The sequence below is a fragment of the Oryza glaberrima genome, chromosome 11, assembly GCF_000147395.1.
Source record: "Oryza glaberrima chromosome 11, OglaRS2, whole genome shotgun sequence".
In the NCBI taxonomy this organism is placed as follows: Eukaryota; Viridiplantae; Streptophyta; class Magnoliopsida; order Poales; family Poaceae; genus Oryza; species Oryza glaberrima.
The window spans coordinates 21,907,156-21,979,244 of NC_068336.1; the positions used below are offsets into that span (position 1 = coordinate 21,907,156).

Consider the following 72,089-nt stretch of genomic DNA (forward strand, 5'->3'; position numbering starts at 1 on the left):
AATTGGTCTCCTCCCTCCAATATAGCGTTACTACATGTGTAAGATGTGACAGTAATATTGTGGTGAATTACAGTAAATTAGGAATTGAAACAAAAATATATAGGTTAAAAGTCTCAGATGCTAACCATATACTTGTTACTGCACAAAAGTAAAAGTGTTACTGCACGGAAGGTACACATTACCACGTGTTTATGCAGTAACACTACCCAAAAAATACAGTAAAACGCAGTGTAGTAACATCGTGATATGATTGTAGTAACGTACAACAGACAAGTAGCAACAAGTAATAGTATAGTATTACTACTTGTGGAGAGACAAATTGCAAAAAAAGTCAAGCTTTGAAGAACAATATCTCCCAAGTGATGTAAGGTTTTTTAAAACCGTTTGCACCATGATGCTAGAAAAAAAGAGCTTATCAAAAGTAGATCCGTCATGACTATATTTCAACTATATTTTAACGCTGTTACTGCACGTAAGACACAGCGTTACTGCACAGTGGTCGTCGTGTTACTGCACCATCCTGGGACGAGAGCTGAGAAGAGGTGGGTGGTGGGGGGAGTTAGTAGGCGGGTTTGACCGGTGGGAGGGGCCTTTGACCGAGGTGGGAGGTGGGTTTTGGGCCTTGGTAAGGAGGGGGAAGTGGGTGTGACCCTTGGGAGGGAGGGGGCTATAGAATAGCTATTCTATACCCGGGTGTAGAATAGTTTATATATATATATATATATATACACACACACACACACACATACATACATATATATAGTAAATTTGTTTGGTGCTCCATGGTGCCCAGGCACCATGATTCAAATTGAGTATATACTCAATTCAAATGAGTATGAAATTTTTTTAAATGTTTAGGTATTAACATTAACTACTTTACTAACTAGTTCAAAACAAGTTTGAACTAAATTTAAACTTGTTTTTGTTAGATTTTGTTTCTAGGTATATAGGATCCAAACATATAATTAGTTATGTATGTAATCATGTATTGTGAAATAAAGTTAAATTTAAGTTGCTTTGTTGATAGGTAAAGGTATGAATCAAATTCTGAGAACTAGGTATATACTATTTTGAAAAATTTGAGTGACTTTGTGTATTTTATACCATGGTGCCCCATATGGATGTCCCATATATACATACATACATACATACATATATATACATATATATGTACATATATACATACATACATACATATATACATACATATATACATATATACATACATACATATATACATATATATACATAGTAAATTTGTTTGGTGCTCCATGGTGCCCGGGCACCATGATTGATATTGAGTATATACCCAATTCAAATGAGTATGAAACTTTTTTTAAATGTTTAGGTATTAACGTTAACTACTTTACTAACTAGTTCAAAGCAAGTTTGAACTGAATTTAAACTTGTTTTTATTAGATTTTGATTCTAGGTATATAGCATCCAAACATATAATTAGTTAGATATGTAACCATGGATTGTGAAATAAAATTATATTTGAGTTGTTTTGTTAATAGGTATAGGTATGAATCGAATTCTTATAACTAGGTATATAATCACAATTTAAAAAATTTGAGTGAATTTGTGTACTTGATACCATGGTACCGGGCACCATGGTGACATATATATATATAAACGTAGGTAATGCTAGAAAAGTCTTACCTTATGAAATGGAGGGAGTAGCTAGCAGCACATCAATACAACTTCATACGAAACAGTGAGCACCCCGTTCATATCCTAGGCTCCTAGCTCTATTTTTTTTTTGAGAGCAGGCTCCTAGCTCTATTGTGCAGCCATGCTTCAACCGGAATTTGGTACTGTCATAAATATTGCATAGTATCTAGGATAAATTTTTTGATTAAACTTGGACCATCAGTATTTTATCAAATACTTGGTAAAAAAAAAAATAATGACACATGTAGATTTGTTATGAAAAGTACTATTAAATGTTCGATCAAATCTTGTTATAAACACTAAAAAATTCTTTAGCAGGCAGAGGGAGGGAGAAGCAACAAACTTAAGAGGACGTCATGAAAATTAAGAGCCAAAAAGATTCGCACCGACAAACTGAGCAGCAAGCAAATGTGTGCAGTTAATAACAACTACTCCAGTAAGTATAAGAAGGTAATAAGTGCAAAAGTCTCACCGGCCGAGGCTAAATCAGGCGGAGCGTGCAGGGTCGGATAGCGCGACCAACGAATGCAAAGTTGTAGTATATATAAATACTTGCGCGCGGCTGCGAGACTGCGATGGGCGGATGGGGGAAACCGCCACGCAAACGGGCGGCCGGGGCCGCGGTTTTCTCACGCTTATCTGGCCATGTGGGAAGCGCGGCGTTCCATCGCTTGGACCAGTATCTAGTTGCCTCCAATTAGTGTACTTTCATGCAACTTGACCCTGGCCAAGAAATTAATTATCTAATAATGATTAAGAGTGAAATGTTGTTGCGACTATGCAACCGCTTAACTATTGGTACTTGACCACGACATGTCAACTTTCTGACCGAGGATTGATAAAGTCACCTTAATTCGATCCTTCTCCTCGTGCGCACCCAGCCCCGCCTTGCATCTTCTATTCGAGCAACCAAGGCCGGGACATTGCTCTTGTTCGATCTTCTCATCCGGCAGCCGTTGCAGTTGCATGCCGGCCGGCGTGCCGCCATTGCAGGAGGTGTGATCTCGCCGTTATCGCCTGTGAGCTCTGCTCCTCCGGGTGTGAACTCTTCCGGACGAAGGATATCCAACCGTTCGTAAGGTACTTCCTAACCATTTGTGGAAGAAAGGTTAATTGGACACGCATTATATACTCTCCGATCGATTAGTTGACATAGATCTGTTCTTACCAAGCTTTTCTTGCGTTTCTAGATACTGATAGACTGATATACTACTACTCCCTCCGTCCCAAAATAAGTGCAGTTTTGCACTATTCATGTTCAACGTTTGACCGTCCGTCTTATTTGAAAATTTTTTATGATTGGTATTTTTATTGCTATTAGATGATAAAACATGAATAGTACTTTATGTGTGACTAAATGTTTTTAATTTTTTCACAAATTTTTCAAATAAGACGGACGGTCAAACGTTGAACGTGAATAGTGCAAAACTGCACTTATTTTGGGACGGAGGTAGTACTTCAGTATTTAGATTTCTTTCTTCTTTCTAGAGACTACGTACGGAGAGATATATACGTACTAGGAAGAAACAGAGTATATTCTTTCTGCTTAAAACACTTATGTCGTTTCCTTACTTTCGAATTTTCTCATCCTACCTCCGTCCCTAAATATTTGACGCCGCCTTAACTTTTTTAAACATGTTTCACCGTTCGTCTTATTCAAAAAATTTAAATATTATTAATTATTTTCCTACCATTTAATTCAATGTTAAATATACTTTTACGTATACGTATAGTTTTACATATTTCATAAAAGTTTTTTTAATAATTATTTAACATTGATGGTGCAACAAGGTTTTCTCCCGATTGGACCAATATATCGGTCATGCGCTAATCGGTTAGCTTTAGGGCTAGACGAAAAGCTCGTGGCTTGTTAGCTCGCTCGACTCGCACCAAGCTCGGCTCGGCTCGGCTCGGCTCGTTTCATTTTCCTAACGAGCCGAGCTAGCCTTTTAGCTCGTTAGAGATAACGAGCCAGCTCGAGCTGGCTCGCGAGCTGCTCGCGAGCCTTAACGAGCTGAGGTAGCTAGCCCAGGCCGTTGTGGACTTGTGGCCCATATGTGTTTGAAGGCCCATATATGCATCAAAACCCTAGCTCTACTCCCATCCCCAATCCCACACGAGCCGCCGCCAGCCCTCAACGCCCGGTCTCCGGCGCGGCTCTCCCCCAGGCCGCCAGGCCCCAGCGCCCGACGCTGCCGCAGATGCCGCCGCCCGTGCCGCTCTTCCCCGTCACCGGCCGTGGACGCTGCAGCCCGCGCCACTGCATCGCGCCGCTCTTCCCCGTTGCCGGCGCGGCCGTGGACGCCGCCGCCCTTGCCGCTCTTCCTCGTCGCCGGCACGGCCGTAGACGCCAACGCCCGCGTCGCTCTTCCCGGGCGCCGACGCAGCCGCTCTTCCCTGGCGCCGCCGCAGCCGTGGACGCCGCCGCCCGCGCCGCTCTTCCTCGGCGCCGTCGCGGCTGCTCTTCCCCGGCGCCGCCGCAGCCGTGGACGTCGCCGCCCGCGCCTCTCTTACCCGGCGCCGACGCAGCCGTTCTTCCCCAGCGCCGACGCGGCCGTGGATGCCGCCGTCCGCACCGCTCTTCCTCAGCACCTCTCCTTGCCTTGTTCGCTGCCCAAAGCTCATGAGCTAAACGAGCTGGCTCGAGCTCGCAGACGAGCCGAGCCGAGCTAGCTCGTTATCCTAACGAGCCAGACCGAGCCGAGCCGAGCCGATCCAACTCGACATCCACCCCTAGTTAGCTTTTGGGGTGTAGTAAGTCTTTCTAGTTGGGCTGACATATTGGCCGTGCGCTGATGAGTTTGACTGTGGGGAAATCCCTCGTCTCTTAAGCTAACTTTTGGGGTGTAGCAAAACTTTCTGATGAGTCCGATTGTGGCAAAACGTAATGGAGATGAAAGAAAAAAAAAGGTGGATATCAGCCGTGGGTTAAAAATAAAGCGGACATGAATAGGACCGACTCTTCTGAACGACGAAAGAAATTACACTATAAATATTAAGGACCCCTTTGATTTGAAGGAAAAACATAGAAATGTAGGAGGATTTCAATCCTATAGGAAAATTTCGTAGGATCAAAGGATTTTGAAGGTATGAATCGAAGGATTTTATTCCTATAGGATTTAAAGGATTTTATTCCTATAGGAATTTTTCATACAAAGCCATTTGAATCAAAGGAATGAACCCTATAGAATCCTATGAAATTCCTATGGAATGTCTCTTCCCATACAAGTTTTGGAGGAATTTTAACAAGAGGTAGAACCTCATGGAAGAAATCCTTTGAGTCTTTATCTCTCCTCAAATTCCTGTGTTTTTCCTGTGGTCCAATCAAACGGTCATTCCTATGTTTTTCATGTGTTTTGCAATCCTCTGTTTTACACTTACATTCCTATCAGAATCCTATGTTTTTTCTATTCCTCCGTTTTTTTATTCCTGTGATTCAAAGGGGCCCTAAAACAAAGGATTGAATCATATCCAATCCTTTGAGATTCCTATGGAATGGATAATCTTATAGAGATTTTGGAGGAAATTTAGCTAGAGCTTCAACTTCTTGGCAACTTTCCTTTGAGTCTATCTCTCTTATCCAATTCTTGCGTTTTTTCCTGCGGTTCAATTAAACAATCATTACTGTGTTTTTCCTGTATTTTGCAATCCTCTGTTTTGTGTTCACATACGGCTTAGGGTAGTTTAATTAACGTCTTGAGACGAACCAACATACAGGATTATAAGATAGATTTTATAAGAATATATAAGAGCAATGTTTTGGGTAAAATGAGATTTATTGAACTCAAACAATTACACGAAGACGAAGATACAATTAATCTAGGATTTTAAGATCATACAAGCATCGTGTTGGATATTTAGATTCTTATTAGTAATAGTAGGGTCAATCTCATACCTTTGCTTATAATAGTTTCCGTTAATAAAACGTTACAAGGCAATCACTGTACTTTCCGTTCATACTAGGGAAAGAACAAAGAAGTGTGGTAGGGGATAACTCTTCCGTACACTCAGTGTCTGTTTACTCTTAAATTTTGTGACCTAAATGTTCTTTCATTTCTCTTGTCATCATTATTTGCTCATGATGAAGTTTATGCACCATGCATTGTTTTAACCATATACTGTATAATGTACTCATAAAAAAATGTATTAGTTGAAAGGGACGTGAGAGCGAAGAGGTCAAGTAGGTCTGAGGCAATAGCATGGAAGACAAGTCGGAAGGGCCAAGGGATCTTTCATTTGAGCTATTAGAAAAAATTACAGGCAATTTCTCAGAAAAGCACAAACTTGGCAGTGGTGGGTATGGAGAAGTTTACAAGGTATATCTACCCCATTTGATTTTAATAATTTAGTAGATTATTGCCACATATTATACAGTGATTTGACCATATGGACAAATTAAATATTTTAAGGAATAAACTTAAAAGGTAGTTTAAAGTAAATGTCTAAGCAGGAACTTTTTTAAGAAAACATATTTTTAAAGCGTGAAGAAATAAATCATTTCATATATCCAGTAAATAAGCTAAAAAGGACTTGGCCATAGTGTTCATTATAAGATAGCTCCTCTATTGTCAAATTATTTCACCGCTAATATTTTTGATAAATTTGTATATTTGCTATTGTCATATGATCGAAATGTCAAATTGTAATCTGTGCAAAAACATATTGTCGTGAACTCGTGATGCCATCTGGATTCAACTAAATGCCACTGCCGTCAAAAACTCACATAAACATGTTTTCATTTTCTCATTAACAAAATATAATAAATACCTATACATAGCTAATTCATTCAAAGGATTTGATTTGGTGTGTTTCTTTAAAATTTTCAATGCACCCGCATTTCTTACAACTAGGAAGGAAGCCCGCGCAGATGCGCGGGGATCTTATTCATTATGATTATAAAAATAACGTTAAGAGAATTAAGTCATATGACATCGTATGCGTATAAGAAATTGTATATTTTACCTTATAATAACAAAAATGTATGTCGTGAAATATAGTGTAGATTTTAATATAAACGTTAGGAATGTTTCTTATATTAAAAAAATCACTTTTGTCCTGATTATGTAAACTTGCCTATTGTCACCATTACTTCTTACCATTGTCGCTAGATGCCTTTTTAATAAACGAAACAGCATCTGTAGCACCAAAATAAGCCTAATACATCATAAATACATAAAACATTTATATCCACTATATACCTAAGTGTTTATGTCAACACATAGTTCTAAATCTATAAATAAATATACTTAAAATACTGCATCTATTGGTAAATGTGATATCAGTGTTGAAAATTAGACATGAATATCCCCTCTAACAGGTGGAGATACCAAGTCTTTATTTCTCTGTTGCCTTTAAACATGGGTTCCATATCGACATACTCATGCCTCTCAAGGCCAATGTGCAGTACAATTTTAAGGCCTAATTCACTATCAGCATTCTTAAAGATGATTGCATGAGTAAGTAAAAAGTTGTGCACTATTGTCAACGGTGGTTTCCACTGGGGCCACCTCAACTATACTTGTAAAAGATGTTCAACACCCTTTAGAGAAAGCAAGAAAAGATTGATGTAATGAAAATAATTCTTCCCCTAAAAAATAATTGTTTTTACGTTTTGTGTAGACATAATTATTTTTCTAGTATTAAGCAGTACTACCTAATTTTTTTATGTATAAATACAATATTCTGCTTTGAAATGAGTGAGGTTGATCATTAAGAAATGTATCGCTAAACAGATATATGACCATAACCATCTTCAGAGTATCATACCATTATATCATTGTTTATATTTTGACAATTGTTTATATTTTGACAAAGATCAATATTTTAGCGTATGGTTTGTTTTAGTCACCTGTTGTTCATAATTGCATGAGACACATTTACTAATTTTAAATTTTATTTATTTTCAAAAATTATTAAAAACAACTAATTTATTGGAGTGCACTTATAGCATACATTCATCAACTATCAACTATCATTTATACCCGACAAATTAGAATTCCTCGACTATAAACAAAATATATCATGAGTAGTTTAATGCACATTTGTTAACAAACCAATCTGGCGGGAAAAACGTATGGATTAAGGGGCCGTATTATAGCAAGATTATTGCCTAGGAATACCAATGAAATAGTTTTGAAAAATATGAAAAAAACATTTGAGAATCTTAGTCTCCATAAATTAAAATTAAATCATATATAACTGACAAAACATAATGTTGTTTCGTTTTCAAGCTGTCGATTTCAGTTAGTGTTATATATTTGTCAAGTGATATTTGACACCACAAATACGATGTGAAGTTATTTAAAAAATTATGATGAAATTAATTATTATATGTCGCCTAAATCATTTGAAAATTATTATACTATTAATTATTATATGTCAGCTCCATGTGTTGTAATGTATTTAGCATCATAATAGAACTATGATAAGTCATCAGCATTTGAATACAACGGATTATTATTTAAAAGCGGGTGTTTAAATACCTTTCATTTGATACTTATAATGATCTAGTTTAACTTGTATATTTCTGGAGTAATAAATTTTGTTTGAGTAAATTTCACAAAACTATAGGTATTTTGATTAAATTATCATAAAACTACAGATTTAAAGAGTTGTATCACAAAACTACATATTTAGCACCAAATTTATCAAAAAACTACAGATTTTAGATTAAGTATCATAAAAATGCATATTTAATATTGAACTTATCACAAAACTACAACTTTTGGAGTTTAAATCCCTAGCACCATTGTTATGGTGGAGCTATAAACATCAATACTTTGTGGTTAAATTGATTCTAAACCTATACTTTTTTTATAATTTAGTTACTAAATATGTAGTTTTGTGACACTTCATCTTAAATGTGTAGTTTTGTGATAAATTTGGTGTTAAATGTGTAGTTTTATGATACAACGAGTTAAATCTGTAGTTTTGTGATAATTTGGTCATAGTATATATAGTTTTGTGAAATTTACTCATTTTGTTTCATAGTATAGAAAATCCTATTTTAAGGATTGTCTATATTTTTTTGATGTTGTACCAACATACAGTTTATTTTTTGGGCTTTATAGCTTTTTTTAATGGTATGTACGTATGTTTCTTTGGGTTTTTTTAATCGAATATCCGGTAAATAGTTTATCTCGTATATATAGGAGATTAAGAGAAAGCGGGCTAATGTAATGATATAAAATAACGGGTCCATTTTTAAATGAAAATCGATGGTGAAATTACGTAGTGTCACGTGCTGGTCTAAGAGCGCTTGTAGAATCACAAAAAACCATATTTGTAGAGTAATAAACTTTATTTTTATAGTATAGAAGATCATATTTTCAAAAGGCTTTGATGGTTATAACATTGTACATGTATTTTCCTTTAGGCTTTAATCGTGCTTATATGGTACGTATCCTTCGTTTTTTCCCCTGGTGAACAGTTTTTTTTGTCTTTATATTTTTTATCGTACTTACTACGTACGTTGTTTTTTTTCAAATAAATAGTACCTAAACGTTTTTTTAATCCAAAGTAACGTACGTAACTATTTGGGTATTTCCATGTACATACATAAATATTTCCGGTGGATGGATTATCTCAGATATAGAAAGCATAAACTTTTTAAATAGATTGTAGAAGCACAAAAAACCATATTTGTAGAGTAATATTTTATTTTTATAGTATAGAAGATCATATTTTCAAAAGGCGTTTGATGGTTATAACATTGTACATGTATTTTCCTTTAGGCTTTAATCATGCTTATATGGTACGTATCCTTCGTTTTTTCCCCGTGAATAGTTTTTTTTGTCAATATATTTTTTATCGTACGTACTACGTACGTTGTTTTTTTTTTCAAATAAACAGTACATAAACGTTTTTTTTCATCCAAAGTAACGTACGTAACTATTTGGGTATTTCCATGTACATAGATAAATATTTCCGGTGGATGGATTATCTCAGATATAGAAAGCATAAACTTTTAAAATAGATTTAATCTAACAGTGTAAAATAACGGGTGCAGCAATTTAAATGAAAATCGATGGTGGGATTGTAGAATGCCACATGGCGATCTAGGAGCGCTTGTAGGAGCGCCACATGGCGGCTTGAGAGCGTTTGTAGGAAGTTTAATGGACTTTTAGTATATAATAGATAGATAATAGAAGATAGATAGTTTTTAGAAAAGGTTAAAGTCCGCTTTTAGACCTCAAATTTCTCTGACGGTCTATTTTTCACCCTTAACTACCAATAACGGTTTATTTTTCTCCTTTAGTTTTCGAAACTGGTCAAAAAAAAAAATCAAAGACATGTTAGTGTTTTTTCTTGAAAGTATGGTTCTCCTAGTTCATACTCTAATGTATATTTTGTTGATGCAAATATCACTTAATTAGGACCATGACAATACTTACTTAATTGAAGTTTATGCTAGCAAAAGATCAATGTGATATCAACCAAAACCACCGTCAAATAGGGTTATAGGTGCTATTTATCTGTTTTAAAAGGGAGGGGGCATTTGCAAATTTGCCACCGGTTTTTTCAATATTGCAAGGATGCCACTCGAATGACAGTTGTAGTAGCATTTTTGCAATTTTTTAGTGGCAGTTTTACGATAATGATTCAAAGTAGTGGTAAATTTCTAATTGCCCCAAGGGAGGGGGTGAAAATAACTGGTTTGTAATTCAAGGTGCAAAATAGAGTTCGAGCAAAGAGCGAGGACCAAAAATGAACTTTACCCTTTTCAAAAATAACTTTTCAACTATATAATAGTAAATTTGTTTTGTTCGTGCCCTCAAATAGTTATAAATAGATTAAGAATCATCCATCATCTACAGAGAAAACAGTAGAATCATTACAAGGATATCGTCTGTCGTTCTGCAAAAAATATTTAGATAAAGCGAGAATATTAATTAACAAGCCAACTAAAAGACAAATTATAAGTGATGGTCACAGAACGCAATTAACATTCTAGTTTTGAATCCCTCAAAAAAAAACATTCTAGTTTTGAATTGGTTAAACCAACAATTATATTACAATAACCCATGTAATTAAGGGTGTATACTAATTAACAAGGAACTTTAACAGGGAGTAATGCCCACTGGAGAAGAGATTGCGGTGAAGAAGCTATATTTTATACCTGGTCTTGATGATGTGCAGTTTAAAAATGAGTTTAATAACCTTATGAAAGTCCACCATCAGAATGTCGTAAGGCTAGTTGGCTACTGCTATGAAATAAAGAATAAACATATTGAACGCAACGGAGAATTTGTTTTTGCTAAAGTTGAAGAAAGAGCTCTCTGCTTGGAAGCCTTGACAAACATATTTCTGGTACGATTTTGCTCAATCTGCTTAAAAGTGGTTTCGACCATGCTGTCTCAGACAATTGAGTTATCTTCAGTGACTTTGTGCAGATGAATCATGTGGGGTTGACTGGGACACACGCTACAAGATAATTAAGGGGATTTGCGAGGGTTTAAATTACCTTCACAATGGGTCCAGCAATCCTATTTATCATCTGGATTTGAAACCATCTAACATATTGTTAGATAAAAGCATGATACCAAAAATTGCAGATTTGGGCCTGTCAAGATTCTTTGCGACAACAAAAACCCATATCACAAGCCAAATTAAAGGGACACTGTAAGTTGCAACCTCTTGATTCATATTTGTTGACGTCTCAATAGAATTATGTGGACCTTTCACCTCACCCATAAGACAATATCTATTTATACTAAGCGGTGTGGATCTAGAAAATTAAATAAGACATATTGGAACCTCAAAAAAAAGGAAAAATAAGACATTGGTTTCATAACATGTTAATTTACTGGTGTCATAACATGTTAATCATACTTAAATCACAGTGTTAATAATTCTATGTATATAATAACTTTAGCTATTGAGTTTCCTAAAATTAAGTCATCGCTGGATCATCCTTTCTCCAATAGATTTCCACATGCTTATACTACCACCTAAGCGACTGATAATAAAATATGTTATCTATTATATACTAAAAGTCCATTAAACTTCCTACAAACGCTCTCAAGCCGCCACATGGGACTCCTAAAAACGCTCCTAGATCACCATGTGGCGTTCTAATATATTAAAAACATCTAGCCCTCGATTTTCACTTAAAAGGTGGGTCCATTATTTTAGACCTTTAGATTTGGTTATACTAAAAAAAATAGTTAGTCCTCCCCCTGACCCCCCCCCCCCCCCCCCCCATCTCACCTGCGCGTATGTAGAGGCTCCCTCATCCCGATTGCATGGTATCATATACCAAACAAAAGGAATATCCCATGTACGTAAAAATCTATAGTGCTATTCACCTGAAAATTTTTTTTTACTATGTGAGATATAAATTGGTGGGTCCATTATTTTATACCAATTTGCTTCCTTCTTCTTCCTTCTATTCTCCATGTATAGACGAAATCGTAATTCTTATTAGTGGTAATAAATTTTAAGAAATTGTAACTTTATAAACATAGATTATATATATCATCATACATATGTCTAAATTAGCTCCGCAATGTTTGAAAATAAATTTTATAAAACTATATTATTTTACCCTTTATATTAATAATATAATATATTTTTTACTTAAACCGAGTACCTATTATATCGATACCAATTTGCTTCCTTCTTCTTCCTTCTATTCTCCATGTATAGATGAAATCGTAATTCTTATTAGTGGTAATAAATTTTAAGAAATTGTAACTTTATAAACATAGATTATATATATCATCATACATATGTCTAAATTAGCTCCGCAATGTTTGAAAATAAATTTTATAAAACTATATTATTTTACCCTTTATATTAATAATATAATAATTTTTTTTACTTAAACCGAGTACCTATTATATCGAACCATTATTTTATATCAAAATTTTAAAAATACGTTGTTTAATATAAATGTTACGCAATTATATTATGTACCAGTAAATTACCAATTTATCATCTATATTAAATATTTTTTTACATTAATTAATGAACCCACTATTTTATATTATTTTTAATAAAAATGATTTGACGTTGGTTTTCACTTAAACTGATGGACTTATTAACTAGACGTATTAAGGAACTATTAACAAGACTGACATCTATCTTTTGTAAACAAAAAGAACTTCTAAAGACTTCGCACGTGTGCATATTTGCCTTCTGCACATATGACGAAGCATCATACCAAAGGTACCTAAGGTGATTTGCCAAGGTGATCATGACTGCCAATAAACACTATACATACCAATTAAATTTATATAATTCTGCTCTTATTTCTAACAAATATTGTTTCGAAGAAAACCATCAAACATGCGAAAAAGAAATAAGAATAGCTTCAAACAATTGATGATATTTTGCACTACAACTTAGCGATTCTGCAAGTGATTTGTGTCCTAACAATAATTATTTAAAACTTTGGAAAAGAATATGAAAATTTTGAACTTCTACGAAGGGAAAAACAATCCAACCGTTAATCTATCCTTAATTTGGTTGTCACTAAATCATGCATCTTCATTAGACGATTCGATCATAATAACTTTGAGTTCCTTGCTATTGCAATTTTTACTTGTGGTGATATTGTACGGTATGTGTTTAAATGGTACACATGATATTTTCTCACTCGGTCCAAAAGTCAATTTAAAAGTCATATGACCTTGATCTATTTTCTAAGTCAATGAATGGTTTTTAGATATGCCCGACCTATAGTTTGCCCTTTTAAGATATAATTTGTAAAGGAACTATAATATTATGTTATGATAGTATGGATGCCCGCGCATCGCGTGGGCCACCTTTCTAGTTCTAATAGTAGTTGATCTCATTCAGTAATGGCTTAGATCACGTCCACCGGTGGTAATACTAGCTAGTAGTAGAAAACACATACACACACTATCAGTAGAAACAACCGTTTAAGTATTAGGTTCATTTTGTTTTGTGTGTTTTTTTTATAACGATATATAATTTGTGTTTATATACCATGCAGCGGATACATGCCACCAGAATACATTGAAAGACGCCAAATCACCAAGAAGTTTGATGTATTCAGTTTAGGTGTTATAATCATAGATATAATTGCTGGACCTTCGGGCTACTCTAAATGTGCTGAAATGACTTCCCAACAGTTTATTGAACTTGTAAGAAAAGTTCCATTTTATCTTATATCGTGAACAATAGTTATTTTAGTATAATTAATTTGTACTGTATGCACGCATGCTTACATACCTTCTCTACTGTATCGTTCAATTTTGAAGGTACAAGGAAACTGGAAGAAAAGACTGCATGCAGCAACATCGAGGTATGCATCGCAGGAAGCAGATAGCCTACAAGTGAAGACATGCCTTGAAATAGCATTAAGATGTATTGATAAAGACCGAGCAAAAAGACCTACTATAAGCGATATTGTCGATAAAATGAATGAGATCGATACCCTAAAAATGTCACTTCTAAGCAAGGTATATTATCTCCAAACTTGTTTGGTTTCGTACTACACCAAAATAATGCCAAAATTTGATAATGCTAAGTTTTAATTATTTTTTTGACTGAAAAGTTCTAATAATTTTGATACAGTAATGGTAGAATTGGTTATTATTGTGTTTAGTAATTTGTTACCAAAATATTATAATGTGATTTAGGTGTATATGGTATTAAAAACCAAACCAATGTTTATTCATAGTACAATGTTATATTTGATACCCCTCCATCCCAAAGTAAACTCTTAGTTTTTCCTGAGGAGATTCAGGATAGAGGAAAAAGACTATAATACCCCTCGTTAAATGTGATATTTGGGGAGTTACATGGCAGCTAGGGATAATTAAGACTAAGTGAAAATTAAATGAGAGGTGGTTGGTGAGGGATGTACTCCCTCCGGTTCTATAATAATTGACGTTTTTGACAAGATTGAGGTGAAACTTGTATAACTTTAACCATCAATAAGTTTTAAAATATTTAGTTTAAAGAAACTAGAACAACATATATAGATTTGTCTTTCAAAGCACTATAACAGAATTAAACATGCATTTACTTATTGTATATATTATAATAGAAAAATAAGGTCAAAAATATATTTTGTAAACCGTGTCATTGTCTAAAACATCAATTAAAATAAAACTAGAGGGAGTAGTGATCTATTGAGACAAATTTCAGATGCTAAAAGTGGCCTTTTATTTTGGGACGAACTAGAAAATTTTGAATTGTTTAATTAATGCATTATATATGGTACCATAACCACATTTTATAGTCCTACAATATTAGTAATATCTCTATGGATCTTCGTTGCAGAGACCTGAGCCTAGGGAGTTTCTTGGGTTCGACCCTCTAGAGCTACGCTTCCCATTCGAGACTAACAAGGCGATATCCTGCGTACTGCAACTAACAAACAAGTCAGATGACTTCGTCGAGTTTTATGCAAACACAAACAAGAAGAAGTACCACATACAGAGGGACCAAGGAGTTATGGCACCATGGTCTAGGTGCTATGTCATCGTAACGCTGCAACCACAGGGGAGCGCACCACCGAACATGCAGTGCGACGATATGTTCGTTGTACGGAGCACTAGGGTGAGGGAGTCAGACATCGGCTCACTCGACATTAATGTCACTGAGCTGCACTTGGAAAAACAGATGGGTGAGGTTAAGGGCCAGTTTAGTTTCCAAAAATTTTCCCCTTCACCTATCACATCGAATCTTTAGACACATATATGGAGCATTAAATGTGGACAAAAAGAAAAACCAATTGCACAGTTTAGCTATAAATCGCGAGACGAATCTTTTGAGCCTAATTAGGCCATGATTAGCCATAAGTGCTACAGTAACCCACATGTGCTAATGACGGCTTAAGTAGGCTCAAAAGATTCGTCTCGCGGTTTCCAGGCGAGTTCTGAAATTAGTTTTTTCATTCGTGTCCAAAAACCCCTTCCGACATCCGGTCAAACGTCTGATGTGACACCCAAAAATTTTCTGTTCGCCAACTAAACACAGCCTAAGTCATTGCCGATTGTCTTTGTTCCAATTCCTCAGCCTCCAACAAGTATTGCGGATTAAACGGATGGTTTGAGGCATCATGGAGCAACATCATCAATTTGTGTCGGCATTTGATATGCTTATTAATATTCAAGTTGTTCGACGAGTTACTTTTTTGGAATTTCAAATTCACTACTCGATGTGATGTCCAAAATCTCGTAAATTTGTGAGAACATATGTATCATGTTTATCTCTGTAAAATCAAAGTGTTTTTTTATTCTTATTCTGTGATGAACAAATTGGCATATATGATTATTGGTTTTGATATTCGGAGATTACTGTTGTTTGATAACAATGAGTCAAGTTGAAGATAGCTTGTGCTCGGAATATGGTTTCTTTGTTTGATTCATGTGTAGGTGACTTGATGCCTCGGAAGAGTATTGCCGGTGATGGATCGGGAGTCGACTTAGAGATTAGACGACGTCCGGACGGTCAGATATCATGCTGGATACTTAGGCTAGAGTTCAATGCACGTGGTTGGTGAAGATTCTATATGGCATACGATGGAGATATTGTGTGTCTATGGGATGCGGAGTCGAATTTGGAAGGATTCCAAATTTGGTACAATTGGAGTTTATGAAGTTTGTTTCTTGTACGGGAAAGTTTTCTATGTGTATTAGAACTTCTTGTATGAGTTTGGTTCGTGGCTTTAGGCTGCGTAACTCATCTATAAATAGAGAGGGAGCGTGAGGCTTCTTGGTATCGCTTTTGAGAGCATTGAGTCTAGAGTAAAGTTAGGGTTTCGAATTTAGTCGAGATTTTCGTGAGGAGTATTGTTGTTGCACATTGTAAACACAGAGAGAAGTAATAAAGTTGTCATCTACATCTAGAGTTCTTCGATTTGTGTTTGCTCGGGTTCGGTGGTCTAACCGGCGAGACACCAGCGGTCAGATCGGCGGCATCGCGGCGGTCAGACCGACGGATTCAAGGCAGTCAGACCGGCGACAGCAACAGGGAGCAGAGGCGACTTCAGGGCGGTCGAACCAGGCGTTCTACATCAGTCAGACTGACGGCTTCCACGCGGTCAGACCGGCACGACTACTTCGGTCAGACCGCGATCCGTCAAATTTGAGGGTAACTTTTAATTCCGCTAAAAGTTTTAGTTTTTGGGTACACCGACCATTCACCCTCTCTCTGGTTGGCTTAGTTCTTGCTATTCGATCCTACAATATCGATATGTTGATCATGATTGGACAGCTCTATTCTACACCCCATTAGAATGACTATTCTAAACTCCCACCTATCCTACCCAACCACCTCAGTCCACCCCACACCGGCTGGATGCGGCAACGGTTTCCATTTACTGTGAGCAGTCCGGGAAGCGGCGCGGGGACTAGCTGAGTTCTTTCCCCCACTTTTCCAACTCACATCTCTCGTTTTCCACGCATACACTCTTCAAACTGCTAAACAGTGCATTTTTTTAAAAAGAATTATATACAAAAGTTGCTTTAAAAAAAATCAAATTAATCATTTTTTTAAAAAGTTGCTAATACTTAATTAATCACGCGCTAATGTACCGCTCCGTTTTCCATGTGGAGTTGGGTTCCCAACCCGAAGCAGCGAATACAACCTTAGAGGGAAGGAAAGCGGCATGGTGGAGGCGCCCCTGGCCATCGCTTCCCCTGCCGTCGGTTGGGGTGGCGGGAGGGCCATCGCTTCCCCTGGAGGACGCGAGAGGAGAAGCTGACCGGATGGATGGGCTGCTGGGCTGAAGCGTACGTGTGGGCTGTGCTAACCAGATCCAAACCATTGCAGAGTGGACTGCACTGACCAGGATCTTGTTCATTAGGATAGGATCCAACGGCTATCGTTTATTTGATGATGTAGATGAACCATAGTGCAGGAAATCGCTAATAACTACATAAGTGGGGATGATTTGTATAGATATATAGGATGTTGGAATTTGGGTTCTGCATATACATCAAGTGGAACCAAAAACATATCTAGACCCTATCCAGTGAGACAAACAAGAGAAGCAAAGCAGAACACATAAAACAAAAAAGAAACTATGGTTCTGTTTGTTTTATTGCATAAACGAGCTCTACCAAAATTTCTGCATTGCTAATTTTCAGGGGTGTTGAAATATGTTTGGTCTGAAACTTCAACATATTTTCGTATATTTTTAATGGAAACTTTTGAATCTACGAATATAAGTATGCTTGGTTTGTTATCTTAGCAAAATTTAGTAATGACAAAATTTTACAGGGTTGAAAGTGAAGACAAACCAAACAGGCATTATGTATGTATGATGGTGCACCTACCAATTCCAGTATGTCAACAGAGTAGTTCCTAGCAACCGGTGCTCAGCATCCTCAACAGCATTTGGCCAATCTCAGGTTAGAATTTGCGAATGTAGATCCCAAATGTTTCGAGGCACTGCTCTGCACGGCCAAAGAAACCAACGATGTTGCTACTATACTCCAACGGATCAACTTTAAACGGAGTCCCTCCTCCTTTTCCAAAAGGTCCATAGGTAATACCACGTCTTGTGAAGAACTTAAGCGATGTAATAACATTCGGCATTGAATTAAACGGACCTACTGTTCCAGAAACTTCCCTTAGAAAGTCGTGAGAGCCAAGCCGAATCTACAAGGAAAGGAGAACCGTTAGCAAACTATTTATGTATAAAAAGAAATAATTAATTGGCACCCTATATTACTGGACAGGTATTTTAAGATTCAGTTATTACTTACCGTTTGGCTACTTTCACTGCTAGCACTTCCCCAAGGACCTGAAGTGTGATTGTCCCCATTAACTTCACTATAGGAAAATTCGAGGGAATCAACAACAACAGAACTATAAATTGTTATGCTTTCTAGATGGTGAGGAACTGTCTCCATGACATATTCGATTCCTCCATTTCCACCCCAAGGACCAATCTTATTGAACCCAGCCTCATGAGAACAAACCACAAAAAAAAAAATAGAAATGAAGAAGAAAATTAATCGAGAACAGACATACAAAAATAACAAATTAACTTCTTGCAGTAAGTTAGTACCATCTCCATCTCCTCTCCTCTTCCTCCAATTGTTTGCACATCAGTGGTCAATTCCTCTTCATCAAGTACTGTGGGTTGTTTCGGATGAAGGTAGACGCCGATTGCATCAATATACCAGCCCGCACGCCCAAAGAAGCCAACAATACTGTCAGTACTCTTTGTTGGTGCACAGAATTCAGTTCCTCCTCCTTGTCCGAAAGGCCCGTATATATGTTCATTCGTGACAAACTTAAGCGATGTTACAACCTTGAGTCTTGAATTCATAAATGGACCAATTGTTCCAGAAATTTCTTGTAAAAACTCTGATTGACCAAACTTAATCTGCAAAAGAAGAAACTGTTGTCAGGACAATGTTACAACCATCAACCTACCTATCTATATTCGTACTATTAATCTGCTCTTTGTAGGCCAAAAGACTTTGGGGGGGTGGGTTTTATGGATACCAGAGTAATGAACATTTGCCTACTAAGTAAATGGATTATGAAGCTGGAGAGTGGAGCTACAGACATGTGTTTTGAGGTATTGAGGAGGAAGTATATGAGGGGTAGTTTCTTTCAGAGTTTTGACGTGGATGGATCACAGTTTTGGAAGGGATTACATCAATGTAAGAATTACTTGCAGAGGTTGGTGACCAAGAAAGTGCATGATGGTAGTAAGGTTGATTTCTGGGGTGATACATGGTGTGGTGAGGTTCCTTTCAAAGTGGCCTTTAATAAGCTGTTTGAGATAAGTTTACATCAGAAAGCTACTATCAAGGAGATTTGGAATAATGGGGATTGGAATATGATCTTTCGCAGGAACCTGTCTCAAGAAAGGGTTCTTGAGCTAGACGAATTGAGAAGTATGCTTCAGCTGGTTCAGTTGGATGACGGGATAGATGAAGTGATTTGGCCTCATACTAGAACTAAGACTTTCACTTCTAAATCAATGTATAGGCTCCTAACTTTTGGGGGAGTTAGGGACACAGATATGTGGGGGGTTTGGAGGAGCAAGATTCCTTTAAAAATCAAACATTTTTTGTATTTAGCTGGGAGAGGGAAGCTCCCTTGTGCTGAGCAATTAGTTAAGAGAAAGTGGAAGGGTGGGGATGAGCTCTGCAAACTTTGCAAGAAAACAGAAACTCAGATAATATTCTTTTCTGCTGTCCTTTAGCTGTGTTTGCTTGGTGTGTTATTAAGGAGGCTTTGTGTTTGAGAAATAGACTTGTCTCTTTCTGGGATAATGCTGGTGTTGTTTGGGATAGGGGGAAAAAGAGAGTATGGATGGTTCTTTTTGCTAGTGTTTGCTGGACATTGTGGTTAGTAAGAAATGACTGGGTTTTTAAGGACATTTTGGTTTCCTCCCCTTTGCAGGTTGTCTACAGGTCTCTCTCCTTTGCCCTGAGATGGAAGATGTTCCTAAAGGAAGAAGAGCAAAGGGTGCTTGATGATTGGCTTGAGGCGATACTGGAAAAGTTGCGACAAGTGAAGCCAAATGTGTTACCGGCAGATATTTAGTTCTTTCTAATGTTTCTGTTCTAGGTGCTTGTTCTGGGGTGTGCTGATTAGTCTGGGCGTTGTGTGTCTGTCAAGTCTTGTCCTAGTCTGGTTAGCTGGAGTCCCCAGCGTTTTTTGTTCTTTCGTTTGAAGACTCTGTACTCTGTTTGCTGGTCGGCTTTCTACCAAAAGCCGGATCAAATTAATATTTGATCTGCCCTCAAAAAAAAATCCGTACTAATTAACATTTCCGAGAAACTCGATCACACGTTAACTAGAAAGATCTGACCAGAGATTTAGTGGATCATATATCATCATTATGAAATTAATATTAGAGTGACCCAGATTAAAAACAAGAGTCCACATATGTAAAATAAAAGTTTCTAATTATTGCAAATTTTAGATTAAATATTTTAACTATAGCAGTATTAATCACGAGGTTGATGCAGTCCATCTCAATACGGTTGGCATATCTAAATTGCTAATTGCGGGACTTATTGAGAGTTCTCCTTTTATCCCAATTAACTTGTTGATATTTTCTATCACCTTAGTATTCTTCTCTTCATGTTCACATACCAACTTGTTTTTTTTTAAAAAAAAAATAATGATGAGCCTATCGCTGGCGGCGGATGCATCTGGATTGTTTGAGCTATTCATTGGATGCAGCAAAGACAGGGGAAGAGCATTGTGTAGGGCTTTAGCGGACAGCGGTAGCAGTACGACGATCGGGATGGAAGCAAGGCAGATTGCGGCAATACGTACGACACATAAAGTGCAGCAACCATGCTATAGGAGATGTTGGCTTTGCTAGCTTTATGGTAGTGTGAAGCTATATTTCTATTTCAACAAAAAGTATCGCCCCCTATTGGTGTTTTACAAGTTAAATGCAGACTACGAAAGGGCATGTAGCCTAGTGGTTACAAGAGTCTCAGTAGCACCGTAGGTCCTAGGCTCGACTCCCCTTGGGAGCAAATTTTCCACGATTTAACGGCTTTATGCTTTCAGTGGTAGACGGCGTACCTCTCGACAGCGAGGCGTCTGTGGTGACTTCGTCAATCTCCAGGATGAATTTATTGGTTTAACGGCTTTATGCTTTCAGTGGTAGACGGCGTACCTCTCGACAGCGAGGCGTCTGTGGTGACTTCGTCAATCTCCAGGATGAATTTATTGGCACAGTCTTCGAAGATGCTTATAGGGGTAGGGTTTGCCAGGATGGATTTATCGGCACAGTCTTCGAAGATGCTTATAGGGGTAGGGTTTACGTGCGTGCGTTCATAGGGGTGAGTGTGCGTGCGTTGTTGGGGAAATGCCGTAACTCTTATAACACCAAATTAATTTCACTAAACCTAAAATTGAATATATTGGTATTTAAAAAACTATAAGTTTGACTTAAAAAAAAACAAAGTATCTTATAACATGAAACGGAGAGGATATTTGATACTCAGTCACTTACCGTGTAACGATCTCCACCAGAGCCACCCCATGGACCAACAGTTTGATGGTGACCATTACGATCCGTATATGTAAATGCAAGCGAATCAACAACTACAGCACTGTAAATTGTCACGCTTTTCAGACGGCGAGGTGCCAACTTCAATTCGTGAACTCTCCCTCCCTTTCCACCCCAGGCTCCGAACTTGATTAATCCAGCCTGTACAAATTAACCGATTGATGAACAAAAATTAGAAACACTAACAACAAATTTTTGCAAAAATGAACAAATAAAATGAAATAGCGGAAAATAGACACCATCACATCCTCTTCTACTGTTTCGTGAATTACAGCAGTCTCTGTCTTCTTCAGCTCATGGATAACATCCACTATAGTGGGTCTCTTTTCTTTCTCGACCTCTATGCAATTTAATGCTATTTCAGTGCATCTTTTCACTTGCTCGCAGTTTTCTTTTGCATATTTTGATGTTTCCCTTATCCTATTCCACCAATTGTTGCGTACCTTCAAAGTTGGATTAGAAATTAAGATGATACAACTGTTGATGTAGTATTCACAGACATTAAACATATGTGTATATATTGTTATCCACTTAAATAAATAACTTCTCTTGCTCAACAAATTGTTGGGAAGGCGTATCTGCACAACGTTCGAAACCTTCAGGTCCTGTAATTACGACTATGATTACAATACCTAAGCTGAATATATCATACTTGTTGGAGATTTGGCGCATTTCAATGTACTCCGGGGGCATGTAGGCACTGCATGGTAGTATCAATGTGGACAATAAAAAGCTTTATTTCAATTGACAAAAAGATAGGTGAACTGAAAGATGGTTAAATTGAAACAATGCTTTAGCAGCAGAAGGAATTATGCTTACATTGTGCCTTTCACAGTTCTGGTTATATGGGTTTGTGTTCCACCAAAAAGCCTTGACAGACCAAAATCTGCAATTTTTGGCATCATGTTTTTATCTAGCAATATATTGCCCGGTTTTAGATCAAGATGGAAAATAGGTTCTTCCAATCCATGAAGGTAAGTTAAACCCTCACAAATCCCCCTAATTATCTTGTAACGTGTGCGCCAATCAAGTCCACCAGATTCATCTGCAGATCACACAAACAAGGATCGCGATATGTGAATTTAAGAGCTCATCTTTGATTTGAGAAAATCCTACGTGTACTCTGAAATTTTACCTAATCCCTTCTTTGTGCTCAAGTTTTGCTCATTCCCTTATGTACCACCGAATTTTAGTTTGGATCACTTCTATACCTTTTTCCGTTAATTGACAAATGAGTTGCCCGTTAAATTCCTATCAAAAAGTCTATTTTGCTTTTGTGTTATTTGTAGATATTTCATAAAAACATAATATTTATTTATTAATTATTAAAATTTGTTTATGTAAATGGCAAAATGGACTTTTTAATAAGAATTTAATGGTCAATTAACAATAGAAACTAAAATTTGGGAGTATGCAAGGGAATGAGCGAAATTCAAGTGTATATAAAGGATTGGACAAAGTTTTAGAAGTACAGAAGGAATTTTCTCCCTTAAATTAGTCATGCTAATTGTTTAAACCAATTTTGGCCTTACCAGAAAGGTGTTTTTCAAGACTTCCGTGTTGCAAATACTCGAAGCAGAGAATTCTTGTTATGACTTTAGAAAAAACATATTCGTTGTTGTGCTTGATATGCTTATGTTGTATTTCATAACAGTAACCATGTAGCCTTACTATATTTGGATGTTGTATCCTCATAAGGTTATTGAATTCATTGAGGAATTGCTTGTCGTCAATTACTTCAGAGGGATAAAGTTTCTTCACAGCTATAACTTCCCCACTTTCATGATCCTCTCCCTGTTTGACATCGACCTTTTATTATCCATGGCCAGTCGTATAGTTTAAGAAGAAGAAATAATATTAAAATTTATGTTGTACCCTGAAAACCTCTCCATAGCCACCACTTCCGATTTTTCGGTCCTCTGAAAATCCATTTGTAATATCTTCTATAAATCGTAGACGTAGATCAGTAGGTGATATCCCCATCTTACGATTGGTCTATTATATAGCTTCCCTTCTTTCTACATACACAAGGAAAGCTTGTAACAAGAATCAAGATTCCGCATAAGTTATATCCAACTTAATTAACGGTTCTTTTAACAAAAAAAAAAATAAAGATGGAGCTCTGCCAATCCATCAAAGAGAAATTAACTACCTCCACTTCATGGATGTTATATTTAATTATTTTTGCTACTCCATAGGCACACACTCTTAATAAAAAAAAATTACCATAAAAAACTAAAAAAAAACCATGGTAGCCACTGAATTGCAGTTTTACTCCTAATCGCTCACCTAACGTTCTTCCCACTTAATTTAACCCTCCTTTACAGCTCTGGTGTTGTTTCCTCAATCAAGATTTGATTCCATCTATAATTATCTCTGATTATCTATGGGATTTGATGCATACAGGACAAGACGAAAATTTGTCATGCATTCGTGCAACACGTTGGCAGCTTGGCTACTTGCATGGGCATCCATAGCAACGCATGTGGCCAAAGGATTAAGGATAGCAGCAGATAATGCGACAAGATGCATGATCGATCAATGTAAAGTCTCTCTGGTAGCTGCTTTATCTTGGTTATAAGTAAGTATACTATTTGGTTTAGCAAAATACTTTCAATCAATTAAAGCCATTGATCTGATCCCACATGCATGCATTTATTTTAACTCTTATTACATTTTCTTCCGAGGCAGCCTCATATATACACACACACATATACACTTATTTCGATAAATATACACACACCGTACATCTTTGAACACCGTTAAAAGACTAGGCTGACAAATCCTATGAACGATGAAGTAACCACACACAACTCGCTATCAACTAGCATGTCGTCTACCACTTAATTTTAGGCATAATATTCAAATTTAATTTTGTAATAAGCCTTATTAACGCGCGCATTGATTGCCTTACTGAATCCGATTAATATTTTAGTGTTTATAGTAAACTTTATTGACACTGATTGCATTGTTGAATCTTAGCTATGAGCCCAGATAGAGAGAGTATATATATGAGTTGACTTTATCTGATCTAACCAAATATTAAACGATGAGGTTAGTCTGCATTCTTTTATACAAATTTGCATGTCCTCTATTCACAATATAAATAAGCTAATGCTAACATTACATATCGATATATCTCAATTCATGCAAATTCAAATCAAAACATGACAATCGATTTAGCTATAATAAATTGTATTATATGAGTTTATTTAATCCTCTAAGGTTTATTTAATTTTGGCAACATATAATAATAGTTTTAATATTTATATGCCTTAGGGTCAGCAAAATTATTTTTTTCTTGATCTGAATTAGAAATGAATTTAATTTTATTAATCCTTAAATTAAGGTTTGAATAACACAACAACTAGATGCATAAGGATTGTTCACATATATTTTTGTGTTGTCTTTGCTTGCAAAATTTGGATGTTTGAAAAAATTGGATCATTATTTAATTTTAAACTACTAAATACCCTATTGAAAATTGTGCAATAAAGTTAATTCATTGATGCTTTTGGGGACATTTAAAAATCCAGAGAGCATAAGAATTTCATATATAAAATTACAAATATTTATTTAGATTAGGCATGACTAAACAAATGTAGTAGTAGCTAGGTTTATATTTCATTAGGTAAGGACATTACCTCTAATTGTTTTTCGCTGAAACTATGAACCTATAGCATATACAAGTAAAATTCTATCATAAAGATAGCCCCCATTGAAAAGGGAGGACCAGCATGACGGATAGATTAATCAGCATTTAGCAATTAGCAATATAACCTTTTCAAGATTTCTAAAAAAAAGAGAGAGAATGAACATTCAACTAAAAAAAGAAAGCATCATACTTTTTATTTAAATTTAATTTGTTATAATTATTTTTGAAACAACTTAAGACACATGCCCGCGAATAATTGTTCGGGCCTCTATTATAACCAGATTGTTTTATGGTTCTGTTAATTCATCGTGCATTTGTCAAACAATTAAAGAAAACCTGCATCAGAGTATGGCAAAAAATTGGTTTGCATTAAATTTGCTTGCAAGGAATGATATATTCAGCTTACTGCGACAAACAGCAAGTGTTTTAAGTACCACGTCAGAAACTGCTTGACCGTTGTTATTAAACATAGAAACAGAACATGCAGTATTATTCGTGCAACATTCTTCTTGTTTCGCATAACAAATGACAGTAGTTTAAAATGAAAAAGAAAAGTGATTTTTTACGGTCCAGCGCTCGGTACTGGTACCGCTCGGTACCAAAAATTGAACCATTGAATCCGGGATGGGTAGTATCGGAAGAGAAAATGAGCAAGGGTGAATGCGCTCGTAAATCCCGGCACTGCAGGCAGCGGCATCATCGATCCACGTGGCGGTGACATTGAAGTCGTCAATCCTAGCGGCGAGGACTCGTCGATTCCAGCAATCTAGGCAGCCGATTGAAGTCGTCGTTCCCGGTGGTGGCGGAGTTGAAGTCCAGGCGTTGAAGTTGTCGATCTAGGCGGCAGGAGTAGGAGTCCTTCTCAGCGCATACGGGCGGAGAAGGAGGCTAGATGCAAGGCAGGCGGCGGTGGATCGCGGTACATTGTTGCACACAAAGTTACATTTTTGCCCTTCCACCTCTGTCCTCCACGAGGTACCGCATGTTGAAGGTAGAAAAATACATCTTGCAACAATTTAACAGCTTGACAATCATAGTTTACCGTGGAAGACTTCCGGATAACATAAATTCTTCCTGCAGGCTATAGCAACCTGGAGATGCTAAATTAGCCATACTGTTGATTCCCATAGCTTGATGATAATCTACATGTCCTTCTGATTGTGGAGTCTGCAGCTCATCGCTATCTTCTGGAGAAACTGTGCCTGATCTGAAACCTTTATTTCTTATAGATTGTAATGACATCTCTACTTGCTTCATAGTTGGCCGTTCTTCACCTCTAAGCCTCAAGCATGCCCGGGCAATTGAGGCGACAATGTTAATTTCATCCTCAGTTGCTTCTTCAAGAACTTCAGGAGCAGCTGTCTCTGCAACTGGCCTTCCTTTTAGCTCAGAAAGGAAGTAAATAGATAAATTTTTCTTTGAACCAGATTCACTGTCAAAAATAGGTTGTTTCCTGAGAAGCAGCTCTAAAAGAACAACACCAAAACTGTAGACATCGCTCTTCTCATTTAGATGCCCGGTATGGTAGTACTCAGGATCTAAGTACCCAAATGTGCCTTGGATATTTGTAAAAACATGGGTTTTATCATTAGGAATCAGTCTTGATGCCCCAAAATCTGATACCTTAGCGGTGTAGTTGGCATCCAAAAGTATATTCGAAGATTTCACGTCACGATGTAAAACAGATACTGTTGCTGCAGAGTGGAGGTAGTATAAAGCTCCCGCAGCTTCTGTGGCAATTCTCAAGCACTGATCCCAGGACAATGTGAATTCTCTCATACTTGGATCAGCGTGAATAATGCGATTTAGTGAGCCATTTGGGACAAAGTCATACACCAGTAGAGGGACTTCGGTTTCAAGACAGCATCCAAATAGTTTTACAATGTTCCGATGATTTATCTGCGATAGTATTGCAACTTCGTTGATGAACTGACTAATCTCTTCTTCCCTAATGATGTTTGGTTTTTTTATAGCTACCACACGCTGGTCGGACAATATGCCCTTGTAAACCATACCATGCCCTCCACTACCAAGAACACGTGCTGGATCAAAGTTATTTGTTGCCTCTTTCAGCTCTTCTAGGGTGAAAATTTTTGTGCTATCAGTAGCGCATTCATCAGATGATATAAGTTGCTCTAGAAGAAGGCCTTGATTTTTTCGAAAATATTTTTTCCTTAATTGCTTTTGGATATCATTCTTTCTTTTACGGACAAGGAATGCTACGGTTAAGACAAGAAGAAGAATTCCGAAACCAACTCCTAGGCCAATTGCAATACCTAGAAAAACATACACACATGTTAGTTTTATTTATTTTTTCAATTAGATCTAACGACAAGTAAAAGTTTCATGCGGTAATTTAAATGAAACCATACATCTAAGATTAGTTTAATATTCAGTGTAGATTTTTTTGTTTACTTGTTTAATGCTGTGAAAGAGACCAACATTATAAAACCCAAGTTATTTTAATTTTTTTGAAATATTTGTAGAATGCAAAATACATTGTGCTACTTCCTTTTAAATGATTTTAAGGGTCCCAAATGCTTTTCATGTGAACTTTAAAGCAAATATTGGCTATAAAAAATCTTGCAGTATTCTGAGGATATGTGTTTACCGAAAGCTAGTGGAAACTCTTTTCGGCATGGTCCAACAGAAGCATCTCCTCGAGTACCCGCAGGGCAAAAACAATCGAATCCTCCAAGTTTGTTGATGCACTTCCCATAGCAAGGGTACTTATTAGAATCCTCACACTCGTTAATATCTACAATCATATTTCACATTGATGTCAAAATTTATGATGTTACTCCCAAGAAAACAAATATTGCTTGATGACATGCAATAAGCTAAAAAAAAGTTGTATGTAACACTATTAACAAGCTTTGTTTCGATTATGGTTAAAGAGTACAGTTTGAGGTTTAGCCACCCAGAATGTTACAAACATGGATCAAAACATGAGTGAGTTGCTAACACCAAGGTTTACATGCATTTAATTATTAATAATACATTCAAAATTTTGTGTCTCCATGACATGTGCTGGTTCTAGAACCGACACCAAGAAGGAACACCGATGAGAGATGGTCACCAGTGCCAGTTCTAAAACAAAACCAACACTTACAGTGCTGTCTGCGATTTTGATTTTGCTTACATGTCATGTTGAAGATCCATTAAACTGAGCAATTAATCTTAGCATGTGGCAGCTATGATAAATTCATTCTTGCGCCAAGAAGCATGCATACCATAACTGGAAGTTATTAAACCATGGTAAAATTGGAAAGACGCCATTTCGAATTAGCTATTTAGTCAAAAAAAAAGCAAGTTACATTAACTCTACTTCTTTTAGGATTACATTAACTCTTCTTTTTGACCTAAGTCGCTGTATTTTGAAAATTATTAACGAAGATATGCACCGAATGGTTAAATTTATAGTATTAATGATTAGTAAACATAACTCATGCAACGCACGGGTTGGTGATTAGTAAATGCAATATCTGTAAATCATAGGCGTAGTGAAATATTCACCTTGGCAACCATCATGACCCTGAAGGTAAGGATTCCCCTCGAATCCTTGAGAACATTTGCAGAAGTATCCTGGTCCATTGCTCGAGTCAATACACACGCTGTTGCTGCTAGCACATGCATATGAATCTAAATGTTTTCTTGCTTCGGCGCAGGTATTGTTTGCTACAACCCAGTCCACCACAAATGGAGGCTCACCACCGAAAGGGTTACTGAAATTCGATGACGTGGCATAAATCGTGGAGAATTTGAAGCTGGCCTCCTCCACTAACGCTCCATAATTGCAACGGGACCAATTGTGGATGACTGATGTGTTGAAGTGTGTGTCAAACCAAACCTTGTAGTGCTTGATCCCTTTGGGGATAGCCGTCTGACAGCAGCCTATCCCAGAACATCCTTCACCATTGATGCTTACGAGATCATCGCCCTGGCCACAACTGGTGGCACAACCAATTGTTAGGTTACTGCCTACGGCGCTCTGTCCACCAGGGCCGAGGTAACCAAGCATTCGACAACCGAAGACTGTGAACTTGTTGGCACTGTTAGAAAAAGTGAAGGGACTTCCCGTGAAGCTCAGATTTGCCTTGTCGATGCAATCCATGTCATGTTTCATCATGTTGTAGCATTCGTATGACATAGGCATCCTCATGCGAGCCTGACCTTCTGGCAACGAGATGTTGAGCAGCTCCACGTTCCGGAGAAGCAGCTTGGGTATGCTGTTCCCAGTACTGTTGCAGATCAGCTCAAATCCAGGCATGGCACAGCCAGCCTGACCTTTGATGCCGAATGGAAAAGGGATATCTATGCTACCACAACTTCTCTGGCAGGTGGATGCTGCAACTACAGCAAGACCTCGTGAAGTTGCTATGGTGAGACATAGTAGAATAGGGATGATCAATTCCTGAATCATCTTTGTTGCTGGAAAAAAATATGATTGCTAGCTAGATGTTGTCCACCTTCGTGTCCAAGGTATGATATATATAGCTCCATACAAGTGATACGAGTCTATTAGCTAGCAATTACTCCCTCTTGTATTTGTAGGTTATTTTAGCTTTCTCAATTTTTTATGCAATTTTAGCTTTCCCTTTTTCCATATTTTCCATAGCTAAAATGAAATTATTCTCATAAAGTATAAGTCCTCACACCCATTAATATCTGCAATCGTTTTTTGCCTTTTTCATCTCTCATATTTCCGACGAACTTAAATGAAGGACACCAGAATTATCTGATATAGATTCATAATTGTCATATATTTATTGAAAAATAAGATGGAGTCTTATCTATTAGCTAGCTTCATCAGAACGCACCGCTCGAAATACCTTGACTTGACTTTTTCTAGGTCTTCCTCACTTATTGCTTCACCAGGAATTTCCATGACTAGTTGTTTTCACAACACCAACTCTATTTATGAATCCAATTAAATAATTCATTTGCCTGCATATCCATGGACATACATCACACCAGCTTGTCCTGACCCGATTCAATCGTGTATACATCACACCAGCTTGTCACATGCGTTGATCCTTTGGCCACATGCGTTGCTATGGATGCCCATGCAAGTAGCCAAGCTGCCAACGTGTTGCACGAATGCATGACAAATTTTCGTCTTGTCCTGTATGCATCAAATCCCATAGATAATCAGAGATAATTATAGATGGAATCAAATCTTGATTGAGGAAACAACACCAAAGCTGTAAAGGATTTGTATGTAGAGGTCATCGGTCCTCTTGCACTCGCCGCGTCAATATGAATAGATCGATGAAGCTAGGGCGCGCTGGCGATGGAGTCTTATCTATTAGCTAGCTTCATCAGAACACACCGCTCGAAATACCTTGACTTAGACTTTTTCTAGGTCTTCCTCACTTATTGCTTCACCAGGAATTTCCATGACTAGTTGTTTTCACAACACCAACTCTATTTATGAATCCAATTAAATAATTCATTTGCCTGCATATCCATGGACATACATCACACCAGCTTGTCCTGACCCGATTCAATCGTGTATACATCACACCAGCTTGTCCTGTTTACGAATTATAACCAGCTTGTCCTGTAAATTATACGAATTCACGAAAGGAAAATGATGACCAAGAAACTAATTAAATTTTCTATCATAAAACGGTAATTGAGTACGGTTCCCTTGAACCGCCTGCGTTGGCGAAAGGAGCGTCAAAAAAGTCACTTTTTTTAGCTAGTGTACATGCTGGGGTGGATGCAAAACCATATAGTTGCTTGTGGTCATGTAGTGTTTTCACTTTCGTTTTCACCTAAATTTTGTCACCAAAATTTCTGAAAATTTTGGGAGTTTGGGAATATTTTTGCACGAAATTATTTAAAAAATTAACAAATTTTGACTGAATTTTAATAAATTTTAAGCAAATTTAAGAAAAAAGAGAAAAACTTGGGGCGAGATATTTGTTGTAAAATTTCGAACCGAAATTGCAATCTGCGGGGTCGTGAGGTGTCGGATGGTTGATTGGAAGGGAAGAGTCCTAACATACGCTGCAGCATCAAGCATGCTACCTATGAGTTAGTCCACTGAGAGCGTGTTCAGCTGTTGCTTTCGCGGCTACGCCGCAGCCAGCACGAACGTGTGGTTACTTCATCGTTCATAGGATTTGTCAGCCTAGTCTCTTAACGGTGTTCAAAGATGTACGGTGTGTGTATATTTATCGAAATAAGTGTATATGTGTGTGTGTATATATGAGGCTGCCTCGGAAGAAAATGTAATAAGAGTTAAAATAAATGCATGCATGTGGGATCAGATCAATGGCTTTAATTGATTGAAAGTATTTTGCTAAACCAAATAGTATACTTACTTATAACCAAGATAAAGCAGCTACCAGAGAAACTTTACATTGATCGATCATGCATCTTGTCGCATTATCTGCTGCTATCCTTAATCCTTTGGCCACATGCGTTGCTATGGATGCCCATGCAAGTAGCCAAGCTGCCAACGTGTTGCACGAATGCATGACAAATTTTCGTCTTGTCCTGTATGCATCAAATCCCATAGATAATCAGAGATAATTATAGATGGAATCAAATCTTGATTGAGGAAACAACACCAGAGCTGTAAAGGATTTGTATGTAGTGGTCATCGGTCCTCTTGCACTCGCCGCGTCAATATGAACTAGAGTCTGGGGCGCGCCCATGGCGCGCCGCCTGGGGACAGTAAACATAGATTGTACGGTGAGTACATTTACCATGAAAGAAAATAACAGTTTTTCTTTTTTGATAAACGGACAGAACAATGAAAGCATTGAAATTTTGTTGCGGAAAGGTTAATAGATAGATGACATTGCTAATTAGGCACAGAAACATGGCTGTTTAGTTTTTTTTTTAGCAGCAGACATACATATAGATGCTAGCTTAAATTTGCATGAAACATACGAGCCACATTAAGTGTCTATGATAGAGTGGCTATCAGTATAGATATAGTGGCATGTTAGGCAAGAGTTTTACATGGATAATATCTCAAGCCTATAGTGCAGCGATAGCAAAATGATATCTGTAGGACAATGTGAACAGCTGTTTTTCACAGAACATCAACTGTCAGTGCAACGTGGGTTGCTTTGTAGAAAAGAAACATGCAAATTGCGTGTAGGTGTATGCCAATGTTTGCTGCAAAGTCCTTCCATCCTTTCTTTAGGTTGCAACGACCATCTGTTGATATATACATGAGCATGTTAGTTGAAACACCCTGTAGTGTCTGGACCTGAATACCGATGGCTTTCTTGTTTTGAATCAGCGGCTTTATATATCTACCTGTAAATTCCTTACCAAAGTACTATAAAAGACATTATATGTGAGTTGTTTTATATAGCTGTAAGGACATGGAAAAATAACCAATGCAGCTAGAAGAGAGTAATAGCTCGGAGTGGAACTGACTTCTTGTTTCATGAATGTAGAGTTCATAGTGACAATGTAAAGCCTGGTTGAAGGATGTATAGTCTGGGAAATATCTGTGATGTGTTTCATGTGAGATGATAGCTGAACATTCTGTGCTAAGGAGCACACATCATCAAATGTATGCCTGGTGTTGCCTGCATTGTATATTTTTGGTAAGCTTCTTTTATGGTTATTGAGAAAGGAGATGATACTGTAGATAAATTATTATGGCAAATTTTGTGGTTATGGGATGTCTTCCCCCAAAACTTAACTTTCGCGGTGTCCCTGAGCTAAAATCACACAAGTGTGATGTCCTGTAGCAAACTTTGCCTTAAAAAAAAAAGCCAGATTGAATCTAATCAGGTCAAACGACACTAATATCATATAAATCCTTCACACGGTACCTTCCTAGTCGAATCCCCTCATTCAAATCATCACATACATAGAGCATCAAATCCCAAGCCCACAAGAGAGTGGACAGGGATGAATGATCGAAAGCAAAAGATATGGTGAGGGATTAGGGCAAGCAGTAGGAACTTACCTGGGGTTTTACGGCAACGTTATTGGGCGAAGACCGGCTTATGGTGATCTTGGTGGAAATCGCATGATGGCGACTTCGGTGGTCAACGCGTTCGCCCGTTGGTTTCACTGCCGTGGCTGGTTCATGTGTGGAGGAGAGGAGGAAAAGAGATAAGGTTAGCGAGAAAGAAGGAAAAGATACATGATAATTTCAAACAGCCACAAAGATGTTCACAACAATAACCCATTCTCCTCCATTGTCTATGAGAACAGCTCCAGGTTACTAATTAATAATATAGGAAATATTATGGATCAGCCTAGTCTTTCAAGTTGACAATAGATAGAAAAGTATGTGTTTATGTGGCATCAAAATTATCAGCGGTGAAAAGTAAACAGTTACAGGATAAGGTAAAGATAATTGCCTCTGTTAGCTATATGTTCCAATTCCCACTGAGTTTAAAACTGACAGATTATAGAAATCAGATAGGCTTTTTGTCCTATGTTCTAGAGATCATTTAGTTCTCCCAATGCCTTCGTACAGAAGGAAAAAAACAAAATGCATGTAACTCTAGGTAATAATAAAAACAAAATAAAGGTACATGATGATTATACATACCAGATTCCTTGTTCTTCTGTAGATGTCCAGAGCTTTGATAACCACAAGTTTTGTCATGTGAAAGAACTACAACATTTCAAAAATAGAACTTGATCAGGATCAAATCGAATGGATCTATCTACAGTTCAACAGAAGAAGAAACTGGTAAATGATAGAATTACCATTTCCACAAGGGACCCGCCACCGGTAGCTTTGGCGGCGGGAGTGTAGGCTGCTGCTTGATGAGCGCAAAAACGATGTAGTCCTCCTGGAGCAAAGCATCGCGCTCCACCGCCAAGCTCAGCTCCTGATCCATCACCAACTATCTCTCTTTGAGTGTGGGGCCTGTGGGCTTTGCTGCATCTACAAAGGATAAAAGGAGTGATTGTGTGACGGCAGATGACATGTGACATTGGAGATTCAATTTAATAAACAGGACCATGAAACAACAGAACCATGAAATTCAGCACAATTCAAACAAGCATTGGTAAAGGTAACAACATCAAGTGGCAACTAAAATCATGCAGCTAGAGCCTAAGTTAACCTATGCAGTGTCTGATATCAACAGCAACATGAGGTCACTGCCAGAAACAGTCTCCCAAATATCTCCCAAGGTTCCACTCTCTTCAGTAAAACCAGCAGCACATGCTTCATCAAATGACTTAGAGCCTTTCCGGAGACCAATGCGAAAGGAAAGGGCATAATAGAATGTTGGACTAACAGAACAATGCAAAATTGCATAAGTGAGGAGCACAAAATATAATGGCTTATGAATTATGATGTCCAAATCGACAAATTGTATAGCTCGAGTTATTTTTCAAAATAATAATGGATAATAAGTTGTAGCCATATATAAAGGAGAACGAATATTAGGACTTAGGAGTTCAATCGACGCTTCAAACCATGGTTCAGAGCTTTCAGTTTAACAGGGCGACTTGCATACCAAAGTATTGCCAAAAAGTGTCCTATGAATCAAAACTGAAAATACAGTACAAGATAAGAGTACCTTAACAACAATGTCGGACTTCACTTGAGCTATTGAATCCCTCAGGTTCTGGGCTTGTGCAGGCCCCTGAAAAAGCAATAGTAACTCTGTTATGTTACAGGTGGTTTTCTTGTCCTGAACCCGAGTAGCATGAGAAATCCATGTAAAAAATCAATTGACAACCCATTCACCACATTGGTCACATCAATTTGTTCGTTATTGAAGCAATTTGTTGTGCAATTGATCAATTAGTGATTGGAAATGTCACATGTGCGACACTGGCCATCTAAATGAAACAGGAAAATAAGTCTGAAAACAAGAAAGAAAGCGTTTATTTTTTTCGAACCTGAGAGCCCCATCCGATCACTCCGATTTGCTTATTGCCCTTGAACGCCTCGGGAAGCAGCGGGAACAGGTTCATGACAAAATTACATATATACACACAAAAAAAAGGAAGCCAAAAAAAGAAGAGGAACCAAATTACCCACGTTTCCTTTCTTTGCAGACCTGAATAATTCACAACATACATATAGATGAAATGTTTCAGCTATACTGGCAATCCCAGCTCTTGGTCCTTTTTGCAACAACCAAACAGCGAGAAGAGCTAGGTCCAGAAGCTTCCCCGATTTGTTTTCTTCTGGTTTGTTCCTCTTACAGCATTCAAATCATTCATATACTGGACCACAGCCTGGCATGCAGAAGAAGTGAGATGTTTGTTATAATGCTTGTACGTAGCTAATGCGAATAGTGAGAAAAATTTCACATTATTACTTATTAGGAGTAATAATATATGAAATAATTTACCAGCATATTATCTAAATCTCACTTGTTAGGAAATAATTATTTCAAATCTCACTTATTTTAACAATGATTATTACTTCTTAAGCCACAAAATCTATGCGAAATCAGGTAACCTTTCCGAGATCCAAGACAAGATTAACGAAAAAAAAGTAGCAGGTACAGTACAGTCACAAAGAGGCACCAACAGCAAAGCAAATCGAGCAAGAGAAGAGACATACGAAGAGGATAGAATTCAAAATTTATACTCACCAAGCAAAGATCCTTGTGAACTCAATAATCGACAGGGCAAGCAATAACAGAACTTAAAAAAAAAATTGCATCATGTGTATTTATGAAATAAATGAATTTCTCAAGTGATTCCTACTACAGTGCATTTTGTTTTCAAGATTAAATTAGCCAAAACCAAATTAAACTAAGACATGTGACATTGTTGAAGTACAGAAAAAAAGCAAATTCCACTTTGGTTGGGAGCTAGCTACATGAACATCCTGAAAATTCACATCCTGGAAATTCAATTACTGCAGGAACAAAAACCAAGGTTACTGCATGAAAAAAATTCACATTGTTGAAGTATACGAACAAAAACCAAATTCCACTTTGGTTGGGAGCTAACTACACGAACATCCTGGAAATTTACATTAGGCAATGCAGTTACTGTAGGAGTAAGGATGTTGATTATCTAAATAATCTAAATGATCAAGCTTACTCACATCCAGTACTTGGCACTCAGCATCTAAGTCCTCTAAATGTAAAAGTGCTCCAGATAGTACTGTGATACAATCCTTTTAAGTCTGTATTTTAGGGAAAAAAACATTTGTTTGGGACAGGGTAGTCATGATTGTTTGATCTATTTTTCAGTATAGTTTTATTAGAATGGGAGGGTAGTTGACTAATCCATCCATTTCAATAAGTGCACCTTCACATTCAGAAATTACATGGGTTTGAGAAAGTTCTAAAAATGTGGCTTTGATAAATTCAGAGAGATAAAAAACATCTTATACAGAACTGTAAAAAATAATTTCATCATGTGTACTTATGAAAAACATCAAGTGATTCCTACTACAGTGCATTTTGTTGTCAAGATTAAATTAGCCAAAACCAAATTAAACTAAGACATGTCACATTGTCAAGTACAGAACAAATTCCACTTTGGTTGGAAGCTAACTACACGAACTATCAGTACATAGAAAGCTTGCCCAAAATTGAAGACTGATCAGTGGAAGTAATAGATGAAGAAGAAGTCCTCACTAAACACAGGATGACAGGAATGTGTGAATTTTCTTACCAGCACTGACAAGCATGAATCACACCTCTAGTGATCAACCCCTAGTAATCAGCCGCTGCAAGCCATGGAGCAGAACTGAAACTACTCTTCCGTAAGGCAAAACTACAAACACCTGGAGTGCAACACGAGAGAACTATCCCTGCAGGCTGCAACACAAGCACTGTAATGGATTCATTGACCTACCAGTTCTTTTCCAGTAGATTCCCAATCACAACCACGATATTATTTATATAAAATGTTAAGTAGTACACTGACCAAGTAGAAGTAGGAAGAGAAAAACTAAGCTAGTAATAGTGTACATTTTCAGTGGCTGACTGGCTGTCAACTGTCTATGGGCCTGAAAAATCTGAGAATATACAACTTAATTAATCTGAAAGGTCAGTATGATTGTCTTGCATCTAATGGAGTGATCCAATTGACAGCCTTAGTTCATATCCAGCTCTTAGTTCATATCCAGCTCATCTAACCATTAGCTTAGCTCCAAAAAATATTTTTGTATTGCCCTTTAGTTCTACTCAAGTTAGCTTCAGATATTTCAAGTGATTCTTGATCAATGTTATTTACCTATACCTAGATGGCTAGTTCAGCATAATTCTTTACAATGACAATATCATCATTAACCATTATACTAAAACTGCTCAAGAACTGTTGTCATGATCGGTTGTTAAGGCACTTCAATATTCAATAAACTATAGTCAGTAAAAAACCTATTTTCAGACATACTCCTATTGCAGAACTGGAGACATCCCCAAAAAATGAGCAGCTTCCTGCCTAGAAACTGTCCTGATAGTCAGGAAAAACAGTTAAAAAAGCGCCAATCGCTGATTGCAGAAGACTGTGATGATGGAATGGAAAATTAAAATATATCCTTGATAAAGTTGCAACATATTTTCATTGAGCATTCATAAAACAGATAGTGTTATTTGTCATGCCATAAGTAGTTTATGTTGAGTGACGTAACATTAAATTAATTAAGCTGATAAGTTTCGCTGCTTGAATATCCATTTAAAGAATCTTAGAATATGTCAGACATCTGGATTGTTTGATGCCGGCTCTTCCAAACTTTCACAGGCTTATTAGCAGAGACAACAAACACATACCCTGGTGAAATGCTTCCGATAGCCAATACTATCAATGAGATGCTTCCAATCAAGTAAGGAACCAAAAGGCCCCAATCCTGAGATAGAGAAATTTGAAAAGCTAAAATTATATATCACAGGTTGTTTATTAATATCAACAGAAAAATTATTTTGCAGGAACCTGTGACCGAAGCCTAATGCACTTATCTTGTAAGGCAAAAAGATTATTTTTATCAATCCAGAGTAGCACAAAGAGGAGGTAGCAAGGAAAAACCATACTAAGCTGGCCTGCACGAATGGGTAGGAATCTGGTTGAACCGACAACAGTGAAAAAAAATGCTGCCTGCATGATCACAACAAGGAAAATGGGGGACTATGCTTCTGAACAAATTATGGCACTACTACTATTCTTCTGCATTTGCAATGCTTGATTCCAGAATCCCCATCAAATCATCATGCTCTGCTGCACCATTGCAATTTCCAAATAACTAAACAAAGCTACGCATACATTTTTAAGCTTAGCAGGCCTTACATCATTTCGGACACTCGGAATCGCCAGGTTCTCCACGTGCTTTATCCCAAGCGTGGTGAGCTCTTGCAGAGATGTCTGTCACAGTTCATAAATAAAACACCAATCAATTCAAGCTCCAATGCAATCGCATTGACCCAAAACTCTACCTGACGCTGACAATAAAAGCAGGTCAGAATGCTCTCTGCAACTACAAATTCGAAGCGCTTGGTGCTTGAGAAGATATAGCACTTACCGTGCAGCACGACACGTATGGCTGCGAGCTCCACCGCTTGGCCCACCCGAGCTCCTTCAGCTGGTCCATCGATGGTTCGCGGCGCGTGAGGAGGATTCTATCGGACGCAGCGGCTGACGGCGCGTGAAGAGGCGGAGCCCCTCGTCCAAGTGTCCAACACAGCGACAAGGTGCGGATGGCGGCGGAAAGGGTGATGCCGGCTGGTGGGAGGACAATGGTTGCTCCACCAACCGCCTAACCATCGACAGCCACGAGCTCACCGCCATCAGATCAGGCGGCCTTGAGTTCGTGCCATCAGATCTGGCCACTGCGATGGCGGCGAGCGGCTAGGTCGGCCAGTTGACGACGACGGCGGCAGGTTGACGACGATGACGATGGCGGCGAGGCACAGCTCCTCGCAGGCAAAGGAGAGACGAGAGTGGAAGAGGAGAGGAGCGTTCGCCTCGTCGCTTTCTCCGCGTCCGCCTCGAAGTCCGCACTCGGCGACGACGGCGACGCGAGGGGGGAGAAGGAGGTGGAGGCGCTCAGAGACGGCGACGGCGACGTCGATGGCGGCGGAGGTGGAGGCGGCGGCGCTAGGGGAAGACGGAGGCGAAGGCGGAGGTGGCGGCGGCGGCGGAGGCGCGAGGCGATGCGGACGACGATGGCGGCGGCGCGAAGCGGAGGTGGTGGCGCGAGGGGAAAGCAGAGGCGGCGGCGGCTTTGAGAGAGGGAGAGGGCGAGACGAGGGAGGAGGGGATTCGGGCGGAGGCGGCTAGGGTTTTGCGTAGTGGGTGCCGTTTTGCGAAAAAACCCCTCAGCTTCCACATTTTAGAGCACAGGCCTAATTCACGGTTTTCCTCTCCTTTGCATAGAATATCCGGATTTCATAAGGGGCTAAACGTAAAATGCCAGCTCAGAGGGACTGTTAGCGAGGGACGCCGGACGAATTACGAACAAAACAGAGGGCTTTTTCGCAAAAATACCACCCCACGCACTGTACATACTGTAGAAAAATCCTTACATGGCACACCTCCTCGCCCGCCCAACCTGCGCCCCTTTATATATTCTGATAGATCGATGAAGCTAGGGCGCGCTGGCATACACCGAGAGATCGTCATGGCCAGCCGCCGTCGCTAGGTTTGGAACAGGCTCCATCGCTGTTTAAAAATCCCACCTGCGCCGTGTTCCCATCTGCTAATGGCTGAACGATTGATACAAGGATAATGATCGGTTGTTGATTGGATACATCCACATATACGTATTACGTATGTATGTATATAACAAATAATTAAAGGATATATCTAATGGTTAAAAAGATGGTTGGATGTTTTGCTTTCTTTTTTAGAATTTATAGGACTTTCTTTAATTTCTTTAATTTATTAGAGCGCCATGTGTCGGCTTAAGAACGTTTGTAGAATGCCACGTGGCAGCTTGAGAGCGTTTGTAGAAAGTTTAATGGACTTTTAGTATATAATAGATAGATAGATTATGTCTAGTATCTTGGGTTGGGAATGACCTAACAGCCATCTAAAACTCAATAGGCATCTCAGAGTACTTGTACGAAGTTGTCCGTACCCTGTATCTCGCCTTTGCTGCCGATGCCTATATGTATGTATATATAGGGCATGTTTAGTATAAAGTTTCAAACATCTAAATTTTAGCTTCAGGAGTTGGGTATAGTAAAGTTGTGGAGTAGCCCTAATAACTCTTTAATTTATTTTGTGAGAGAATTTTACCCAGATCCGCTTGTTTTGTAGGTGGAGCTAAAACTGTTTGGCTGAGTTTCAGCTCTATAGGAGATGGAGATGAAGCTGGTGATATCACAATTCTCAATGAAGCCGGTGATATCACAACTCTCAATGTGACCTGGAGCTCAACGCGCTAATAATCCATCTGTATGTGATCTGTTATTTGTTGTTTAGTGGGTTAGCATGCGGATACGTCGCGGGCTGTTGTACAGCCATAGCCCACATGGGTTAGCAGACAGCACGGACGCGCTCGTGGTGGTTAGGCGGTAAAGACCCGTCCCACATGCACCTAGTTTAGGCCCTCTAGACTATGCAACGTTTTTCTTATTAACAAAACTAGTTTAGGCCCTCTAGACTATGCAACCACCGCAAGTTTTTCTAACACTAGAAGTGATCTTTGGAGGATTAGGTGATTTCCACAATAGTTTCGGTTCTAAAAAGAACCGGGACTAAAGATTGTTTTTAGTCCCGGTTAAAAAAATTTTGATCTTTAGTGGACTATAAATCATTTTTAGTCCCGGTTCATCCCATGTTAGAGACATGTCGGGGGACTGAGGATATTTATTTCCGGTTGATACTACCAACCGAGACTAAAAAATTATATTTAGTCCCGGTTGATAACTTCAACCGGGAGTAACTATTTTCTGCCATCTCTGATCGGTTAAGTCCCAAACAAGACATTTAGAAAAGATCGGATCATCTTCTCTTCTCCTCCCCTCATATCCGATCTTATCTCTTCCTCCTCCACTGCCCTCTCCCCTCCTCCCCTTCCTCCTCCTCCTCTCCCCTCTCCTCCCCTCCCATCCGGTGGGCAGGCGGCCAGCGGCGCAGGCGGCGGCCGTGGTGGGCAGGTGGCGGTGGCCGGCGGGGCCGCACCCGGCGGCGGCTGGCCGTGGCGAGCGGCGGGCAGCGCGCATGCCAGGTGGCCGAGCGGCGTCTTTTTTTTTTTCCTTTTTTGATATTTTGTGATGTATAGTTTCTTTTTTTTAGAATTTGTGATTCATTGCATGGATCTGAGATGTATAATCTGTGGTGTATTTGATATATGTAATTTTTTAAGGATTTGTGATGTATTTGATTTGTTTGTATAAGTAACTTAGGCTTTGTGATGTGAATGATTTTGGATGTTACTTTGATTTGGGGATTTGGGGTTTGATTTGGGATATGCATCCTACTTGATTTGGGAGGAAATACATGGATTAACCCTGGCAAATAGCAAAGAAACGATGAAAAAAAAATAAGAAAAGTGGACCAACCGGGATGTGGCTCTGCTACCAACCGGGTATTTGAACCGGGACTAAAGACTAGCATATTTAGTCCTGGTTGGTGTTACCAACCGAGACTAAAGATGAATCTTTACTTCCAGGTATTTAAACCAGGACAAAAGACTAGCATCTTTAGTCCCGGATTCTTTCTCCCGGTTCGCTACCCAGGAGTAAAGGGGGTTGCGAACCGGAAGAGAAGAGCATTTCTCCATTAGTGTAACAAAACTAGTTTAGGCCCTATTTAGTTGCCACACAAAAATTTTACACCCTGTCACATCGAACGTTTGAACATCTGTATGAAGTATTAAATATAGGCTAAAAAAGTAACTAATTGCACAGATTGTGACTAATTTGCGAGACAAATCTTTTAAGCCTAATTGCTCCACGATTTGACAATGTGGTGCTACAATAAATATTTGCTAATGACAGATTAATTAGGCTTAATAAATTCGTCTCACGGTTTACTGACAGATTCTGTAATCAATTTTTTTTATTAGTGCCTGAACACCCCATGTGACACCCTATATAATACCCGATGTGAGACGCCAAAACTTTACACCTCTGGATCGCACTCCCTTAGTAAATCAAAGACATAGTTCAAGGAATATAAAATCCCTAGTATATCGTCTGAGATAAAGGATCATACATGTAGGATCGAACAACAACAACTAAGCCAACCAGAGTGGGGTAAATGGTTGGAATACCCAAAAACCGAGACTTTTAGCGGAACTAAAAGTTACCCTCAAACTCGATGTTGATCGGTCTGACCAGAGTTGATCCGTCAGTCTATCCGTGCTTGCGCCGTTGGTCTGACCGGTGTAGATAACCACCCTATGACCGCCGCTGTCACCTGAACTTGTCACTGGTATGACCACCGTGCTCCTACCGGTTGGACCGCCGCACCCAAACAAGCACAAATAAAAGATTTCTCAAAGTAGAATGAAACTTTATTACTTCTCTCTATGTTTTATAAAGCGCAACAACCAACCTTGTACAAGATGTCCTAATCCTCTAGGCAACCTTCTCGTACCAGAAACAAATCCAGTTATACCAAATTTGAACTCCCTCCAAATTCGACTCTGCATCCTATATACACATAATATCTCCATCATATGCCATATGGAATCTTCACGAACCACGTACATTGATATTTAGCTTAAGCATCCCGAATGATATCCTGATCATTCGAACGTCATCTTATCCCAAGTTGACTCCCGATCCATCACCAACAATGCTCTCCTGTGGCATCAAGACTCACCTACACATGCATCAACCAAGAAACCATATCCGAGTACAAGTTCTCACCAACTTGACTCATTGTTATAGCACACAACAGTATTATATATGCATAGTATCCATCTAGAAGTCATAAACGTGAATTATCCATGGATATCTAAAGAAGCAACCCAAAATCGAAACCGACGCAGCGTCGGCTGGTTTGACCACTCAGTACACTCTTGTCGGACCGTCTACCACAGCCCAGTCTGACCGAACCCAATCTGTAAGCAAACCCTGTTCATCATCAAAAAATGACTATTCAGCATCACTCGGTCTGACCGGTGCCAAAACTACCTCGCCAATACTCTCCAAATATAAAAATTATTATCTCATATGCCAATTGTTTATCACTAAATAACAATCAAACACACTTAGATTTTACAAATACAGACCAAAACCATCTTTTCATAAGGAAAGGGCAGCTGAACTAGAAACATAACCCTACAAAAGTCACCATAAACAGAAATACATGAGATCGATAGGGGCCTTGGGTATTGCCGTGATGACGCATCCACAAGTCTCTACTACTATCGTGCACACTATTTGATAGACTGCCGACCACTTTGGCTGCCTCCACAAGAAAACAACACTATTCGAGATTTTTTTGTTGAATCATAGATTTTGTGTGGGTTTCATCAATCATACTCAACACGGATTTGGCATGGACTCCACCGTCAAATCTAAGGAGCACTGACTATTGTCGACGAGCGTCACAAGGCGGTCTATGCTTAACCCGAGTAGGGATATCAACATTGTTACGGATGCAAGCTACATTTGCAAAGAATAATTTTGAAGTTCAACCATCCTTGAGCAAATTAGGATTACGACAGTGGCGATTGAACAGATCAAGCTAGTTCACTGCAGAGGAAGATGAAGACAGATAGACCGATGGAAAACTCTATCCATGCATGCATGGAGCACTGGATCGAGAGAAAATATGGATGTCCGAGATTCGTCCACGTCATTACGAGTAAAAATTTTACTCTCATAAAAACTTTTACTCACGAGTGAATCTGCGAGAGTATAATTTTTACTCGTGATGACGCGGACGAATCAGAGTCTATTTTTGATCCAACGTAGTTTTCAGGTTTTTACTACATACTTCCTCCGTCCAAAAAAAAAGACAAACCTTGAATTTCCGTGTCCAACGTTTGACTGTCCGTCTTATATGAAATTTTTTTATAATTAGTACTTTCATTGTTGTTAGATGATAAAACATGATACTTTATATGTGACTTGTCTTTTTAATTTTTTTCATATTTTTTTCAAACAAAATGGACGGTCAAACATTGAACACGGAAACCCAGAGTTTTTCTTTTTTTGGACGGAGGGAATATGTAGTTTCCACCGTACATTTTCCCTTGGATCGAAGTCTTCACAGCAACTTGTTGCAACAGGCTTGCCATGGAGCAGCACCCACATGGCCACCTTCTCTATCTTATTGACCACCAACCACCATGGATCAACTAACCTTGCTGAGACCATTACATAGGACCGACGTCACCACCAACTACAGGCTGAAGCTCCTTGCCGACGTCACCTGTCTCGTCGAGGAGGAGATCGAACCGGCAAATCTGGCGTAGGGAAATTGCGCACGGACTACAGGACCAATCTTCCATAGAGATTCAGGAAGCACCACCGCATAAAGCTTCCGCTCTCACCATCCAACTGACAAAACACAAGAGCTACTCCACCACCCACCGCTGCGGCGCTGCCTCCAGGGCACGTCATGGAGCTGACACCAACAGACCACGAAACGGGACTAGCCATACTCCCGGAAGGGGCGATGGCTAATTAGCGCGTACGCGCCGTTTACCTAAGTCGCGCGCGCATGGAGAAGCGATGGGCCCAGTTGCTTTTCAGCATCATGTACGGAGAAAAGCTAGCCTCCCGTTCGTGTTTCTCATTTTTTTTTCGGAAAAAATCGTCACGGGAGTGCTTAATTCTCTTAAACACTTTTAACTCAGATTTGAATCTTTTCAACTTTGATCCGAAAACTTTCAACTCCATATTTGAAAGTTTAAATTTATATTTGAAAATTTTCAAGTCAAGCTTGAAAACATTCAATTCAGATTTAAAAATTTTTCAGCTTAGATTTGAAAACTTTCAAGTCCATTTGAAAACTCTTACCTCAGATTAAAAAATTTTCAAATCAAAATTTGAAAACTTTCAACTCGGATTTGAAAACTTTCAACTGAAGATTTAAAATTTTCAACTCAAATTTAAAAACTTTCATCTTAAAATTCGAAACTTTCAACTTAAATTTGAAAATGTTCATGTTAATAATAGAGCTAATTACCTGAAAAAATAAAAAAAAATATGAGATCATAGCGCTACGTACTCATGTTAATCACGTTAGATATGGCGTTAATCACACACTAATCGTATGAGTTGGCACCTGCACATGCTTTAACAGTGGGCCTGCGAACGTACGAAACGTGTGCGAGTTGACCCGTCGGCGCGTACGCGCGCAACAGCAAATCCGCCCGGAAGGACCTGAGGCTTGGTCTAGTTCCCAATTTTTTCTTTAAACTTTTAGTTTTTTCATCACATCAAAACTTTCCGACACACGTAAACTTTCAACTTTTTTCTTCAAACTTTCAATTTTAGTCAAACTTCCAATTTTGACGAGCAACTAAACACACTCTAGCTGCAAAAGAACTAGACTCTAGAGGGACCTAAACTACGAGGGGAGGAGGAGAGCCGATTTACTCCTTACCGATGTACTATATATGTTTCTAAACTATGTATCGATTTACTCCTTACCGATGTACTATATATGTTTCTAAACTATGTATTGTATCATAGATAAAATACATTAATTTTAAAAAATATAGGTGACTTGAGCAACCACGAAGCTAGGTCGCTAGCCAGGGGCCCTGGAGGTGGAGGCGAAAAAAGGGATGCACTTTGATGCTATCTCCATACATCCCATTGGTTGTAATTAAAATGGTTCATATATAACTCTAGATATTGACTCCCTTATAAGGCCCAATTCCAATATATTACTGTGCAAAGATAATTCTCAGCAGCTAGTACTCAATGTTTCCATTTATTAAATTTCTTTTGAGAAACGAGACAGGAAATAATAATGCAACAATTATACCATTATACATACGAATAAGAATACTCTAAATCATGCAACAACATGTGTGTGAAGATCAAGCAATATGCATAGTCAATATGTGCGAACGTAGACCCCAAGTGCCTCGACATATGACCTTGCGTGACCAAAGAAGCCAACAATTTTTCCGTTGCTCTGCATTGGAACGTCAAATGGAGTCCCTCCTCCTTGACCAAAAGGTCCATAGCTACGAACATTTGTAACAAACTAGGAAGATAGCCCGCACATTCGCGCGGGCATGTGTCGTACGCTAAGTTTGAGATACTTATAAAAATGAAATATTAACCGGAGAACACCTCCCATGATTTCTATATAAATTGTTTTCGTGGCATTAATTGCTTTTATAAGTTTATAACCTATTAGCTTTATGTTAAATCATATTTAAGTAATATCTATAAGTAATTATTTATAATTTTCTTCATTCTTTTGGTAGATTTATTTTCTTTAGAAAACATGACAACGTAAGTAAAAGTAAGTTGGTTTTCTTTTTTTAGTTGCATATATATTATCGTAGTTTACTAAAGGTTGAGTTGGGTGGGACATGAAGCTCCAGTAAATGTATGGGTTTATATAGCCTAATATGATTGATGTAGTTTGAGAGACGATCCATCAGCGAATATTTCATGTAGAGTGAGTGAGAAGCTCCACGCAGTAATATTTTTTAAATGTGATGTACCATAAATACATGCTTGTTTTTTTATATATAAGATTGATTTAAAAGGCATAGAAGTATTCCATATATATATAGCTTATGGTTGTTTTAATTATGTAGTTGGTGACTTACGAACACTCTGGTGGGCATTTAATTGATTTTAGTTAACACAATACATATTTTCAATTAAAATTTCATGTTTATTTAGTGTTCATGCAAACGGTAGGGTCTACCTTCAAATGATATATTTTAACTTTTATATAGCAAAATATAGCTAATGAATGTTTAATTATAAATAAAACAATAGTTATGACTATTTATATATTATGTTAGTTAGAAAAAAAATAGAAGAGGTGATAATTGCATTGGAGAGAAGAGGATGCGAGAGCCATAGTGGGGGGACAGTGGTATTACCAAAGACAGGATGTTGGGAGGAGATTATTGTTTTTAAGATAGATCGAATATGTCCTATAATTTTGAGTTATCTATTTTTATAAATATATTTAATCTTAGATCTAATTTAAAATACTTTGTGTGTTGTATTTTCTAATTAAACTACTTAAATTATTCTAATTTTAGTGTATTTTATTAATCAGAAGGATTAAAAATATATTTGATATAATAATAATAATTTAATAATTTAATGGTTAAAAATATTTGGTCTAGTTTGAATTTAAATAATATATAAAAAAGGAGGGTGGGCACCGGCCTTGGAACACGAAGGAGGAGGCGTACGTCCGTTTCTACAAAAGTGTATAGGACGGTGATTTAGTTTTATTTTTTTAATAAATATTATTATAAATTGTGATTTCCATCTAACTAAAATAGCATGAAAATCATGAAAATAGGAGAGAAAAGGAACAGAGAGGAGGGCGTACACGGATGGAGTTCACGTACATGGAAATGTACTTAACCGGGACGGGAGGGGATCGATGCGATTTTTTTTTTTGAAAAATAGAACTAATGACGTATAATATCAGGTCCACCATATAACTGTAAATCTAACCGCTGAAAATCTAAAATACTGAGTCTACTGGTTAATTAGAGTGCCACATGACGGTTTAGAAGTGTTTTTAAGAGTACACGTGGCGGTTAGGAGTATTTGTAGGAAGACATGGTCAATAGTTTTTTTTATGTACGTACATATGCATGTTTTTTTTTCCAAATACTGGTACCATGTACATGCATATATACATACATATATTTTCTACGGATGAATAGTATATATTTATTTCTCTCTTGTAAATGCACATGAGATTAGGAGAGAGGGATTAATTACTTTAATATGATTTGATCTAATCTATTATTCTACACCTGTACATACGCAAATCAATTGTTATATATTACGTGACTACATATACAATGGAAAGTGATGTTACGTGTGGGAGGAAGGAAGTGGAGGTGGAAAGATTTTTTTTTAAGATAAATCTGACGGGTTGCAATAATGGGTCCACCGATTTTAATGAAAACGGATGGATAGATGTTTTGCTTTTTTCTTAGAATTTCTATTATTTATTAGAATGCCATGTGGCGACTTAGGAGCGTTTGTAGGATGCCATGTGGCGGCTTGGGAGCGTTTATAGGAAGTTTAATGGACTTTTAATATATAATAGATAGATAGATTGCGAGACATATCTTTTGAACCTAATTACGCCGTGATTTGACAATGTGATGCTACAGTAAACATTTACTAATGATGGATTAATTAAGTTTAATAAATTCGTCTCGCAGTTACAGGCCGAATCTGTAATTTGTTTTGTTTTTAGTATATGTTTAATAATTCGAATATGTGTCCGTATACGTGAAAAGAAATTTGGGCATGGAACTAAACACAGCCTTAGGATCTCGAATATTTAGTCAGTTTAATTCGTACTCACGCAGAACTAATCAATTCCATTGAACTTATTACTGAGCTTTAATAAGCATGAGAACCACATCCGAAGTGCCTCGTGGTTTTCTGCTCCTCCTTCCCTTCTTGTTCAGTCCTTGCCTGTACTAGTTCATTCAGAGTTTGGACTAACGATAGATATTACAGAGCTTGCAGTAGCACTGTCACTTGACCACCAGACTTGGTTAATTAGCATGGTAGATAAACATGGATATGTGGACTGCAGAAGAACATAATATCAGTGTCAGACAACCCATGTCTGAACGCATGAAGGGCAAAAAATTCTACGAGATTTGGAAGCTTCTGATGAAAATTTCGTCCAGATTTCGTTCTCGTTTTGATGTATCTGTATGCATATGGACCCCAAATTGAATTTTGCAAGCCATGAAAGGTGCCAGAGATAAAGACTACGATTGACTACTGTTTGACCGTCTTTTAATTCAATCAAATGCAAATACACTCGATAATTTTTCCTTGACTGCAATGTAATTGAGTACACTCAATAAGAAAAATGCCACCTATAGATCCTAGCACTGGTAGAGAAATCGTTTTTAGTCCCGGATCGTAACCCCTCTATAGTCCCGTTTTTAAACTAGGAGTATAAATCCGGGACTAAAGATCCCTATCTTTAGTCCCGGTTAAAATACCTATCAACCGGGACTAAAGATGGGAGCGGGCAGTCAGGGTTAGTTTTTTTTTCATTTATTGCTACTTACTACTTAATCTCTAGTTTATTTTCTCCCAAATTAGGTGGGATTCAAATTCCCAAATCAAACCCCAAATCAAAGAAACATTCCAAATACACAAATCATGTACATCTCAGATCCATGCAATGAGATTCTAAAAAAGAAATTATACATCTCAATCCATACAATGAATCTCAATCTATACATGGATCACAAATTTTGCAAAAAAAAAAAAAAAAAGGAAGCAAAGTTGCCGGCCGGCTGAGCCGGCTGCCGCCTCCCCTCCTCCCCGGCCGCCGCCGCGGCCACCGCCGCACGGCCCTCCGCGCCGCCGCTTCGCCGCGCGGCCCTCCGCCCCGGCCGCCGCCGCGCCGTCCTCCGCCGGCCGGCCCACCCACCCCCTCCTGCTGCGCACGGGAAGGGATAAGAAAGAAAAGAGATAAGGAGGAAGGGAAGAAGGGATGAGATAAGGATTAGAGATGGAGAGAGAGAGGGGGAGGAGTTTGTGTGGATGGGAAAAGTGGATAAGTAATGGGGATTATATAGTGTGTTTTGATCTTTAATCCCCATTAGTAACACCAACCGGGTCTAAAGATCAAGTCCCGGTTGTTGTTACTAACCGGGATTAAAGATCCGATCTTTACTCCCGGTTGGTAACTCCAACCGGGACTAAAGATCACGTAATCCCGTTCTACTTATAAACCGAGACTAAAAACCATCTTTAGTCCCAGTTTTTACTGCAATCGGGACTATTGTGGTTTTTAGTCGACCGGGTAAAGATGGTTTCTCCACTAGTGTAATGTGATACTCACATTAAGGAAACTGGAAGGGGATTAGTGGTGGGGCCAAGGTGTTGTTCTGACCAATGACCAATCAGCATTAGCTTCTACCATGATGCCACAAGGCCCCTACACTTCCACAAAATTGCAAGCTTGTGTATAGTATTCACACATAAAAATATTTTAATTATTTTAATTTACTTTGGGAACTTTCGGACCGCATGATACAATAAATACATAAAAATATAGCAGCATTCAGCTATAAGAGCAAGTTCAATAGTATAGCCCACTATTAGCTCCAATTCATCTATAGCCAATCTAATAGCCAATTCATACAATAGTTGCTTACTATACTATTAATATATGGTCCCACTTGTCATACACACATTGCGTCTTGGAGTCCGTGCTGCAGCTGGCTATAAATCTGTAGCCCGCTACTCTTCTCTCTCATCGTTTATCTCATTAAAATATGTTTATAGCTGGCTAATAGCCTGCTATTGTACCTGCTCTAATAGTAGATTAGCAATCGAGTGGTAAAAATAGAAAAATAGATAATATCAGGACTTCATGGCCGTGCATGTGGCATCCTAGTCATGAAAGGTAGTACATCTTGGCAGATTAAGGACACGGCAGAGTATACTGTTGACCAGTGGCAGTAATTTGGCACATAGTGTCGTTTTAGATCCGACGGAAATTCATGGAGCATATGGTTCATAGATCAAAATCACCACCAAGACTCCAAACAAAAATCTCACTTACGCCTCTAGATTATCTAATGCACTAGTTACAATCCATTGTATAAGACATTTTTTATTTGCGTGTTTTCTAACTAATAACTATTTTGCATGGTTGAATCCACGTAGATTTGCTTCCAAGTGCAATATCATAATTGAGTGGGACCCTTTTTTTCAATAAATAAATAAATTGAGGCCTGGTTTAGTTCAAAAAGTCACATCGAATCTTTCGACATATGTATGGAGCATTAAATATAGATAAAAATAAAAATTAATTGCACAGTTTGCATGGAAATCACAAGACGAATCTTTTAAGTCTAATTAGTCCATGATTAGCTATAAGTGCTATAATAACCCACATATGCTAATGATGGCTTAATTAGGCTCAACATATTCGTCTCGCGGTTTCCAGGCGAGTTACGAAATTAGTTTTTTCGTTCGTGTCCAAGAACCCCTTCCGATATCCGGTCAAATATCTGATGTGACATCCGAAAAATTTCTTTTGACGAACTAAACACACCCCGAGTGTGACCTGACTGAGAGTACGTGTTGCTTAAAGGATGAACAAGGGTAGTTTGGGTAATCACCTTTCTTAAGTCAACGGGGTCAAGGAAGCAGAGTATCCTTAACAATATTTAAGGCACAAATTTCTAACAGTTAAGTTCAACACTCCCTATGTCTACACCAAATACTAACAAAAAGAACTCTTCGTTCACGCTTGTACACAAAGTTTCTTTTTGACATCTATACAGAGTGAAATTGACACTGTTTTATTCCAGTTCGTTAAAAAAAATACTAAGAAAAAATCTCATGCCAACACACACAGAGGAGGGTCCATATAAAATGTTAGGAGATGTAGATGGCCTATTATTTGGCTAATTTCGGTTAATCAACTACTTCCTTCGTTTCATATTATTCCCTTCGGTTTCATTTTAATTGACGTTTTGGACACTGACACGGACTACACAATATATCTTTGACCTTATTTTTCTATTATAATATATACAATAAATAAATGCATGTTTACTTTTATTATAGTACTTTGAAAGACAAATCTATATATGTTGTTATAGTTTCTTTAAACTAAATATTTTTAAAGTTATTAATGGTTAAAGTTATAAAAGTTTGATCTCACCTTTGTCCAAAACGTCAATTATTATAGAACCGGAGGGAATATAAAACTTTCTAGTATTAGCCACATTCATATAGATGTTAATGAATCTAGTCACCTGAAATGGAGGTAGTAGTAAATACAGTCTTTTGGTGCTCCGAAAGTTATCTAGGTATCAGCAGTTTTACAATTCCCTTTTGGGCGGCTGAGATGGACTCTTCAGTGAAGAATCTTCTCTGTTGCATCTGATCTGAGTCGTCCGTTGCAATATCCAATGAGATGGCTCCAATGACACTGTCTCCATTATCTCCTCCTCCAGGATGAGCTCTCATGACATAAATACTGCTCACACAAGATTTCAGTCAGCAGCTGAGCACCATGACTTGTCTCTGAGGCCTGAGCTCAGTTCTGACTCCCGAGCTGAGACCTCAGGTCTTCTTCTTCCTCCAATCTCTCATACGAAAGAAGAAAAGGTGTGAACTTTGAGAAGCTGCTACGTAACTGCAAAGAGAAGAGGACAGCTTGTCCTGTCTTTGTTTTTCCTTTTTCCTCAGTTTATTCCCCTAAATCATTTTGGGCTTTTTTTTGAGCTTCTAACTTCTCCAGTTCATAATTTACATTTATTTCTTTAAGACAACCTTTATTTCATATTTAAGGACAATCTTTTAGACAGTTTAAGATCTTTTGGACCTTCCATATTTGTACAGGGAATCGATTACAGTGTAATTATACAGTCAGGAGACTCAAACAGGCTGAAACTTCTTTTAAGGAGATTCTTGCCTTGTTCAGGTTGAAGCACTTCCTTTCAAATTTGGCAGGAATTTGTCAGTTTTTCTCTATCTCTATATTCTCCGTTTGCTCTTCAGGCCTTGTGAGTCTTGCATAATTTATTTTATTCTTCGATGATGCAGCTATTTAGTGTAGTCCTCGAATTCAAAGTGCTTCTATTTCCCATCAAGAAAGCAGACACACAGTTCAATAACATATGAAGCTAATAGCTTTTGGGTTATTATTACTGGGGTACATACAATATTTTGCTACATCTGATTCCGAAGGTAAGGCCTTTACACTTTGATGTATACCTTTTCCACATTAGTTATTCATATGTGGTTGGCATTAGATGAGGCAATGGAATCAATCTGAGAATTTTGACTCTGAACTGTAAGGGACTCTAGAATTATTGCATTATTGAATTTTTTACCAACACAGTATCTACTAAGAACTGTAGTGTGTGTTGGAGAATGGAGATATGCCTTTTTGTCCTTGTCATCAGTCAAATGTTTGACTATCAATTGCATAACAGATTCTAGAGCACTTGTACTTACTACTAGCCTAGTAGAATTCATAACTACCCCTTCAATTATTTAGCACATCTGCATTTTTTCTTTCAATGTACTTCATCCGTTTCATAATATAAGACTTTCTAGCATTCCCTACATTATTGTCTAGATTCATTTATATTTATATGAATGTGGACAATACTAGAAAGTCTTACATTATGAAACAGAGAGAGTAGCAAATATGCTTTCTCACAATTGTCCATAATTGGACAAGATTACTCGAAATTCTTGGTTAGGCTATGTACTCTGGCATGCTCTAAATCCAGATTGCATATGAGACATTGAATAAGAAGAATATTACCATTTCCAGTTCTTTTTCACTGAATGTGTCTCATAATTTGCAAATATAACGACTGTATTTTCCTCATCAGTCATAGCATTGTATGAAATAAGGACAATGCTCAATGACAGTCGTGGCGTACTGAATGGCTGGAATAACAATCAAGTTAGTCCCTGCTACTTTCCTTCCATCAGTTGTAATCAAGACCAAAAAGTCATTTCAATGTGAGTTAACCCTTTCATTTTTCTTAAATATCTGAAACTCTAAACTCCATTTTCCTCTTGACAAGGTTGCTAAGCTAGTTAAATGCATGCTCTAGCCTCTAGCCTTTGAACGTAAGGAAGATTTTTTACAGTTGAGTTGCACATTCTTCATACTATAGTGTTCCATATTTGTAGTATTATAAGTTTGTTTCACAATAAAAATAGCACTAAAACTTTGTAACCACGTATGGTTAATTTCTTTTTGAGCCTTTTGAGGTAAACACATTGTTAATTTCACATTTCTGGAATTTGTAGAACTTTGATCTCATCAGGATTATCTGGATTCTTGTCACCCAGCATTGCAAAGCTACTATATTTACAACAGCTGTAAGCTCGGCAATTTAATCCTAAAAATATTTTAACATTTCAATATTAATCCTCATTCCTCAGTAAAAGATCTACTTTGTGGTTTGTTTTACTTTTTGTTTCTAGATTATTGGATGGTAACAGCATAACTGGAGGGCTTCCACAAGAGTTAGGGAGTCTGTCAAGTTTAACAACTCTAAAACTTGGAGGAAATAGTTTAAGTGGCTCAATACCTGACTCTCTTGGCCTTCTTTCAAAACTCCAAATTCTGTAAGTCGGATTCTGAGTTTTCTGTTCTTGAGAATAGAAGTCTGATTATGACTCCTATAGCAGTTGATTTGTAACAACCATATATATATATATATATATATATATATATATATATATATATATATATATATATATAAAATAATGTGTGATAACTTAGACAGAAACTTCAGCGGAAATTTCTTAACCGGGAATATTCCAGCCTCTTTGTCCAATATCTCATCATTGAACGATATGTAAGTTGGCCTTTTGTGCTGATAAAATCGTGAACATTGCCAAATATCAACACCGGATTATAGTTCCATTATATATGATGTATCATAATGCACCGTGATGCGTGATTTGTAGTGATCTTTCTTACAACTTTCTTAGAGGAGAAATACCCAAACAGCTGCTTCAGGTGTCTCACTACAAGTATGGATAATGTTGAATATATTGTACTCTTTTTGCGTACTTCTTTACTGCTTTACAGTTCTGATAATAAGTGGGATATTGTCTATTCCAGCTATGCAGGTAACCACTTGAACTGTGGTCAAAACTTGACTTCTTGTGAAGGAGGCCAAAAAAATACAGGTAATATAGAAAGCAACACAGCAATCTATATTGCACCCTTGAGACCGTTCGTTTGGATTTTAAAAGGAGAGTACAGAAGTTATGCGAGCTATTTTATTTTTGATTAGTTAGGATAAAATACACCACGGGTCCCTAAACTTGTCCAGCCAGTTCATGTAGGTTCATGAACTTCCAATTTATAGTCTGACATCCTTAATTAAACTTGTCTAAAGTCTAAACTGTTCACTAGAGGTCCAATCTCACATCACCTACAGAGCAGCCAACTGGTGCCAAGGACCAAGGTGGACAGGAGTGCTCCAACATTACAATCGGATGTTGTAAAAAAAAAAAAACATTGCAATCTGATCATGTACGCTTTTGTCTCACTTAAAATTTTCAAATAGAGTAAATATTGAATGCTTGTAAGTTTATGTTGGAAAATTTATGTTGCGCCTGGACTATAATACTAACTATTATTTGATTTTTGGCATTCTTAAAGTTGATTCACATCCATATATATTAACGTGACTAATGTAAATCATACTGTATAGAGGATCTAACTACAAAATGCTTCCTAGAAATGGAGCTGAAATTCCTGCAATGCACCGGTGTCCACCTGACAGCGAATGTAGCAGTGTGGGTGGACCTCCAATGAACTGTTTAGGCAAGTTAAAGGACCTCAAACTAGTTCTAAAAAAAAGGACCTCAAACTTCATATTAGAAGATTATGGACCTAAATGAACCAGCTGGACAAGTTTAGGGACATCAGGGCATGTGGTGTGTTTTACTCACTAGGTTAAATTTTATAAAAGGAAAGTACAGAAGCAGAACCAAATGTTCCACTTCAGTTAGCATTATTAACCCTTGATATTCATACAGTCCATATTTTCTCATGTCAGGGAGTAACAATAAAAGGCATCTTTTAAACATTGCCATATTTTCTCCTATAGTGGCTTTCTGCATATTGTTCTGCTGGGCATTGATCAGAAGGCACAGGAAAGGTAAGCTATGGAAATGATATGATTTACTCACTGCTTCCCAGTATTTGTCAAGTTTTTTGGTGAAGGTTTGTTGGATGGGATAATATCAACTCTCAATACAGGTAAACAGAGATTAAGAGAGAGCCTGAAGGTGCGAAATGAAGAGCTGTTTTGGGGAATAGAGGGGGCAAATTCAGATTTCAAGTTTTTTGAGGTTTCACAAGTAGTGAAGGCTACAAGCAACTTCTCAGGACAAAATAAACTTGGACAAGGTGGCTTTGGTCCTGTATATAAGGTAAAAATTAAGAAAACAATTATGGTTCTTGAGAAAATACATGGTACCTCGAGGTAATTAGTATAGGGAGGTAACAAGTTTTACACTAGAAAATATGATACCTTTATGTACATTCTTAAGGATGGTAAAATCACCTAAAAATTAACCATATGGACGAGCATAGAGAAAAAAGAAAAGAAGAAAAAATAGAACTATATTATCATATGGGTCTTACATACCATGTTTATGCTGGTAAACTTGCTTCTATTCATTACCCTCTGCAGGGGACATCTCCCACCGTTATGCATCATATATAGACAAATCTAACAATATCAAGATCACATCACTGATAAGATACTTCACGACATTTTTACAGGGCCAGTTTCCTGATGGGATGGAGATAGCAGTTAAGAGGCTTGCTTCACATTCAGGGCAAGGTTTAGCAGAGTTCAAAAACGAAGTGCAATTCATAGCCAAACTCCAACACAGAAATCTAGTTAGGCTCTTGGGATGTTGTTCTCAAGGGGAGGAGAAAATGCTGGTCTATGAATATTTGCCAAATAAAAGCTTGGATTTCTTTATCTTTGGTATTACATCAAGTAATCACCCACTGCAAATATCATAAATCCTAAACTGTGAATATGTTTTAACTATTATATTTGTGCTTAACTAATAAATAGATGAAACCAGACGGGCTTCACTAAACTGGATTAAACGCCTGGCAGTAATTGAAGGAATAGCAGAAGGACTTCTGTATTTGCACAAACACTCTCGATTACGTATTATACACAGGGATGTTAAAGCAAGCAACATACTTTTGGACTCTGAAATGAATCCTAAAATTTCTGATTTTGGACTTGCAAAAATGTTCAGCTCAAATGATGCTGAAGGAAATACAAGGAGGGTGGTTGGGACATAGTAAGTTTTTCTTATAAACAAATGCATTGAAATTATTCATTACAGTTTTACAAGGGAACCGAAAGCAACACCTTCACATAAAAATTGTTCCATTAATGTTTTGTCATGTCTATATTTCCAGTGGTTATATGGCTCCAGAGTATGCTTCTGAAGGTCTGTTTTCTACAAAATCTGATGTATTCAGCTTTGGTGTCCTAATTCTTGAGATCATCACTGGGAAAAGAAATTCAGGTTTCCATCAGTATGAAGATTTCTTTAACCTTCTTGGATATGTGAGTCTTTTCTATCTCTACATGTGTAATTTTAAGTTTCTCTATAATGTAAGAAATTTACATATTCCATTCTAATATTCCTAACAGGCATGGCAGTCATGGAAGGAGGGAAGGTGGCTTCAACTCGTAGATTCATCATTGGTTACAGATAATTGTGCATTAGGGACAATGAGATGCATTAACATTGCGTTGTTGTGCGTACAAGAGAATGCGGCTGATAGGCCCAGCATGTCAGATGTGGTTGCAATGCTAAGCAGTGAGAGCATGACCCTGGCTGAGCCTAAGCACCCAGCATATTTCCACACAAGGATGACAAAGGAAGAGGTGTCCACAATTATTGAATCATGTAGTGTAAATGATGTGACCATATCTACACCACAAGGTAGATAGTACTTCAGTTTTTATCCCCAGTTGAACCAAGGTGTTAATTTTTAATATATGTTTGGAACTTTCGATTGTTTGCAGTACATACAGTGAAATTATGAACCATCAACCAGACTATTTCTGATGAATGACCTTTGTTTTTGTGGAAATGTCATACTAATAAAATAGCAGTGCTATGCCCTCTCACTCTCTGTTTCACACCAATTCATCCATAAAGAACCTTTTTTTTTTTGCAAATAAACATGTACAATAAACAGGTCATGAAATTTTGGCACAAATACTTCAGTAATACTTGGAAGGCAACATTTTTTTTTTGCTGCATTGCTCGACTAAACGCAGTTATTCTTGCAAGGATCAATTCAACTTGATGGAGCAGACCAACAGTAAGTAAACAGGAAAATTTTGGAACTACGATGGCAGAGCTAAACCTTTTCTATGGTGCACTAATCCTGCACTGTATTCTACTCCCTCCGTTTCTAAATATTTAGCGTCGTTAACTTTTTTAAATATGTTTAATCATTCGTCTTATTCAAAAACTTTAAGTAATTATTAATTTTTTTCCTATCATTTGATTCATTGTTAAATATACTTATACGTATACATATAGTTTTATATATTTCACAAAACTTTTTGAATAAGACGAACGGTTAAACATGTGCTAAAAAGCCAATGGTGTCAAATATTTAAAAACGGAGGGAGTATATTTCTATATCTCCAAAGATTCTAACCTCAAACGATTTTAAACAGCAGTTATTACCTACCGACCAACTCAGTTACACAAGTTTCTTCTAAGACTGTAACTATGTTCATGCTGAAAAATAAATTAATGGCAAAGTTCAGAGAGATTGGTACCAATGTAGAAGCTACCAGTTATGATCAATATTTATCGCAATCGGCTTCCATTTCCATGCTATGTCATCTTGCCTGGACAAATAATTTCGATTCATCAAAAGGTACTAGAAAACCAAAACTCGCGACAGATTCCTACAACAACGGATTGGGGACAGATCATGCCATAACCATCAGGGTTAAACTTTTCGATTTAGCCTAATTGATTGGACGCTACCGAAAAACCGAAATTTCCAAAAATTCCGAAATTTTGAATAAAGTTGAGTTGAATTTGAACAAATATTACCAAAAATCACGTAAAATTTAAAAAATTGAAATATTTTGGCTAAAATAATATCGTATGGAAGGGGTCTGAAATGACCGAGATTTCGGAAATTTCAGTATGAAATTTCCAACCATACTAACCATTATGCTTATGCGTGTCAGACCCGATACACGATAGCTTGTTACCTTGTTAATTTCGTAGCGAGAGCGAGCATGGCAGGCGCGGTGTCTCCTCCGCCGCTCGCCGGAGCCCCGCCGTTTGCCCCGTGGGCGGCGCTTCCCTCTCGTCGCGTTATTCTGTCCTTGGAACAAAAGACGCATCCCAGATGGGGTAAAGGTGGAATGCAAAAAAATTGGATAACCTTAGGGTTTTTATGTAAACGTTCGCCTAATAGTAAATATTATCCAGGAGAGTTTTCAGAATATGCCATTCAATTCGCACCACCTTCAGAATTTGCCACTCAATTCACAACACTGTCAGAACATACCACTAAGGATACGAATTGTTTCATTCTGTGCCACTCCATCTCTTCGAAGTCACATGTCGTTGCCCGTTGCTCGTCGTCCGTCTTGCCACCGCAGACGAGCTCCTCCTTTCCCACGCCAGCGGCTTGCACGGTTGCGCCAGAGCAGGGGAGCAGCATCACCTTGAGGAGCGAGAGGCGACGAGCGCCAGCAGCGGCTTACAGCTGCGTGGATGCGACCGTCGAGGTTTGCCGGCGTTGGGGAGGAAGGGCGTCGGTATGCGCGAGGAGGAGCTTGGCCGGCGTTGGGAAGGAAGAGCTCGCCGCCATGTGCGAGGGAGAAGCTTGCCGGTGTGGGGAGGAAGAACTCGCTGGAGTAGAGAGGAAGAGCTCACTGGCATGGGGGAGGAGAAGGAGCCGACGTTGGGAGGAAGAAGAGCTCGTCGGCATGGGGGAGAAGCTCCTCGGCGGCGCCTAGATGACTCGGATATGGACGACACGACATGGGCGGGCAACGGTGCTCGCGTTGGAGAGACGGAGTGGTACGGAATAAAACAATTTGCGTCCTTAGTAGCATGTTTTGAAAGCGTTACGAATTGAGTGACAAATCCTGAAGGTGGTGCGAATTGGACGGCATATTCTGAAATCTCTCATTACCTGGACGACGATGTCAAATTCGGCCCATTCTTGTTAAGAAATGTCTACTCTGCCCACTTAATGTTGGGTTGGCCCTGTTCTCTGGTCGAGAAAAGTTCAGGCCCTTTTGGCAAATCTAAATTAGGCCCATCCAAGAGTAGGTGATAAGAATAAGTCTATTTGCATTCCCTAATATCTTTCCTCGGTTGAATCGCATCCCTCAACTGCAACACTGGGTACAACATCTTCCCCATCTTCAAAATCCGGTACAGATCGACTTTGTTTAGCAAGTTTGATAGGTTCGCCATAGTTGACTCGTTAAGGCTGCTACGTCAACAAAAACAGCTTCCTAAACCACTAAAGGAGTCGATTTGAATCAATTTTCGATGACGGGGAGACATTATACCCGAATTTGGGGTTGATGGATGCGAGATGGGGGAGGCAAATGAGGGAGGAAAAATATATCACGGCCTCACGGGCCTAACAGTGTTGGCGACTCAAATGGACCTACTAAATACATGGATCTCGCGGCCCACACTGGCTCGTCGGAAGCTTCCTGGGCTTGGACTCTATAACTGTCTCCCAAATCTCCCGCTGCTGAGGTGGCGTGGCGTCACAACCCGGCGAGGCGGAGATCTTGCCAGCGAGGTGAGAGTCCGGTGAGCATCACCGCGAACACCGCCGAAGCCATGGCGGAGGAGGTAGAAAAAGCCTCCCGCCAATGCGGCTGGCGGCGGCGAGAGCGAGGACGACTCTCCTCCGTCTCCGGCGGCGGTGGAGAGGATGGCGCGGCTGCCGCCGGCGGACGTGGCCTGGCTCCTCTCCCTCCGACGGGAGAACCTCGGCCACCCGTTCGGCTACGTGTTCACGGCGCCGGCTGATCGCGACGACCCCGCGGCCTCGCCGGAGGAGATCGGTGAGGAGTGGTTCGAGGCCGGCGGCTGCTTTGTGAAGTGAGTAGCATTTAAATTTTTGTGAAGTACTTTGCCTGTTTAGTATTATAAGTTGTTTTGATTATTTTCCTTGTCAAACTTTTTTAGTTTATTTAAATTTATAGAAAAAATTGGCAGTAAAAAGTAACATTAATATATTTTAAAAATATGTTTTTTTGGAATGTTGATATATTTTTAGTTAAATTTAAAGAAGTTTAACGAAAAAGAAGTTCAGACGATTTATAATATGAAACAGAGGGAGTAATTATGATAGAATTGGTATTTAATGATGCTTTTCTACATAGATTTTATTTAATAATAGCATCAACCATCAAGTCACCATGCACATGATCTTGGTGCAAGTAGCCCGGCCGTCGTCGTCACGCCGGATTGACGATCTGTCTCGCGGCTGTCTCACTTTCTCACACTTCCGTCGTCTTCGTGCCATGGTCACGTTTCACCATCCATATGGCCATATCCGATGAGAAAGATCAGAGAAGAAGACGACGACGGCGACGACCGGAGACCACTGACCACTGTTCACGATGCATAAAGAAGGTCATGAACATGATTAAAGCCAAGAGAGGAGCCGGTTAATTAATTGCTCTGGGATTTGAGGATTACTAACTGGCTGATTTCATGGTTGATGTACATTTTATGTCATCTCTGACTAGGGGAGTATCTGTCTAGTGATTTAGGATCTTGAATATTAGTCAATTTAATTCGTACTCATGCAGAACTAATCAATTCCATTGAACTTATTACTGAGCTTTAATAAGCATGAGAACCACATCCAAAGTGCCTCGTGCTTTTCTGCTCCTCCTCCTTCCCTTCTTGTTCAGTCCTTCCCTGTGCTACTTCATTCAGATTTTGGACTAACGATAGATATTACAGAGCTTGTGTAGTAGCAGTGTCACTTAACCACCAGACTTGGTGATTTAGTTTCTCTTTGTCTATGTATACTGCTTTCAGAATTACTTGTGTACAGTCTTTAGTTTCTCTTTGTTTCTCTTTGGTATTACAGGGCTATATATAGGTCTCACTGATGATTCCTTTTCAGAATTTCAGTCTTGTTGGGGACAGGTATGTTGACGTTGGTTCAGTCTCAGTACTGAGCTCCAACTGGCTAAAATCATTGTTGCTTCCAGCTTGATCTTGCGTATACTAAACCTCTACGTTGATTGCTGATTTTCAACCTTGTCATTGCCCGACTCAAGCCTGAAAATGCGCGTGTTTCTGATGTCAGTTCAGTTCATGCAGAATTTCTCCCTGATAGAAACTCCCGATTGGCCATATCTGTTGTTACATCTCAATCATCAGATAATTTCCAAGAGTACCCAAACAAACCTCACCCTGTAGTATATATCAACTTGCCTACTGACTACTGAGTGATGTTGCATGATGTTCTACAGTATCCAACTCATGAGAAAGAAATGTTCAGAGGGGACAGAGAAAGATGAGCATAAAAGTTCACCCTATTCTTTGCAATCTACTTCGAATAACCAACATATCTAACCTGTTCCACTGGACATGATGACCATTGACCTGTGCATGATGATCTCCAGCAGTATCGATCAATCACAGGGAAGAAAAAAAATTCAGAAAGGACCAGAGAAAGAGGAGCATATGAAATTGAAAGAATCTAGAAGGCATTATAAGGGAGAAATTAAGTTAATTAGCATGATTTATAAACATGGATATGTGGACTGCAGAAGAACAGAATATCAGTGTCAGGTCTGTCAGATTGTTACCCATGTCTGAACGCATGAAGGGCAAAAAGAAATCTACGAGATTTGGAAGCTTATGATGAAATTTCGTCCAGATTTCGTTCTTGTTTTGATGTATCTGTATCCTATTTTTAGTTTTAGATAATGGAAGCTTTATTTAGACTCAGTTAATTAACATCAAGATGATACAATCAAATTGAGTTACCCGGTCTCTGCATAAAATGCGCACAGCCAAGTATCTGTAAGCATATGGACCCCAAATTGAATTTTGCAAGCCATGAAAGGTGCCAGAGATAAAGACATACACTGCATATATTGTCTGAAAGTCTCATCAAACTGTTGCTACGATTGACTACTGTTGTCTGACCAATAATTGTCCCGTCTTTTACTTCAATCAAATCCAAATAAGAAAATTGACAGCAATGAGCAATTGAGTACACTCAATGTTAGGAGCCGGCCCTAACCGACGCAGGGCGTAGCCGTGCTTGACGGGAGGGCGAGGCTGCGCACCTCGCCGCGCTGGAGCCGTGGTTGAAGAAACTAGGGTTTAGGGATAAACTTCTTGCTTATCTAAACTGAAACTCCTAACTTGTTGCAAACTTATCTAATCCATATCGTATGCAATCTCACGGCGCCTGCACCGGCTTCTCCTTCCGTCCCCTTCTCTTGTACGTTAATCCCCACGTAACATCCCTCCCCTCCTCGACAAGCAGCTCGTCCTCGAGCTGGAAAGCAGGGTAATGAGAACGAAAGGAATCTAGATCTTTCCATGAAGTCGCAGACGCTGGCAAACCTGTCCCAGCGAACCAGCAGCTGCCGCACCCCACGCACCATGCGCGACTTGAGCACACTCGCCAGCACAGGCAGCACCCCGCCATGTTGTGTAGGCGGAAGGGCTGGCGGACTGGTCGGCGGAGTACCAACGAATGGCTTTAGGAGTCCCACATGAAACACGTCATGCAGACGCGCGCCGGCTGGTAGTGTGAGACGATAAGCCACCTTGTTGATAACTTCCAAAACTTGATAAGGCCCATAGTAGCGCGGACGGACCCAGCTTGCCCTTCACCGGTGTGCGAGTGAAGCCGACACGCGATCAATGACAGAGGCGGAGCCAGACCCAATCGCCCACAGCAAAGTGGAGCTCCCGGTGATGACGGTCATAAAATCGTTTGGTGTGTTGCTCAGCCTGATCAAGAGGTAGCGGATGCCATCCAGGAACGCATCGCGGTCTTGTAGTACGCGCGCCACGGTGACGACGCGGAGCTCACCAGGCTCATATTCCTGGAGGTGAGGCGGATCGTGGCCATATACCACACGAAATGGCATTTCCCGCAACGCCGAGTGGTAGGACGTGTTGTAGACGTACTCCGCTCAAGGCAGCCTCTTGATCCACTACCGCGGCCGATCTCCCACGAGGCAACGGAGGTACATGGTGATCGCCTTGTTGACAGCCTCCGACTGACCATCTGATTGGGGGTGAAACGCCGACGACATGTGTAGCTTGGTGAACACCGGGTCGCGATCGGAGATGATCGACGTTGGGATGCTGTGCAGTCGGACCATGTCGGTGTAGAAGGCACGTGCCACGGATTCGGCGGAGTACGGATGTGCTAGTGTGATGAAGTGCGCCGTACTTGGAGAAGCGGTCGACGACTGTGAGGATGACTGACTTGCCGGCAATGCGGGGAAAACCCTCAACAAATTCCATGGAGATATCGGACCAGGCGGCCGACGGCACCGGAAACGGAAGAAGCGGCCCGATGGGTTGTAAATGTTTCATCTTGTTACGTTCACATACGACGCAGGCCTTGACAAAGTCTTGCACCGCGCGACGGTCGTACGGCGTGTGGATATCGCAGCGGAAACGATGCAACGTCTTCTGGACACCCTCATGGATGTCGTCGTGTACCATGGCCAACATTGTCGGCAAGAGGGCGGATGCCGACGGCAAGTACAGGCGCTGCCTGAATGTGATGATGCCATCGGTGATCGCACACGGTGCCGTCTTTGCGCCTGAGATGATCTGGTCGCAGAGCACGACTAGCGCAGGCTTCGTCGAGTTGGCGGCGCGTAGCTCCTGGAGCCAGTCGAAAACCGCGTGGTGATTGCACAGAGCGATGCCTCCGTCTCATCCTGACGAGAGAGTGCGTCAGTGACCGTGTTCTACCGGCCCGGCTTGTAGACAACCTCGAAATCGATGCCCAACAGCTTGCCCACCCAGTGTCGCTGAGGAATTGTCGTGAGCCACTGATCCAGCAGGTACTTGAGGCTGAAGTGGTCGATCTTGACGATGAACTAGCACAGATACGGCCGCCAGTGCCGCACGGCCTGCAGCAAGCCGATGAGCTCCTGCTCGTAGGCTGGCAGAGCTTGGTGACACAGCGCGAAGGAGCAGCTGAAGTACGCGATCGGGCCCTTATCCTGATGGAGCACCACGACGAATTCGGTGCCCAACGCATCGCACCCCACAACAAACGGGCAGTTGAAGTCCAGCAAGGCAAGGACGGGCACCGTGGTGAGCGCCTGCTTGAGGCGGCTGAATGCATCCTCGGCCTCCGACGACCACATGAACCTGTCTTTCTTCAGGAGGCGCGTCAAGGCAGCCGCCACCGCGCAGAACTCGCTGATGAATTTCCGATAGTAACCCGCGAGGCCCAGGAAGCCGTGCAATGCCCGGATGAAGCGGGGACGTGGCCAATCAACCACGGCTTGCACCTTGGAGGCGTCCATGGCAACGCCATGGTCCAACACAACGTGGCCCAGATAGGCGACCGAAGTATCCCCAAAGGAGCACTTCGACCTCTTGACAAAGAGCTTGTGGGCGCAGAGCGTGGTAAAGATGGCGCGAAGATGTTGAAGGTGCGATGACCATGACGTGCTGTAAATCAGGATATCGTCGAAGAACACAAGAACGAACTAACGGAGAAAGGGCTCAAGTACCTCGTTCATCAAGGATTGGAATGTCGCTGGCGCAATTGTGAGGCCAAAGGGCATCACCAAAAACTCGTAGAGGCTGTTGTGCGTTCTGAATGTCGTCTTCTTGATGTCGGAGACACATTCGGACTTGATGGTACCCAGAGCACAGATGATGATCAATTATATTCCTGATGATCTTGGGATGTTTTGGTCACGCCAATGGCGGAGTCAGAATTTTTTTAAACATAGAACTCAATTAGTTGAATTTATATATTTTGTCTTTATCTTCTAATTTTTGAAGTTTTAAAATGGAATTTCAATGCATATTTAGGATCAGGAGTAGGGCTGTAGCCCTAGCTGCCCTACTCCTGTCTCCGCCCCTGGGTCACGCTATTTTATCATCTGAGTGACTTATTGCTATTTTAATATGGTCTCAAAATGTAATTAATCGGCGTGGCCACAATTAATACTGGTGAAAATTTTCATTCGGTATATATTTATGGTCCCTCCACTTCTGCTGAAGTAACAATTACTAGTGTTTGGAGATGTTGGATTGAGGAGGTACGGATTGTTTTGTCTAGCTAATCATTTGTTTACCTGGGAGCATAAAGTCGGATCGGATAACTAATAACATAATACTTGTTCTGTTTTATATTATAAGTCGTTTTAATTTTTATTTTATTTTATTTCGTAAAAAATACTATGTTTATAGAAAAAATCGCAACATCAACAACATCAAAATAATTTTATCAAATCTAAGTTTGTTTTATGTTAGAAATGCTACAATGTTTTGACTAGTAAAAAATTAAAAATGTCTTATAATAAAAAAATGCTGGAGTATTAATTAGCTAACTTAACGTGATAACTGATTGGTACTTAGGGCATCTTTATTTGGGGTTAGGCTTTTAAGCCAAATTTTTGGCTTATATGTTTTGTAAGCAAGTGGCTTTGAAGAATTAAGTTTAATTGTAGAGTCGTACCCTCATTTTAAATAAGAAAAAAAAAGCTCTCCAATCTAAATTTTTGGCTTAACAGTATATAAGAGTGGGTTTTTTTGCTTTAAAAAAGCCAAATAGAAAAATTGCTCGTTTGTTTAGGCTTAGATATTTTTGCTCATAAGCTAGCTTATTAACATGGCCTAACAAGATTGGCAGCAAATTAAGGAGGGGGTGGCGTGGTTGTGGGTGGAACCATCCAATTGGGATCGAGTTGGGACGATCGGAGGATAAAGATGTGACTAGGAGCCTCTTGCGCTCCTGCTTACAGAGCTTGGGTCGTATTGTTGAACTCGTGCCCTATACATACCAGCTGATGTTGTTGTCTTGCGTTGGTAGAATGACTTCAGCGACCATGGAGAACTCTGAGCACAGGATATGGACTTGAGAACAGAAGAAAGTATAGGGGAACTCGAAATTGAGAGGATGATTCCGTCCATATATAATATCAAGAGGCTTTCTACGTACCGTGTTTTCGATCTACTGATAGTATAATTAACCTACGGCCTTTCATCTTTTTTTAATCTAAGGGATCAAATTGATTTAATGATAGTAGAAACGTTATTGGGTATAATAGTATATATAGAGAAGTGAGTGTGCAGAAGGCCGGATATATAAATTTGTAAACATGCGTTGTACTTTTAATTGTGCTGAGAGTTTGGCCGATCGAGCAGAGTGTCCTGGACACGAACGGCGAGCAGACGACGGCATGGAGTTGAAGGCGGCTAGGTCTTCCGATGTGTCTCGCCGGCCGGTGGGTACGGTGGCACGCATAGAAGGGAGGCGGAGGCTGTGATCCATGACTTGGCGAGTCTGCGTCACGCTCGGCTAGGACTGCCGTCGGGAAGAGATCGATGAAGTTCCTACCGATAGATGCGCAGACCGTTGCCTGATTGGTTAGCGTGCGTTCCGCATGCTGCGTAGCCATCCCAGTAGTAAGGGCGTTTACAGTGCGCCGATATGGCGTTCAGCCTCACTCCCAGGAACCGAATATTCGTGTCCACGTACTCAAACCGTTCGGCCTCCTCAGGTTCGCGTAGCCATCTTTGGCTACAAGTTCCTCGTCAGTTTTGCGCAGGTGGGCCCACACTCTGTGACACGTGACGCCGACGCCGCCCTCCTCACTTCCACCGCCCGACGTCGCCAAATATAGGAGAGCATCGCCGGAGAGGACAAGCCCCCATGCGATGCCCCCACACACCCCATGCAAGGGGGCGGCGGTCGTCGCCGGCGAGTCCACCACCCGAGCTCGACGGGGCGGCGTTAGCAACCTGGGAGAGACGAAGATAGCGAGAACGGATCCGGCAAGCTCAGCGGCGCTGCCGTCCGAGGGCGGATATGGCAAGCTCGGCGGCGCCGCCATCGTCGTCCACCGGAGAGGAGAGGGAGAGGGAGAAGGCCCGTGCCTAGCGCCGACATCGTCATCCACCGGCCCGCTGCTCCTAGCCGCCCTGCCGCTCGGCGCTGCTCGGGGGTGGGGGGGGGGGGGGGAGGGGGTGGTGCGCCGCCGCTTGGGTGTAAATGCAGACGGGAGTAAATGAATCTCAAAATTAAGCACGGAGTTAGTAAAAAAGTACTCCCTCCGTTTTAGAATATAAGCATTTTTAAAGTTGGACACGGTTATTAAGAAAGTAGGTAGAAGTAAATGGTGGAGGGTTGTAATTTGTTGAGTAGTGGAGGTAAATGGGAAAGGTGAATGGTGGAGAGTTGTGATTGGTTGGGAAGAGAATATTGGTGGAGAAGTTATTATATTTTAGGACAAATTTTAAGGGCTAAAAGTTGTTATATTTTGGGACGGATGGAATACTTAATATGTCCTTACAAATTGACGGCTCAGATCATTTATACTACCAGTAGAGAGCACCATATAAAACCTCTAAAATATCAAATATATCATTCTCTTCTTGATGTTCACTACAATGCTCTCTACTGATAGTAAAAAACAATCTGAACCACTGATCTCATTTGATCGAAGGGTTTAGATCTATTTATACTACCATCCTAGTTAGCGGTAGTAGAAACTTGAGGGGCAAAATTGTCAAAAAAAAGGTGTGTACAGGTATAATCGCTATTTAGCAGTGAGTAAACTTTTTTTCTCCATTTTTTCGCTTTTTCGATGGAATATAAGCGATGTTAGCGGAATGGATGATCACATATTGATCTAGACAAAAAAAAAATTAAATGACAAAGTTACCCCTTATCATTATATTAGTAATTTACTAATTTACCCTTAATAACGGACAATTCAAATCATTTATACTGGTAGTATAATACTACTGGTAGAGAGCATCGGAGCATCACTCATCTTATCTAGTAACTCTACCTAGACCAAAGGCTATTTGTAACATATCTTAAAACAATTAATTTTGATCTGATAATGATATGTCTCCTTACGTATTCACTTACCTTGACGTTACAGACCTGCCCCTTTTTAACTGTAAAGACGGACACGGAAGGTAAGCTAGGCCCAATTTGAGATACATATAGCATGGTGGACAAGTTACAGCACACAGCTGATACGATGCCCAATGATCTTACGATTGATTTGTTAACAAGAATTACAGATAATTTTTCAACGAAGCACCAAATTGGTCATGGTGGGTTTGGAACAGTTTACAAGGTATGCTTAACATTTATATTTTCTACAGTTTAATTGATCGACCCGTATCAAAATGAGATATTAATTTTATCAGGGAGTACTAGAAAATGGGGAAGAGATTGCTGTGAAGAAGCTCGACATAATGTCACTTGATGATGTGAAATTTATGAATGAATTTACTAACCTCATGAGTGTCCGACACAAAAATATTGTTCGATTAGTTGGCTACTGCTGTGAAACAAGACGTAAGCTTGTCCCACACAATGGCAAGTTGGTTTTGGCTTATATGGAGGAAAGAGTTCTCTGCTTCGAATATTTGCAGCGTGGAAGCCTTGACAATTATCTTTCTGGTATGATAGTTTTTGTGTTTTTTTTTTTTGAAAACTAAGTTTTTGTGTTTTTAACTATATTACTTTGCAGTTAACAAGAAAAACGGTAACCAAATTGATGTCTCAAGAAAATAAATTATTGTTTATGGTACAGACGAATCCAGTGGATTTGATTGGTGCACACGTTACAACATAATTAAGGGGACATGCGAGGGTGTAAACTATCTTCACAATGGACCGCAAGGTCATATTTTCCATCTCGACTTAAAACCTGGCAACATATTGTTGGACAAGAACAATGTGCCGAAAATTGCAGATTTCGGGCTGTCAAGGCTATTTGAGAAAACACTATCCCATCATACAACAAAAGTGGTTATAGGAACTCCGTAAGTTGATCAAACATGACAACTTAATCGCATACTCTGTCCATTCCATAATATAAAGGATTTTAGGTGTGGATTTGACATATCCTAGTAAAATGAATCTGGACAAACCGTCTGTCCAGATTTATTTTACTAGGATGTGTCAAATCCATCTAAAATCCCTTATATTATAGAAATGAGGGAGCATATACTTATTTTCTAATTAATTGTTGAATCTTGTTAGCTATTCACACTTTATGTAAATGAGAAAAATGCTAACTTAATTATGATATCGATCATGCAGAGGTTACATGCCCCCGGAATACATTGAGAAAAAACATATCACGGAGATGTTTGACGTATTCAGTCTAGGTGTGATAATAATAGAGATAATGGAAGGACCTAAAGCACGGTCAAAACTGCTTGAAATGCCTTCCCAAGAGTTCATCGAGCTCGTAAGAAATTTTCTATCTAGCCTATATGATGAAGGTCCTCAATTAGTATTGTGCGCCCATACCATTAATTATCTTTCTTATATTATGTTTCAATTTCCTTAGGTCCATGAAAACTGGAGTAGAAGATTTCAGCAGACAACGCCGACGTATACATCTGAGGAAATAGGTAGTCTTCAACGACAAGTGAAGACATGTTTAGAAATGGCGTTACAATGTGTGGAAGCCGATCGACACAAAAGGCCTACGATAGCGGAGGTTGTCAGCAGACTGAATGAATTAGATGCTATGTTTCAGAGAACGTCACCATCGCTTTTACCTTCTGAGCTGCCGATTGATCCAGCATCACCTGGAGATCAGGTATGATTAGATTATAGAAAATGAAAAAAAAGCAAATTATAATTAAACTGCCACAAAAAAAACATTGTTGCCTATAAAGTAATTACGTAATGCATTCCAAATTCGAATTACTGTACACGAATATCGCCAACATTTTTTTCAAAGTTCAACTTTCTGATCTTTATATATATGTATGTACAGCCTGAATGCTCAAAACTGAATAATTTGAATTTGATACTAGAAAGTATATATGCGCGATTAAGTGCTTGTAATAAATCAAAATTTGAGATTTTAATGGTAGTTTATTTGTTTTTGTACCATATATATAAAAGATAATTCGTTCCTTGCATGCATAAAGAGTACTTATCGGCACTAGCTTTCCTTTTATTCTTGGTTTATTAATTAGGTGGTGGAAATATATTTGTCAATAAACGAAGCAAATATGAAAAATCAATGACCAGGATTTATTAATATTATCTTACCACAGCAAAGGTAACATGGAGCACTCTAAAAGAGCTCTTGCACAATGGATCTCTTTTCGCCTAGAACACTAACTTGTTGTGCACAAAATGCCATTTTGCTACATTACCACATCTATATATATTGATGCTTAGTAATTGAAATCTTTGTTATATGGACTGTTGTGGATCTTAAAGCCAATTCTTGCCCTATCAAAATTTTAATTTGGCAACTTTAATAGTAACATGTAGATGTTTGGTTCGATGCCAATTTTTGCCTACACTATCTATATATCAATATTTGGGTTCCATCTAGTACCAATTCTACTACATCAAATATGTTAATGTTAAAATTTCCTCAAGTTTGACACTATCAACAGAAAGGTACCAACCCAAAATGGGCCTAAGTTGTTTGAAAACAGGCATGGCATGGGCTGAAAATTTTTAAAAAGAACCGATACACGGGACGATACATATATTTTGAGCAGGATTACCAATATTTATGAGGAGTTGATGCCATTTTCTCAGGATTCCAGCAATGCAAGTAGACACAATGAAAGGGAGACGATGGAACAAGAAAGAGGTGCTAGAGGAGAATATGATAATGTAATAATTTACTAATCACGGGGCTTTAATTTACATGTGTAATTATTTATTTGTTCTTTCTAAATTTGCTTAATTGGTTGTGCTCACTCATCAGGAGGTTGGAGTTCTTCGTAAGTTTGGCCCTTGGGGTGGGAAAGGAGGGAGCGCTTATGACATCGAGGTGCCACCCCACCGTCTGTATAATGTGACAATTTGCAGCGGTGAAATCATCGATTCACTTGCATTCTCATATATTGGACCTAATGGTCAAAGTATCACTATTGGTCCTTGGGGTGGAAATCCTGGTCCTAGTCCTTATACAGTGAGTAAATGCATCTTAATTACAACTACAGTATTTTT

The 72,089-nt window shown here is 39.1% G+C and overlaps 3 protein-coding genes, 1 long non-coding RNA gene and 2 pseudogenes across 25 annotated transcripts; 2 read left to right on the forward strand and 4 right to left on the reverse strand.

The window, feature by feature from the left end:
* The first annotated feature begins 2,522 nt into the window (after positions 1-2,522).
* LOC127753826 (cysteine-rich receptor-like protein kinase 44) lies at positions 2,523-15,834 on the forward strand (annotated as a pseudogene).
* A 2,087-nt stretch (positions 15,835-17,921) lies between these two features.
* On the reverse strand, positions 17,922-18,579 carry LOC127753823 (protein GOS9-like). Its single transcript, XM_052279276.1, has 2 exons — positions 18,363-18,579; positions 17,922-18,255 (listed from the first exon to the last, which is right to left on the reverse strand). Exons 1-2 carry the CDS (start codon positions 18,507-18,509, stop codon positions 18,007-18,009), a joined length of 396 nt encoding a protein of 131 aa, XP_052135236.1. The 5' UTR covers positions 18,510-18,579; the 3' UTR covers positions 17,922-18,006.
* On the reverse strand, positions 18,546-23,701 carry LOC127755807 (probable serine/threonine-protein kinase PBL7; annotated as a pseudogene).
* Positions 23,702-25,676: 1,975 nt separating this feature from the next.
* On the reverse strand, positions 25,677-33,878 carry LOC127753810 (wall-associated receptor kinase 2-like). Of its 15 annotated transcripts, none has more exons than XM_052279247.1 (7): positions 33,847-33,876; positions 33,253-33,368; positions 32,984-33,041; positions 31,640-32,866; positions 28,824-30,870; positions 27,919-28,065; positions 25,677-27,583 (listed from the first exon to the last, which is right to left on the reverse strand). In XM_052279247.1, exons 5-7 carry the CDS (start codon positions 29,728-29,730, stop codon positions 26,346-26,348), a joined length of 2,292 nt encoding a protein of 763 aa, XP_052135207.1. In that variant the 5' UTR covers positions 29,731-30,870; positions 31,640-32,866; positions 32,984-33,041; positions 33,253-33,368; positions 33,847-33,876; the 3' UTR covers positions 25,677-26,345. The 15 variants fall into 15 exon arrangements, with proteins under 15 accessions (XP_052135207.1, XP_052135213.1, XP_052135212.1 ...); XM_052279253.1 differs by having other exon boundaries at positions 31,640-31,814; positions 32,712-33,041; XM_052279252.1 differs by having other exon boundaries at positions 31,640-31,985; positions 32,712-33,041.
* A 227-nt stretch (positions 33,879-34,105) lies between these two features.
* Positions 34,106-39,709, reverse strand: LOC127753827 (uncharacterized). Of its 2 annotated transcripts, none has more exons than XR_008012704.1 (7): positions 38,740-39,709; positions 38,508-38,582; positions 37,997-38,073; positions 36,897-37,056; positions 35,157-35,498; positions 34,832-34,897; positions 34,106-34,188 (listed from the first exon to the last, which is right to left on the reverse strand). It is a non-coding gene; the product is annotated as an uncharacterized LOC127753827 (long non-coding RNA). The 2 variants fall into 2 exon arrangements; XR_008012703.1 differs by having other exon boundaries at positions 36,897-37,042; positions 38,740-39,707.
* A 12,635-nt stretch (positions 39,710-52,344) lies between these two features.
* Positions 52,345-58,008, forward strand: LOC127753819 (G-type lectin S-receptor-like serine/threonine-protein kinase RKS1). Of its 7 annotated transcripts, none has more exons than XM_052279269.1 (15): positions 52,345-52,459; positions 52,694-52,810; positions 52,898-53,041; positions 53,698-53,830; positions 54,125-54,196; positions 54,302-54,445; positions 54,607-54,678; positions 54,791-54,856; positions 54,948-55,015; positions 55,894-55,995; positions 56,097-56,269; positions 56,625-56,847; positions 56,929-57,166; positions 57,288-57,438; positions 57,526-58,008. In XM_052279269.1, exons 3-15 carry the CDS (start codon positions 52,972-52,974, stop codon positions 57,826-57,828), a joined length of 1,815 nt encoding a protein of 604 aa, XP_052135229.1. In that variant the 5' UTR covers positions 52,345-52,459; positions 52,694-52,810; positions 52,898-52,971; the 3' UTR covers positions 57,829-58,008. The 7 variants fall into 7 exon arrangements, with proteins under 7 accessions (XP_052135229.1, XP_052135227.1, XP_052135231.1 ...); XM_052279267.1 differs by having other exon boundaries at positions 52,694-52,775; XM_052279271.1 differs by having other exon boundaries at positions 52,694-52,775; positions 56,625-56,835.
* The last annotated feature ends 14,081 nt before the right edge of the window (positions 58,009-72,089 follow it).

What these genes read in the sequence shown, in the direction of transcription:
- LOC127753823 (XM_052279276.1), bottom strand. Translation starts at nt 18,509, where the DNA reads ATGGAGACAGTTCCTCACCATCTAGAAAGCATAACAATTTATAGTTCT. An exon ending in GCAGTGAAAGTAGCCAAACG is followed by an intron (nt 18,256 to 18,362) that starts GTAAGTAATAAC and finishes CTTTCCTTGTAG; the next exon opens with ATTCGGCTTGGCTCTCACGA.
- LOC127753810 (XM_052279241.1), bottom strand. Translation starts at nt 29,730, where the DNA reads ATGATTCAGGAATTGATCATCCCTATTCTACTATGTCTCACCATAGCA. An exon ending in GGGTCATGATGGTTGCCAAG is followed by an intron (nt 28,066 to 28,823) that starts GTGAATATTTCA and finishes ATATGATTGTAG; the next exon opens with ATATTAACGAGTGTGAGGAT. An exon ending in AGAGTTTCCACTAGCTTTCG is followed by an intron (nt 27,584 to 27,918) that starts GTAAACACATAT and finishes ATGTTTTTCTAG; the next exon opens with GTATTGCAATTGGCCTAGGA.
- LOC127753819 (XM_052279268.1), top strand. Translation starts at nt 52,972, where the DNA reads ATGAAGCTAATAGCTTTTGGGTTATTATTACTGGGGTACATACAATAT. An exon ending in TGCTACATCTGATTCCGAAG is followed by an intron (nt 53,042 to 53,697) that starts GTAAGGCCTTTA and finishes TTTCCTCATCAG; the next exon opens with TCATAGCATTGTATGAAATA. An exon ending in GATCAGAAGGCACAGGAAAG is followed by an intron (nt 55,996 to 56,096) that starts GTAAGCTATGGA and finishes CTCTCAATACAG; the next exon opens with GTAAACAGAGATTAAGAGAG.